Source organism: Pan troglodytes, chromosome 9 (assembly GCF_028858775.2).
Source record: "Pan troglodytes isolate AG18354 chromosome 9, NHGRI_mPanTro3-v2.0_pri, whole genome shotgun sequence".
Taxonomy (NCBI): Eukaryota; Metazoa; Chordata; class Mammalia; order Primates; family Hominidae; genus Pan; species Pan troglodytes.
Window position 1 is genome coordinate 92,004,279 of NC_072407.2, and position 72,089 is coordinate 92,076,367.

Sequence of the window (72,089 nt, forward strand, 5' to 3'; positions counted from 1 at the left end):
GAAACACATTGATAAAATTATATCATCTTTCCTTTACACAATAATAAATTAGAGTGTTAAAAATACCTCATTATCTTAAATCTACACAATGATACCATTTGTAACTCATGTTCTTACTATAGATTTTATGAATTATAAGGATACTAATTGTTGTTATTTTGTGCTTTCTATGATTGTTTAATATAGTTCTGAAAAACTTAAAATATCTAGTGTTTGCTGCAACAGATATGTATTCATAATGAATATATGGAGTTGATGCATATATGTACACATAGGTGTGTGTGTATATGTATGTAATGAGTGTATTAATATTGTCAAATTGAATTGAGAAGACATTAATGAATGATGAAGTTATTTGCTTTCATAACATTCAGGTTTTAGACATGACTTTAAATTAGTAAGGTAATGATGAGCGATACAAAATAGTGAAACTAAAACAATGAGAAAGCTCCCCAAAATATGCTACTTTAGAAATCAAAACACAATTTTTCGAACAAGTAAATTTATAAGACCTAATTTGGTATGTGATTGTGATTGTCATCTCACTTGAGTCTCAATCTTATTAAACTGTGAAAAATTTCTTAAAATGTCTTAGATGAGTTCTGGAAAATATTTGCAATTCTAAGATTTTTCACTGCTTTCACTTAAATTCAGAAGTGATATCAAACTAGCAGCTTTATGCTGCTTTATGCTAAAGGATTTAAAATTGCCAAAACAAAGATTATAGTTTTTATATTAGTCAGGGTTCTCCAGACAGAACCATAGGATGTATACGTATATGTGTGCAGATACATTCATGGGCCATTTGAGTCAGCCACAAACCACATATGGTGGTCCCATAAGATTATAATACCAATATGTTTACTGTACCTTTTCTGTATTCAATTATGTTTAGATACACAAATAGTTATCATTGTGTTACAGTTGCCTACAGTATGCAGTACAGAACATACTGTACAGGTTTGTAGCCTATTGTAGGAACAATAGGCTATAGTGTATACCATAGGTGTAGTAGGCTATACCATCTAGATTTGTGTGGTATATTCTATCATATTAAAACAATGAAACCGCCTGGCTGGGCGCTGTGGCGCGTGCCTATAATCCCAGCACTTTGGAAAGCCAAGGCAGGCAGATCACTTGAGGCCAGAAGTTCAAGTGCAGCCTGGCCAAGATGGCAAAACCCCATCTCTACTAAAAAAATACAAAAATTAGCCAGGCCTAGTGTCACGTTCCTGTAATCCCAGGTACTTGGGAACCTGATACAGGAGAATCGCTCTGAACCTGGAGGCGGAGGTTACAGTGAGCCGAGATCACGCCACTGCATTTCAGCCTGCGTGACAGAAGGATACTCTGTCTCAAAAAAAAAAAAAAAAAAAAAAAAAAAAAAAAAAAAAAAACTGAAAACACCTGACACATTTCTCAGAACATACATCTGTCCACAAGCTATACATGATTCTACTTGGGACAGAATTCATCAGGAAAATTAATTTGCTTGATTATGGAGTCTAGAGAGTTCCAATATAGGCTGTCTCTAAGCTGGTGTCCTGAGAATACCGGTATCCTGGCTAAGCTCAAGTCTGAAAGCTTCAGAACAAGTTTCAGGAGAGAGACGGAGGAAGTTGCCTTTTTTCTGCCTTTTTCTTTATATCTGAGGTGTCAGCTGATTGGATGGTGCCCACACACATTGAGAGATGAGGCTCCCACTCAGCTCACCAACTCACATGTCTCTCTCCTCTAGAAACACCTTCACAGACTCACCCACAAACAATGCTTCACTAGTTCCCTAGTTGGTGGTTAATCCAGCCAGACTGATACCTAAAATTCACCATCACACTATGGAAATATAATTACACCTCTCTGAGTTTAACAAAAACCTCCTATATGTTAGTTCAGAGCTTGCACAGCCCTAGGGGAAGTTAATTTAATCCGCAAGAAAATAAAAAGACCCAATATCTTTAATAATTTTTCTTTTCCCTACTAGTGAAACTTGATTGGTTTAATTGCAGTCTTTTTCTTGGTTTATTTGGTTGGTTGGCTTTTTTTAAATTTTGTTTTGATTTGGGTCTTTGTTTTTAATTTAATTTAATTTTAAGTCCTGGGATAACTGCAGGACTTGCAGGCTTGTTATGTAGGTAAACTTGTGCCATGGTGGTTTGCTGCCCGGCTTTTGTGACCCTCTATAAAAATATGTCATAGAACCATCTTCTCACATTTCTTTGGCCATCTTCTCATATTTCTTTGGCCCGGGTAGTTTTTCCCCTCCCACTCTTTCACAGTCATTCATCAGTTATTGAAAGAAGAATAGGGACAACTATGATTTATTCTGACCACTTAGAATCAAAACCCAATTTCCAGATCTATGTTCAGAAAATGGGTAGTTGAATAGGTTTGTATTACGCTACAGACAGGAACTAGGAGTAGAAGGGACTGTGAGTCCTCTAGTTAGTAATATCTGTTATAAAGCCAGGAGACTCCGTCTAAGTGTAAATTTTTAAGTTTGTAACAGAAGAAATAGTTTGTTGTACTTTAATGAACACTGTCAAGAGAAGAAAATATAACTATCACATATCTCCACATGTTTAGAAGCTTTTCATCAACCCAGGCCCCAAAATGACATGTTTCTCTTTGTTCCTCAGAAACATGAATTCTGGAATCTTACAGGTCTTTCAGAGGGAACTCATCTGCCCCATGTGCATGAACTACTTCATAGACCCAGTCACCATAGACTGTGGGCACAGCTTTTGCAGGCCTTGTTTCTACCTCAACTGGCAAGACATCCCATTTCTTGTCCATTGCTCTGAATGCACAAAGTCAGCAGAGCAGATAAACCTCAAAACCAACATTCATTTGAAGAAGATGGCTTCTCTTGCCAGAAAAGTCAGTCTCTGGCTATTCCTGAGCTCTGAGGAGCAAATGTGTGGCATTCACAGGGAGACAAAGAAGATATTCTGTGAAGTGGACAGGAGCCTGCTCTGTTTGCTGTGTTCCAGCTCTCAGGAGCACCGGTATCACAGACACCGTCCCATTGAGTGGGCTGCTGAGGAACACCGGGTAAGTGATGGCTCTGAAGATCGATTTCTGTAAAGGAAGCATAAAATTCCTGTGGGTCTATTTTCTTGGAGATTGGATAAAGCCAACTCTGAGTCCCTTTAAGCAGCTCTGTTTGGGCTTTCTTAGCTTCCAACCTCTGGGCTTTGACAAACATGAAGGGAAACAAAGGAAATGCCATTTACTAGGGGCTTATTTGTCTCTCATTCTGGGCCCCCTCCCTACGTCATGGTCTGCACTGGTGCTTCAATTTATGGCTCTTTTGCAGGAGAAGCTTTTACAGAAAATGCAGTCTTTGTGGGAAAAAGCTTGTGAAAATCACAGAAACCTGAATGTGGAAACCACCAGAACCAGATGCTGGAAGGTTAGTCCTGTACTACTCTACCTTCTCCAGGAACTTATGGTGGGCAAATGGGTGACTCTTAAAATAGGAACTTGATATCAAACTGTAATGTTTCTGGGATTCAGTAAAAAAAAAAAAAAAAAAAAAAGGCGAGAGAAAACATTGAGAAAAAGTGGCCTCATTTTTATATAGAATAGTATGCCTGTTAGGTAGGATTTCTAAGAAAACTACTGATGTCACCCAAAGCATGCTGGTTTGTTTCATACAAACCTATAGTTATACACAAACAGATCCAAGAAACTGGGCCATCTCAAAGCATTCTATATTTGCTGGTTGGATCAATGCTAGGCAAAAGGGTTATTTGGCAGTCATGGAATGCTCAACTGAAACTTCGGAGTGTCGGTCAGCATTAATCTGAATGCTAGTGTGCAAGTAGTATTTGGAATTGTATGGAAAATTTGAGGCAGAAAAAGCGACAGGGCAAATCTAGGGAAACCATGAAATTAAGAATCTCAACTAATTAATATTGAATAATACATAACATACGATGAGAAAAGCGGTGAGAAATACGGATTTGTGTCTTGAGGGAGACATGTAAACATGCCAGAAATATGGGAACTAGTATCTAAATATAAGGAGAACTCTGAGGACTTCAGAAAAACATTAAAATAATTTTCTCTTTGTGGATGTATATTTTGAGGGTATGATAGCTAAGATTAGTTTGTTGAAAAGTATTTCATGAGAACCTAGTCTATGTTGAATATTAAATTAGAAAATATACTAGTAAAGAAGAAAGGAAGCACCTTTGTCCTCACAAATCATACAATCCAAATAAGAGAGTCAAATGGTCAATACACAAATATATGCAATACATGATGTATTTGAGTGTGGTAGGTTTTTGTTGGAGAATAATCAAGCAGGGAAGTAGAAAAGGACAATAGAGGCCAGAAACTGGAGATTAGCGTTTGAGTTTTAAATAGGGTGGTCAGAAAAAAGACTCACTGAAAAATTCAAATTGAAACAAAGTTTTGAAGAGGAGGGGGAACACAAATGTGTGTGTGGATATATATGTGGACCATGAGTGTGTATATGTATGTATGTGTGTGTGGTTGTGTGTATATATGTATGTATGTATGTATGTGTGTGTGTTTGTATACATATATATGTAATTCTAGTTGGAGAGAATAGCATATGCAGTAATTTTGAGTTTGTGTATATTTGGAGGCCGGAGGAACCACAAAGAAGTCTATGTTTCAGATTGGGATGACTTAGAAAAAGAATAGAAGGAAATGATTTCAGGGAGACAAAGATGGCCAAATCATAAATGCAGCCTTATTAGGATAGGTTTTGCTGGGCGAAATGCACTTAGCTGGACATGCTAGTCTAAGGTCATTTTCATATAATGAGTTTAAGCAACTTGTTGCATATCTCAGAAATAGAAATAATTGTTTCCTTTCTAGTAACTATAGCCCTATACTCCAACTCTCAAGCATGAACTGTTCTTACTTTGCCATAAATATGGGTTGGAATAGAGAAATTCAAATTTTTTTTATTTTCAACTATCTTAGAAAACACATTATCTTGAATAAATTTAATGTAATTGGTCAGATACAGCTATGTTGATCTTTATGCAGAACAAAGGAAAGGAACAAAATTTGTAGATTCTAAGAACTGGCAAGACAGAGGTTTGAACTATTGGACGTTCGAGAGACAAAAGGAATCAGTGAGATTTAATAGGAGATGGATATATACATTTCTCTTTTGACTAACCCATTATCACTGCAGGATTATGTGAATTTAAGGCTAGAAGCAATTAGAGCTGAGTATCAGAAGATGCCTGCATTTCATCATGAAGAAGAAAAACAGAATTTGGAGATGCTGAAAAAGAAGGGGAAAGAAATTTTTCATCGACTTCATTTAAGTAAAGCCAAAATGGCTCATAGGATGGAGATTTTAAGAGGAATGTATGAGGAGCTGAACGAAATGTGCCATAAACCAGATGTGGAGCTACTTCAGGTAAAAACTCGCCATGTGGTTTCAGGTTTTTGAATATTCACATGTATAAGTATTTTCCTCATGGCTGAAATCCATCTCCCTACTTTTATTTCCATGATGTGTTTCCAAAAACACATTCACATAACTAATGCTACTTTGTTGGGAGAGTATAGCCCCACTAAGGAATTCTACCAGGCCAAAGATCCCTCCTACTTTAGCCACCAGCCACAAAACTTTGTGGAATGGTCAAGGTAACAGCCCCAAGAAATATTCCCCATCTAATTCAATAATATACTTTGGGTTATTAAACATGTATAGAATAGTGAGTGATTCATTTACATTTAGGTTAATTTGTAAACATGGCAAGATCAGAAGTTTTGGGAATCTAGGTTTGCATTAACATTATTTTGGGGTCCACTCATTTGGGTAACACGTTCAGTTAAAGATGACTGAGTAGGTTTTTCATGGTTACCACAGAGCATAGACCTTCTGGGCCTCTGCTCCCTTCACTTGTTTACAGAATGTCTTCAAGACTCAGACTTTCCCAGGACGTTAATTAATAACAATACAACTGACTGGGTTTTTCATTACAGAAGAAATAGAAAATACTTTCCAGAAGAGAAGATGGTAGGGGAATAATATCTTCAGAAACTGAGTACAAATCTCACACTGAACTTAGTGAAAGATGCATCCTGTGAAATGCACTAAATCTTTCTTCTTTTTTTTTTTTTCAGGCTTTTGGAGACATATTACACAGGTGAGTGTGTACCTAGATTTTAGCATATGTTCTTTAAGATTCCACGACTATCAAAGCAGGCTCTATTAAAGTCATGGCATAAATAATTAAGATATTGCTACCACTTTTTTTTGCATCTACTTTCGTTCTCACACCTTAAAAGACAAGACCACGAAGTAAATAAATGAATAAAAGAAGAGTGAACTAAAACAAACAATTTGATTCCTGATTTTTTTTTTTTTTTTTTTTTTGAGATGGTATCTGGCTCTGTCGCCCAGGCTAGAGTGCAATGGCGCGATCTCGGCTCACTGCAAGCTCCGCCTCCTGGGTTCACACCATTCCCCTGTCTCAGCCTCCTGAGTACCCGGGACTACAGGCGCCTGCCACCACACCCGGCTAATTTTTTGTATTTTTAGTAGAGACTGGGTTTCACCATGTTAGCCAGGATGGTCTCTATCTCCTGACCCCGTGATCCGCCCGCCTCGGCCTCCCAAAGTGCTGGGATTACAGGCGTGAACCACCGCGCCCGGCCCGATTTTGTTTTATTGCTTGAAAGCCTGCACAGGAGTAAGATAAGAGTTTTGTTTTGTGGATGGTGAGAAAGTCACCAGAGGAAGCAGGAGAGAAGAGGAGGAAGTATTTTAGCAGTGAAAAAGTGTTGATGTTTTGTTTTTTATACATATATACATATCAGTTAACAGTTCTGAAAAATAGATTGAAAAAAACTGTGGAGTGTTAGAACTGTCTAAGTCTCTAGGGAAGTTCTTTGCTAAAAGGGGAGAGAACAAGTTTCCATTCTTTATCTTGAGAAGGAAGCAGTGGATGCATCAGTCTCCCCAGAACCCCGCTATTTCAGACAAAGATGTCAGGGGAGTCTGCCAAGAAGTGGAACTCAGAATTTCGTTTCTAAATATTCTCAAGGCCATAAAGCTAAGGAACCTTACACATTTGGGGCAAAAAAAAAGAAGGATCAGATTGAATTCTGGCTTAGATTCTTCCATCATGCTTTAAAATTTAGAAACTGTAAAGAATTAATTTGAAAAGGAAGGAATAATTTTTGAATTATCAAATGTGTAGATTCAACGGATTCTCATGAAATGTCTTTTATATACAAATAGTGATTTTTATTTATTTTATGGCTGTAGATGTTGTAACTGCAGGTTTTTCCTTGCAGGAGTGAGTCCGTGCTGCTGCACATGCCCCAGCCTCTGAATCCAGAGCTCAGTGCAGGGCCCATCACTGGACTGAGGGACAGGCTCAACCAATTCCGAGGTAAGTCTCCACCCACAGGCAGCACTCCCACTATCTAAATATTATTATTGTTAGGATCACATAGGTAATATTTCATATTTTATCAAATATTTTACTTCTTTTAAGACATAAGTGAACAACATAACCATGCAACCCTTTGGTATCCGTGTCTGTATTTACAGTCAGATTTACAGCATTAAGTTTGAAAGATAGTGAAAAAGAAATACTTTCTGGCATAATATGTACTGAGTTATATAACGGGAAAAAGGAGTAGTGTAGAAAATTTAAAAAAGGAGCAAATGAAATAATGCTCAGAATGGTGAATTATTTAATGTTAAATACAAAATTGTACATTTCTTTAGTGTATTCATTTGAACTGCTAAGAACCGTTCTTTGGGGGAATATAGTTTTCTGGAGATTCTTGGGGGTTTTGTATTTTTTTAATGTGTATATATTATTCATATATTGCAAACATTTGAATTAATAGGTAAAGCTAAAAGGAAGAAATCATTTTGTGAATATAAGTAAAATTACAAATGAAAATAAGTTCAGTTTAATTGCAATATGAAGAGCTACATGTTAAGTCTAAAATCCAGCTTCAGCCCAGAGCTAGCATGGAGGACCGCAGAGAGACTGGTCAAAGATTTTGCAGAGATCTGCTTTAAATGATCACTTATAACATGTAAATATGGATTTTTATCCAGATATCTAGAGCAGTTCTTGAGTAAGTGAAAATCTTCACATTCACATTCTTTCCAAAATGATAGCACTAGTTTTTAAGAATAAGAAACATTTCTAAATAATGATCTTGATAACAGCATTGCATTTAGGGCATACAATGTGTAAATTTTACTTTGAAAATTGGATTGAAAGAAGTTGGTCTCACATTTGGCTCTCAATATGTAAGTTTTCAAAAAAAACATAATATCTGTGGTTAGGGTTTTGTTTGTCTTGTATATAATATTAACCATCTCTATACTTTACTAGATGTTACAAGCAAAACTTTTTATGACTTTACATTTGCTGGTAAAGTAACTTCTTGATAGAACAATTATTTTTTTCTTATTTACACGTCTATGCATGTTTTCTTTTTTTTTTTTTGCAGTGCATATTACTCTGCATCATGAAGAAGCCAACAGTGATACCTTTCTATATGAAATTTTGAGAAGCATGTGTATTGGATGTGACCATCAAGATGTACCCTATTTCACTGCAACACCTAGAAGTTTTCTTGCATGGGGTGCTCAGACTTTCACCTCGGGCAAATATTACTGGGAGGTCCATGTAGGGGACTCCTGGAATTGGGCTTTTGGTGTCTGTAATATGTATTGGAAAGAGAAGAATCAGAATGAGAAGATAGATGGAGAGAAGGGACTCTTTCTTCTTGGGTGTGTTAAGAATGACATTCAATGCAGTCTCTTTACCACCTCCCCACTTATGCTGCAATATATCCCAAAACCTACCAGCCGAGTAGGATTATTCCTGGATTGTGAGGCTAAGACTGTGAGCTTTGTTGATGTTAATCAAAGCTCCCTAATATACACCATCCCTAATTGCTCTTTCTCACCTCCTCTCAGGCCTATCTTTTGCTGTATTCACTTCTGACCAGAGACAAATCAGAAATGTGTTCACATGCTGTGGGAACCCCTTTATCCCAGGAAGTCCTCTTCCTTGTGCCTTAACATACAGGACAAATAGGCTCTATTTTATGTCTTGAATTGCCTTCTAATGTTATCAAAACTCATTTATTGTGTTACTATTAAATATGCTGAAAACGCTAAAAGTATACGTATTGGTTCTTTATTAAATAATTTTTGAAAAATCATTATTCATGATCATGGCATACAGTATATTCTCTTTTTTTTTCTTTATTTCTGACTGTCACTGAGTGAAATAATAGATGACAGACATGTCTGAATGAAGTAAAAATCAATGGAAGACAGTCGGGATCTTTTGCTTCATGCAAAAAACTTGGAGTGAAGTCTCAATGATAACTGGGAAATGTTTTTCTTCCTCTTTATCTAACTATATTACACTTATCCATCAGGTTTCATTGTATTAATCTATCCTTTGAGGTCATATTATTTGACCTTCTATGCTGGGCTTTATTTTGCAATTCTCACCACAGATATAAATAATCCTTCATTATTAGTGTGCTCACCTACATTGAAATACACAATTGATCAGACCAATGCTGGATTAATTGAATTTTTTTTAAAAAGTAACTAAATATTGACTCCTACCTCAAACCATACACAGTCATTTCCAGATAGATTGAAGTCCTGAAAGGAAGGGGAACCTGATACAATATTCTCATAAGGATTTCTTAACCAGGGCACAAATTAATAATTAAAACAATTAGTTCATTTATATTGATAATGATGACTTCTGTGTTTCAAAAAACATTATGCAAACTAGTAGTGGAGAAAGATATTCACCCCAACATACATAAAGTAAAATATAATGCATGTATATGACGAATACTTAAATTGTAATAAATAAAAGACAGTGAACTCAACAGAAGATTGGCTAAAATATCTGAACAGACACTTTACAGAATTGGATACATAAATAACTAGCCAAATATAAAAAAGTGCTCACTTTCATTAGTCTTACAAAAGTAAGAATTAATCCACCAGTTGTACCACAGGCCCTCATAAAAAAATACCAAAATTTAAAGACACACAATATTGTGTGTTGTCAAAGATACAGAATAAATGAAATTTATTCATGGCTGGAGAGATGTAAATGGAAATCCCTTTTGGGAAACTGACTATTAGCATTTCTTATGGGCTAGATATTCTAATTCTAAAATATAGTCAACTGATTGCCTACATATACTTCAACATACACAATATTGTTCACTGCATCAATTTTTATAGTAGCTCCAAATTAGACCCAAAATATTCTTCAACTGTAGAATAGCTAAATAAATTTGGTGTATTTATGCAAAATAATCCTATAAAACAATAAATACCTCACGGAATGCAACAAAGCTGATGAATCTCAGAAACAAGTTAATAAACATATGCCAATTTAAACGATAAAATTGAAGTTAAGAAAAGACTTTTCCATGTATATAATATATTGGTAATTGTAAGCTCTTTATGGGTTCCATAATTACATGAACGCTGTGGAATTATAACTTTTAAGACCCAAAATGTCAAATAATGCATAAGGTAGCAGAATAAAATAGGAGCCCAGGCATGGTGGCACACACCTCCAATCCCACCACTTGGGGAGACCAAGGTGTGAGAATGGCTTGTGGCCAGGAGTTCCAGACCAGTGGAGGCAACATAGTGAGACCTCATGTCTACTAAACATTCCTTTAGAAATCAGCCTGGCATGATGGCACATGCTAGAGTCCCAGCTACTCAGGGGGCTGATGCAGCAGGATGGCTCGTGCCCAGAAGGTCCAGGCTGCAGTGAGCCATGGTGGTGCCCTGCAGTCCAGCCTGTGACAGAATGACAGTCTGTCTCATAATAAAACAAACTATAATTACTTGATATAACACAAACCAATATATTATAAATGCGCTAATTATAGGTATTTTAAATATTGATTTATTTAAAATAACTGAGAAAGCTGGGATAGCTACATGTTTGCTTAGACCAGACAAAAGTGCCTTGGGAAGTAAGTTTAAAGTATTTTTATTAGAGTAAGTGAGGATGAAGTGCTTTATGACAAATGTGATACACACCAGAATCTGCTATGAATAGTCTCATGTCTAGAGGATTTGCGGATATCTAGGTAAGCAGTAATTATTGGGTGCCTGAAGCCTAGCAGATGCATATTCAGTGTGTCTTCTCTGGAGATGTCTTCTCTGGAAAGTTTGATTTTTTTTTTATTATACTTTAAGTTCTAGGGTACATGTGCACAACGTGCAGGTTAGTTACATATGTATACATGTGCCATGTTGGTGTGCTGCACCCATTAACTCCTCATTTACATTAGGTATATCTCCCAATGCTATCCCTCCCCCTCCTCCCACCCCATAACAGGCCCCTATGTGTGATGTTCCCCTTCCTGTGTCCAAGTGATCTCACTGTTCAATTCCCACCTATGAGTGAGAATATGCACTGTTCGTTTTATCGTCCTTGTGATAGTTTGCTGAGAATGATGGTTTCCAGCTTCATCCATGTCCCTACAAAGGACACGAGCTCATCCATTTTATAGCTGCATAGTATTCCATGTTGTATATGTGCCACATTTTCTTAATCCAGTCTCTTATTTTTGGACATGTCGGTTGGTTCCAAGTCTTTGCTATTGTGAATAGTGCCACAATAAACATACGTGTGCATGTGTTTTTATAGCAGCATGATTCATAATCCTTTGGGTATATACCCAGTAATGAGATGGCTGGATCAAATGGTATTTCTAGTTCTAGATCCCTGAGGAATCGCCACACTGTCTTCTACAATGGTTGAACTAGTTTACAGTCCCACCAACAGTGTAAAAGTGTTCCTACTTCTCCACATCCTCTCCAGCACCTGTTGTTTCCTGACTTTTTAATGATCGCCAATCTAACTGGTGTGAGATGGTATCTCATTGTGGTTTTGATTTGCTATGTGTGCTAGCCTGCACCCACTCAAGAGCAATCAAGGTGGAATGCGGACAAATTTGTAAGCACTCCCCAAGCTAACCACTGATTCATCAATAAAGAGCCTTTAGCCCTACTGGCTGAAGAGCTAAAGCACAAATTCTGAGTGAACACTGGGTGAACAATAAATTATTCTGTTCCAGGGAGTGGTTCCTAGAAGCTAGACTTAAAAATAAAATCACAATCATCTCCGGTAATCTGGAAGATTGACCATGCACTGTCATTGCAGTAACCAGAGAGAGGATCTCTGAGCTGTTAGTCCACTGAATGTGGGACATAATTGTCCACTTCCTGATCTGTGAAAACAGTCTCCACGCCACACACACATTGAATGGTAAAGGATAAAAATCTAACTAACTAGGAAGGCTTAGCCACAACTTTCGAAATACAGATTTAGGTAGAAATAGAGATAAATAGATACAAAGATTGCTGAGTTTCATGTTTAGCTGAATTCATAGTAAATATTTATCATCGTGAATAGGTTCATCTCAGAAGCCAAAAGCATAGCTACTCTCAGATGAAGGTTGCATATATATATACATATATATGTGTGTGCATATATATAATATACATATATATTTCAAAGCAGTCATTCATATGTATATTTTTCAATTAGTAAGCTAATTTTCCAAGCACTATTTTTCATATATATATATAGTCCCAGCACTTTTAGAGGCTGAGGTGGGACGATCACTTGAGCCAGGAGTTGGAGAGAAGCCTGGGCAATAGGGTGAGACCCTCTCTCTCCAACAACAGCAACAACAAAATTACTCAGGCATGACAGTTCAGCCTGTATCCAGCTATTTGGGAGGCTGAGGTTGGAGGACTGCTTGATCTGGGGAGGTCGACCCTGCAGTGAGGCGTGATCTTACCACTGTACTCCAACCTGGGCGACAGAGTGAGAGCCTGTCTCAAAAACAAAACTAAACAAAACAAAAACAAAAAGCTGACTGTATTTATCCATTCTTCCTTATTGCTCTAATAGCTGTATTCTAATATACAATGAGATTATATACAAGATGAGGATGGTTAAAACAGTATAATGCTATTAAAATATAAATGACTATAGAATTGTTATGTTTCCATTACCCTTGTCGTTGGAATATGGATCCTGTCACCTTAGTAGTCAGCATAGTACCCAATAGGTAGTTTTTAAAAAATATATCATAATCATTTATTAATGTGGAGAAGATCCTTCCAAAGACAACTCCAATGTCCTTGTCACACAGAGGCAGCAGTGGTCAGGAGCTCTGCTGACCAATGCTTTTGGTGCCTGTTTAAAAGGAAGATATTCTGGAAAAAAAAGTCAGGAAACTTCATAAAATAAACAACAAGAACAACAAACACCTTTTCTTCCAGAATAAGTATTTTCTGACACTCACACCTTCAGGCTGTTGCCCCTGTTGGAAGTGAGAGAATGACTAGTTTCTGGCAGTGTGACACCATAAGCATGCTCCTAGGCTAATGGAGCAGACAGAAGAGCTCCCTCCAAGAGAGGCTCCCTGCAGCCCTCCCCTTTTTTCTTCTGAAAATGTGTATCTTTCTTTTCAAGCCACGACTTAAAGTCTTATTTTGTTCCTACTCTTAGAAACAGTCAAAAAGAGCCCCATACCGTACCGGCCATTTTATGAATCAATGTAATTTTAACGCAGAGGGATAGTAAAGCATTATTTGTCTCTCTGGCCTTGGTTCCTTTTCCGCATACTGCAATCATTCAACTACATCTTACACTCTACCATGTCCACGTCACTGCTTATGACTAGAATAGAAGACTGAACATCACTTGTGCCCACGTGCAGATAGGGAGAATGTTGTCTGGTCACATTACCACTTTAGTGGAAGACATTCTTTTAAAATTCATCAGCCAGGTCTGCTATTATAAACACTGGGTCAAAACCGTGGTTGACTTCAAAGTGTTCTCAGAAAGTTTGATAATACACTATTAAAAGACAGTTTTCCATCTGAAAACCTGACTGGTGGCAACCTTCAATTGGCCCCTGCATTTCCTCTGAGCTGAAGCAGCCAAGGGATGGAATCGTTTGCATGAGGAGTTCTTACTGCCACTACAGTTGTTAGAAAATATGGAATGATCCCTCTGCCCTCCAGGTGATTGAAAGCTATGCAAAACAAGGTTGTTTCTTACTGAGCGCAAGGAAGCAATGGGTAAGAAAACTTTTAAGGCATAAATAATACAAAAGGGCACACATTTTTAGGACACATTCACATGACATTATACTGCAAAAAAAATAAAGAATGGTTTTCTCTGATTTGAATTAAGATCCTTCACACAGTTGACTCCCAGGCCTGTTTTGTGCAGTTGGTTACAGGCTTGAAGTCAGAAGATGACTGGTTGTTTGCACATCCTCCGGTTTCTTGGGGCTGCTGGAGGACCCCGGAGGGGCTGTCCAAAGGAACACCAGGCGGAGGCCATGTTGTCTTTTCAGCACCGTCCTCTCAGATAGGTGGCAAAATAAGAGGATTCCAACGTAAATTGTTGCTGTCTGTTTCTGAATAGACACAGCTGTCTCCTCTAGTGAACTCTTCTGGATTTTCTGTGCAATCACAGCTGACATCGTTTCTATTATCCTGACAGCACTTTTTTCCTCCTCTGTAATAACACACTTTGTGGATGAACCAAAATCACCAAAAACTGCCACGGATACTGTTACAGGGCCACTCAAAATAATACCAACGCTATTGTTGGCAAGGGATTGGTAGAAACCCAAAAGAGAGGAGTTAAGAGAAAGAATTGTCAAAGTCCCCTGATGAATCTGTATATGTTCCATGTTTCTATCCTACTTTTTCCATTATGCAACCATGAGCTATGAGTGGTCACAGGTTTGGCAGAACAATGTAGTTCTGCAGGTCCACCATGTTTCTGGACGGTAGAGAGTGGCTCAGAAGTAAAATAAGGCACCAAGTCTGAACTCATGGAAGAGCAGAGAATCATGACAGTAACATACAGCAGTGTCCATACGGGTCCAAGATTCACATGCAGTGTGCCAGATTACAGAAGCAGGCAAGGCAGGCTTCCAGAGCAAAACCCAGGCCGTGGTTCACTTTCCAAGGTACTGCAATTCAGGGTAATCAGACGCATTCCTTAACATTGACTCCTTCCTGCTTACTAAAGACTTTGATCAGTCTTCATGCTGTCCATAGGGAGTCTCCAAAACTCAGAGTAACAGTTGGCTTACATCTTCAGTGATTCAAGTCTGCAAAGTGTATATGATTGTGCTTCGGGGGGAAAGCAGAGAAGCCACTTTCTGTACTTACAACGGAGTTCACTTCAGTGCTATAAACATCACCGCAGCCCTGCTTGTAATAAAGTCCAGACTAGCAATCTGCCTTTAGGTTGAGCTGTTCTCCTACAAGATAAGCTGTTAAGTCATGCCTTGATTTTAGATCTCTCGGCCGAGCAGGCTAAGCATCCGGAGTTCCTGTGGGGCAGCCGGCTGGGAAAGCCACCCTCGGCTCCTTCCCTCCGACGCCAGGGCGGCTACTATGGAAGCGGCTATGGTGGCAGCGGCTGCGATCCGAAGGGGCCCCTCCATGCACCACGCAGGGCAGAGGAGGGCGCGGTGTCTTGCAGGCCAGGACGCAGGCGCTGGGTAGGTCAGGCGGGCGCTGGGTCCTGGTTCTTCTGGCACCTTGACTCTGGAGCCGGGCATCAGGGCTCTGGATACAGGACCTGGGGCGCGCCCCCGCGGCAGCTCTCCTCCAGGCGGAGGGGAGTGGACATGTAACCGGGCGGGTTCAGGGCTGCCCGGAGCATGCCAGGAGCAAGAGGAGGGATCCTGTGAGAGACAAGCGAGGCCAGCTGTAGAGGCTGCCTCTAATAAGTAGTTTTTTAAACCCATCCCTCTCCCTCCACTCACAAGTAGACCACAGAGTCTATTTTGCCCATACTGATATCTCTGTGTGTTCAATGCTTAGCTCCCAATTATAAGTGAGAACATAACAGCATTTAATTTTCTGATCCTGCATTAATTTGCTTAGGATTACAACCTCCAGCTCCATTCCCATTGCTGTAAGAGAGTTGGTGTGCCCAGAGTAAAGTCCTCCATTTAAGCTCCCATTCACAATTACGCTGACTCCATTGAGAACCTTATGGTGAAGGTGGGAACAGCCACTGCTGAGACCGACATGGCTCAGTAAACCTCCATGAACACTTCCATTTATCTCATTTGCTCCTGAGAGAGTGGTGTATTACATCATCTGCCCATTAATATCTGATCCTTGATAGAGGTATCCTGGAGGGTCATATTTCTGTATGATATTCTGCTGGCGATTCTTCCGCAGGCACATTTCAATGAAAACCATAAGAATGAGGCCCAAGACACCCAGCATACAGCCAAGGATCACATAGAACAGGTCACTGCTTCTGTCAGGGCTGGTTGCTGGCCTCACATTTCCTTCACTTCCTGAGGAATTCAGACGGGTACTCAAGTCTTTCGGATACTCAGAAGCTCCAGGAACGCATTTTACTTTAGTCTCGCAGATCATCATACTGCTAAACTCACTTTCTTCTCCTTCACTGAAGCACTGCATTTTAATGCCATAGGAAGTTTCTGACAGCAGATGGCCAATCATGTGCCACTCCTTTGAACCTTCTGTAACATCCCTCTTATAAACATTGTCATTTTCATTATCTGTGGGTCGGTAATAGATATAAAAGAATGGAAGCGTTATTGTTATTTCACGGAATGTATGTCCACTTTAGCAGAATCTGAGTAACGCTGACAGCCTCTGTGTATACAATGTGAGGTCCATTATTGGACAGTTGGAAAAAAGTTTGGGGAACCCAGTCACCTGATAAGGATGAGACGCTGAACTCTGAAAACTCTCTTCATAATGGTTGATAGCAACGACCCTAAATTTGTATGTTGAACCTGGTTCTATACTACAAACTTCCATAGAAATTTTGGAAGGAAGGATATCTTCAGCTGCCACCAGCCAGTCACTGGTCCTCATTCATTTATATTTGACCTTGAAGGCAGGGATTGAAGAATTCCCATCTGCCCAAGGAATTCAAGTGACATAGACCAACCTCCCTGACGCAGTGGAGATAATCAGGTGATCTGGAGCACCACTGTGCCTAGATGAATCTGTAAGCACCACTCCAAAATTGTTGTTTGAAGCTTCTGAAACAACAGGATACTCGGGGGTGCCTGTGGGTTGAGAGGATGCCTGGGTGTTTTTTGATGATGCTGTTTTTTCTTTGCTGGTTCAGAAGGTAAGCATGGCAGGTGGGTTTTCACCTGCAGCACTTCTTGCTACCATCAAGAGTTCATAAAGACTAGATGGCTCTATTTCAGCTAAATGAAGCTCACTTTCACCTCCTGGGATTCAAACCCTGTGCCAACTTCCCACCACACCAACTTCATACTCCAGATTTTGATACTTCACAAAATAGGCATTGATGGGCAGTCCACTTTCCTTGCCTGCCCTCCACACCAGGTTGTATGTATCTGCTATGGGGGTCTGTAGGGTTTCAATTTGATGGGGACCTCAGGAACAGAGATGCCACCAGCATTTTTCTCTGATGGTGATTCCACTGCACTGGGATGTACTTTCTCTGGAAATGAGCTGAATAATCCACTTTCTGAACCATCTCTTATTTTTTTCATTTTTCTGAGTAACATCAAAAAGTGCGACTGTTTCTGCTTTTGTTTGTTTCAAAAGGAACAACCATGAGAGGTGGTTCTGCCTGCATGGTACCATGTTCATTTGTAGCTTCGCAGATGTATTTCTCCACATGCTCCTGCATCACAGCCTGAGTATGGAGAGAGCTCAAGCCAGCTTGGGACATGATGAAATAGACAGGCTCTAGGTCCAAGATTCCAGGTCTTGATAAGTGTGACTTTTGGGATTTAGATCTAAGGACTTAAGACAGATGGCTGGTTATCAATCCGTGGATGTCATACCAACAAATGACCGGACCCAGCAGCCTGGTAGCATTGTAGGACAGAGTAAACAAAGTCTCCATCTACCACTTTTATGCTTGCTGGTGCCATAATTATAATTTGCTTGAATCCATTGCCTTTTTCTATTTCAAGTCTTCCAGTAGACTGCATAAATCCAGCCTCATTATCTGCTAAACACTGATGTAGCCTACTATCTTGCATAATAACCCCACTGAATTTCAGTCAATTTCCTGCAGGTCGATGTCTTGAGGAAGGATGATTAGGCTGTGAATTATGAAACCAGTTATGGTTGGCAGGTGGGTTCCTACAAACATCAGAGACAAAGTGTACTGTGGAAAATAGAGACACTATCTGATCCTGTAGTCCCTTAGAGTAGGAGCGTGTTCAAGTACATTAACCATGTATGCCACATATTTTACATCTCCAGAGTTGTTTCCCACCATGCAGGAATCGTTTCCAGAGTCCACTGGGTCAATGCTATCTATGGCAAGATGAGAACACAACCTTCTCCAGTTGCTTCCCGGGGCAACATCCTGCCTGTTCTTTAGCCAACACACTTGAGGAGCCAGGACCCCACTAAACACACACTCCAAAGTTACAGGGCTATGTGAATGAACAGCTAATACCTGTGAACGAGCAGGGGAAGAATGCCAAAATCATCTGAAGAAAGGTGACTCACAAGGAGCTTTTGGCCAATGGGTTCAACTCTTAATTCATGTGTGGCCGGATTATAAGCTGCACATTTGTGTGATCCCTTGTCCTCTGAGGATACATTCAAAATCTAAAGATGTTCTTGTGGAGGGATTAAGTAATTCTTTGTGGAATGCTTCAGCCACTTCCCCTGGATTTTAGCGCACATCTCAGCTTTGGGGTTACTCTCTGGTACCCTGCAGCCAATGAAACCAGCACCTTTATTATTTTGCTGTAATAAAATGCTTTGTGGGTGAATCAAAATCACCAAGAACTGCTGTGGATACTGTTACAGGGCCACTTACAACAACACTGACCTATTGTTGAGAATGCATTGGTAGTAACCCAAAAGGGAGGAGTTAAGAGAAAAAAATTGTCAAAGTCCCCTGATGAATCTTAATATATTCCATGTTTCTATTCTATTTTTTCCATTATGCGACCTTGAGATGTGAGTGGTCACAGGTTTAGCAGAACAATATAGTTCTACAGGTCCACTAAGTTTCTGGACGGCAGAGGGTAGCTCAAAAGTGAAATAAGGTGCCATGTCTGAACTCCCAAAAGAGCAGAGAATCGTAAGAGTAACAGACGGTGGTGTCCATAACGGGCCAAGATCTGGATGCGGAGCGCCAGATTACAGAAGCAGGCAGGACAGGCTTCCAGAGCAAAACCCAAGCCTTGGTTCGTTTTCCAAAATACTGTAGTCCAGGGTAAGCAAACACATTCTTTAACCTTGACTCCTTCCTGCTTACTAAAGACTTTGATCAGGGACAGTCTTCATGCTGTCCACAGGATGTCTCCCAAAATGAGAGTAACAGCTGACTTACATCTTCAGTGATTCAAGTCTGCAAGGTGAATACACTTGTGCTTGGGACGGAAAGCAGAGAAGCCACTTTCTGTTCTTAGGGTGGAACTCACTTCAGTGCTAAAAGCACATCATAGCAGTTCTGCTTGCAATAAAGTCCAAACTAACAATCTGCCTTTGGGTTGAGCTTTTCTCTTACAAAATAAGCTGTTAAGTCGTGCCTTAATTTTAGGTCTCTCCACGGTGCTGGCTAAGCATCTAGAGCTCCTGTGTGGCAGCCAGCTGGGAAAGCCACCCCTGTGTCATGCCCTCCGGCGTGAGGCAGCGGCTGTGGTGGCAGCTGTGATCTGAAGGGGCCCCTTCAGGCCCGGCACAGGACAGAGGAGGGTGTGGTGCCTCGCATGCCAGGGCAGAGGCTCTGGGTTGGGCGAGCGGGCCGCGAGGTCGCAGGTCTCCTTGCACTGTGTGACCTCAACTGGGAACTAGGGCTCAGGGGTGGGTAACTGGGTTGGGGGTGGGGTGCGGAGTGACAGGATCCATCCCTGTGGCAATGCTACTCTAAATGGAGGCCTACGTACAGGTAACCAGGTGGTCACAAGGCCCAACAGGAGCAGGAGAGGAGCAGGAGGAGGAGCGATCCCAGAGACAGACAGGCAAGGCAGGCTGTAGAGACCGCCCCCAGTCGGTATTTTTTCAAGCCATCCCTCTCCCGCCACCCTCAAGTAGTCCACAGAGTCTATTTTTCCCATATTGATGTCTACGTGTGTTCAATATTTAGCTCCCCATGTAAGTGAGAACATACAGCATTTGGCTTTCTATCCTGCATGAATTTGCTTAGGATTAAGGCCTCCAGCTCCACCCACATTGTTGTAAAGGACATGATTTCATTCTTTTTATGGCTGTATAGTATTCCATGGTGTATATGTACCATATTTTATTTATACAGTCTACCATTGATGGACTCCTGGGTTGATTATGTCTTTGCTATTTTGAATAGTGCAGCCATGAACATAGGAGAGTATGTGTCTTTTTGTTAGAACGATGTATTTTCTTTTGAGTATGTACTCAGTAATGAGATAATTGTATCAAAAGGTAGCTCCGCGTTAAGTTCTTTGAGAAATCTCCAGACTGTTTTCCATAGTGGGTGCACTAATTTACATTTCTTGCTCTATCTTTAGTTCACAAAATTTCTACTAGACTCAGCTCAGGGTTGCAGCCCTGACTGCAGCAGGTGCTAGGGCTTCCCTAAGTAGATACTGTGCACAGGTAAAGAGAGAGCTCAGATCCCGGGGTTGTGAGAAGAGAAGCAGAGGAAGGAGTTAAGGAGAGGGCCACATTTGGATGCCCTGAGGAGGGATGACAGGCAGATGTAAGGAAGGTGGTAATGTGCTAGTCACTGGTGACATCCTCCTAGTTCCAAAATCTCCTGGAAAGCAGGAAGCCTCACAATTCCCAAGCATGCTGCAGTTCTGGAGGGCACAGGGCTACGATTCTTCCCACCTTGACTCTCTTTTCTCCCAATAAACATGGGACTCTGAAGCCAGGAGTCAGAACGCATTATCTTCCACCCACACAATGTTTAAACCTTCGATTTATGATTGAATTACACACACACACACACACACACACACATGTGCAGGCACACACATGCATCTGTCTCTGTAATAAAACGTCCTTAGCTAATGCTAGACAGATCTGTGATCTGTAATTATCTCTACCCTTTTGGGCAACAAGAATAATGAATTGATTGACAAAATTGATTGACTCCTGGAAAGTAGTGTAAAAATCTAATATGTATGTAAGACACATGGTGTCTTCCCCCTGTGACATTAGCAGCAACATTCCCCTAGAATATTACAAATAATATCAGAGGGGGTGTACACACATAATGTACATACCTTGTAAAATTAGGAGTAGCATCTCCCTAAGATATTATTAATAGTATCACAGAATGTGTACACACATGGCTTATACCCCATATGATGTTAGGAGTTACATCCTTCTAGTATGTTAGGAATAATACCACAAAATTGTTCACACATGGATAACGGCATATGTAATATCAGGATTAACATGCCTCAAAAATATTACAAATAACATCACAGGGGGTGTGCACACATAACGTACATGCCCTGTGACATTAGGAGTACATTTCCCTGACACATTGCAAGTAATATCAGAGAGTGTACACCTTCTGTGACATTTCGAGTAATGTCCCCTGGATAGTACGAATAATATCATAGGGTGTACATCCCCTGTGACCTGAGGAGCAACATCTTTCTTGGATAATGCAAATAATATCACAAAATATACAGCCCCTGTGACATTAGGAGTAACATCCACCTAGGATATTATGAATAATATCACAGGAAGTATACTCCGTGTGACAGTAGGAGTAACCTCCCCCAAGGATATAACGAACAAATGCAGAGGATGTACATGTGTTGTGACATTAGCAGTAACATCCATTTAGGATATTATGAAAATTATCACACTGTGAACACCCCCTGTGACATTAGGAGTAACATCCCCCTACAATATTGGGAACAATATCACATGGTGTATATTCCCTGTGACATTCGAGGTAACATTTCTTTAGGATATTATGAATAATGTTACAAGATGTACAGCCCCTGTGATATTAGGAGTAACATTTCCATAAAATATCACGAATAATATCACTGCGTGTACACCACGGGTGACATTAGGAGTAACAGCCCCCAAAACTATTAGGAATAACTTCACAGGGTGTACACCGTCTGTGACATTAGGAGTAACATCTTTCTAAAATATTATGAATAATATCGCAAAAGATACACCCCATGTGACATTAGAAGTAACATCCACCTAGGATATTATGAATAATATCACAGGGAGTACACCCCCTGTGTCATAAGAAGTAACATCGCCCTAAGATATAAGAAATAACATCAGATTGTGTACACGCGTTGTGACATCAGTAGTAACATCCCTTTAGGATATTACTAATATTATCAGAGTGTGAACACCTTCTGTGACATTAGGAGTAACATCACCCTACAATATTGGGAATAATACCACACGGTATACACTGCCTGTGACATTAGTAGTGATATTTCTTTAGGATATTACGAATAATATGACAGGGTGTACGGCCCCTGTGATATTAGGAGTAACATATCCAAAAAACCTTACAAATAAAATCACTGTTTGTACACCACGTGTGACATTAGGAGTAACATCTTCCTTGGATATTACGAATGAGATCACACGGTTGACACCCTATGTGATTTTAAAATTAAAATCCCCCAGGAATATTACTAATAATAACACAGGGTGTACTCCCTTGTGACGTTAGGAGTAACATCCTCCCAGGATATTACGAATAATATCAGAAGGTGTACACACATTGTGACATTAGTAGTAATATCGCATGAGTAAAGTGTGAATAATATCACAGGGTATACACACCTGTGACATTAGGAGTAACATCCCCCTGGAATATTCTGAATAATATCACAGGGTTCACACCTCCTGTGACTTTAGGAGTATCATCTCGCTAAAATATTACGTGAATAATTGTAAACTTACGAGCATCTCACTAAGATATTATGAATAATATCACAGAATGTGTACACACATGGCGTATACCCCATGTGATGTTAGGAGTTACATCCTTCCAGTATGTTAGGAATAATACCACAAAGGTGTTCACACATAGTTAACAACATATGTAATATTAGGATTAACATCCCTGGAGAATATCACAAAGAACATCACAGGGGCTGTGCACACATGATGTACATGCCCTTTGACATTACAAGTACATTTCCCTGACACATTTCCAGTAATATCACAGCATTTACACCTTTTGTGACATTTGGAGTAACATCCCCTAGGATAGTATGAATAATATCACAGGGTGTACATCCCCTGTGACCTGAGGAGTAATATCTTTCTAGAATACTACAAATAGTATCACAATGTATACACCCCGTGTGTTATTAAAAGTAAAATTCCCCTAGGATATTATGAAAAATAACACAGGGAGTACACCCCGTGTGACATTAGAAGTAACATCCCCCGAGGATATAACGAATAATATCAGAGAATGTACATGCATTGGGACACCAGTAGTAATATCTCTTTCGGATAATACGAATAATATCAAAGGGTGTACATGCATTGTGAAATTAGTAGTGAACTCCCGCTAGGATATGACAAATTTTATGACAGGATGTATATGCCCTGTGACATTCAGAGTAATGTTTTCCTAGAATATTACAAAGAATATTAAAGGGTGTACAGGACCTGTGATTTACAAGTAACATTTCCATAGAATATTACACTGTGTGTACACCCCGTGTGACATTAGGAGTAACATCCCACAAAACTATAACGAATAATTTCACAAGGTGTACACCCTCTGCAACATTAAAAGTAACATTTCCCTAGAATATTACGATAATATCACAGAGTGTACACACCCTGTGATATAGGGAGTAACATCTTGTAAGGATTATACAAGTAATTTGATAAGGTGGACAAACCCTGTGACACAAGGAGAAACATCCCTCTAGGACATTACAAATAATATTAAAGGGAACACACCCCATGTGACAATAAAGGTAACCTCCCCTTAGGATATTACAAATAATACCACAAAGAGTACACACACTGTGACATTATTATTAATGTCCCACTAGGGTATTGTGAATAATATCACAGTGTGTACAGTCCTGTGACATCAGGATGAACATTCCCCTACAATATTACGAATAATATAGCAGGGTATACACCCCCTGTGATTTTGGTAGTGCCATCCTCCTAGAATATGGAAAATAATGTCCCAGGGTGTTAACGAAGAGGGGCAGTAGAGGTAAAATCCTAGTAGTGGAGTAATATTACCCCTCCTCTCCCCCCAGGATATTACAATCCACGGTGGACACACAGCGTGTTTACGTTATTGTGAGTAATATCTTCTCCGCCTCTGGAGATTACCAACTGTCATAGAAGGGCGTACATCCTCTGCACTATTTGCAGTAATGGCATCCTCTTGACCCTGGATATTAACAACAATATCAGGAGAGGATGATATTACTCCCAATATCACAGAGGGTGTACACCCCGCCTATCATATTATTCCTACTATCCAGAATAAGAGAGAATGATATTACTCGCAATAGTGCCGGGGTGTACACCCCCCTTGTGATATTGTTCCTAATATCCAGGGAGGGAGAGCATGATATTAATAACTCCCAATATCGCTATGGGTGTACACCCACCCTGTGATATTGCTCCTAATATCCAGGGGGTAGAGTATGACATTACTCCCAGAGTTTTTTTGGAGAGTGTTTCTACCCCCAGCGGCGTTGGGGGTAGTATCATCCTCTCCCACGTTGAAATTAGGAACAATATCACTGGGGGCGTGTACACACCCTGTGATATTGAAAGTAATATCAGCCTCTTTTCTCCTGGATCGTGGGACCAATATCAATGGGAAGCGTACGCTTTCTGCAATATTGGGAGTAATGTCATCCTCTCCGCCTTTGAATATTAAGGGCAATGTCACAGGGCGGGTGTACACTCTCTGCGATATTGGCAATGTTATCCTCTCCCCAAACTGCATATTAGGAAAAATAACACAGAGTGGGTGTACACCTTCTGCGATATGAGTAGTAATATCATCTTCTCCCCTTCTGGATATTAGGAACAATATCACTCGGGAGTGTACACTTTCTTCGAGATTGAGAGTAATATCATCCTCTCCGCCTTTGAATATTAAGAGAAATATCACAGGGGGGATGTACAGCCCCTGAGATTTTGGGAGTAATATCGGGCTCTTTCCCTCCATGGATATTAGGAACAATATCTCACGGTGGGTTTACACCTCCTGCTATATGGGGAGTCGTATCCTCTCTTTTCCTGGATATTAGGGACAATATCACAGGGTGGGTGTACACAGCCTGCGATATTGCTGTAATATCATCCTCTCGCCCTCCGGGTATTAGGAACAATATCACAGAAGGGGCGTACACTCCCTGTGATATTGGGAGTAATATCATTTTCTCCTTCCATGAATATTAGGAGCAATATCCCTGGGTGGATGTACACCCACTGTTACATTGGGAGTAATGTCATACTCTACCCCCTGGATATTAGAGGCAATATCACAGGGTCGGTGTACACCCATAGCGATATTGGGAGTTATTAATATCATGCTCTCCCTCCCTGGATATTAGGAACAATATCACAAGGGGGGTGTACACCCCGGCACTATTGCGAGTAATATCATTCTCTCTTATTCTGGATAGTAGGAATAATATGACAGGCGGGGTGTACACCCTCTGTGATATTGGGAGTAATATCATCCTCTCCCAACGTGGATATTAGGAACAATATCACAAGGGGGGCTGTACACGTCTTTGATATTGGTAGTAATATCATCCTCTCCCCCTTGCATATAAGAAACAGTGTGACAGGCGGGGTGGACACCCCCTGCGATATGGGGAGTAATATCACCCTCCTCTCCACACCTGGATATCATGACCCACGGTGGACACACAGCGTGTTTACGATATTGTGAGTAATATCATGCCCCCTCTAGAAATTATGAACAATATCACAGATTGGTGTACACCCTCTGAACTATAGGGAGTGATAACATCCTCTCCACCCCTGAATATTAGGAACAATATCAAAGAAGTGTTTATATCCCCTGTGATATTGGGAGTAATACCATCCTCTCCCACGTTGAAATTCAAAACAGTGTCACTGGGGGCGTGCCCACCCCATGTGATACTGAAAGGAATATCATCCTCTTCTCTCCTGGATCATGGGAACAATATCACTAGGGTGGTGTACACTTTCTGCAAAATTGGCAGTAATATCCTCTTCGCCTTGGAATGTTAAGGACAATATCACAGGGGGGCTATACACATCCTGCGCTATTAACAATAATATTATCCTCTCACGCCCTGCATATTAGGAAAAATATCACAGAGTGGGTGTACACCTCCTGCGATATGGGGAGTAATATCATCTTCTCTTCTTCTGGAAGTAGAAATAATATCACACGGGTTTGAGCACTTTCTGTGATATTGGGAGTAATATCAACTTCTCCGCCTTTGAATATAAAAAACAGTATCACAGAATGGATGTACACCCCCTGCGATATTGGGAGTAATATCAGCCTCTACCCTCCATGGATATTAGGAATAATATCCCAGAGTGGGTATTCAGCTGCTGCTGTATGGGGAATCATATCATCCTCTCCCTTCCTGGATATTATTAGCAACAATATCACAGGGTGGGTGTGCATAGCCTGCAACATTGGGAGTAATATCTCCCTCTCCCCCTCCGGATATTAGGAACAATATCACAGAACGGGTGTACACTCCCTGCGATACGGGGAGTAATATCATTCTCTTCTTCCGTGAATATTAGGAGCAATATCACTGGGTGGATGTACACCCACTGCTATATTGGGAGTAACGTCATACTCCACCCCCTGGATATTCGGATCAATATCACCGGGTGGGTGTACACCTACTGCAATATTGAAAGTAATACCACGCTCTCTCCCTCCCTGGACATTAGGAACAATATCATAGGTGGGTGTACACGCACTGCGGTATTAGGAGTAATATTATTATTAATTATTACTTATTTATTGTTAACATTAACATTAATTACCAGTATCAATATTGAGAAATAATTGCTAACAAAAAGTTTTCATATTATTAACATTAATATTAATTATTGGTACCTAATATTATTGTTTTCTAATTAATAAGATCAGTATCAATTGTTAATATCAGTCATTATTAATAATTAGTATTAATAATTTTATTGTTATCATTAATATAACTATTTAATAATAATTATCATTATTATCAGTATTGATTTTAAATCACTCATTTAACAAAAACTCAGGCTACGTACAACTACGCAAAGGGTCTAACATTGTAAGCGTTTAGGGACTGCTTCAATCATTCGCTGACACAATAACACTTTTCAGCAAAGAACCCCTATGGCCCTCAACATCTACTATTAACCTTTATATTATTGTTCCAACCCTGGCCCTTTCTTTCGCTCTTCTATTGTGAACCCCCATCCCTATACCAGATCCTCTAATTAATTTTCAAATAGGTCTCCTATTTTTACTAACCTTATCAAGCCTAGCCATCTACTCTATTCTATGATCAGGAAGAGCAATTAAATTCAAATTATGCACTAATTGGCACATTACAAACTGTAGCCCAAACAATTTCATATGAAGTAACCCTAGCCATTATCCTGCTATCAATTCTACAGATAAGTGGCTCGTTTAACTTATAGTCACTCATCACAATGCAAGAAATCCTCTGACTGCTCCTATCATCCTGGCCCCTAGACATGATATGACTTGTCTTCACACTAGCAGAAACTAATCGAGTCCCTATATTATATATATATAATTTTTTATATATATAATACATATTATATAAAATATAAATATATAAATATTTGTATATTATATATTTTATGTAAAATATAAATATACAAATATTTATATATTTATATTTTATATAAAATATATAATATACAAATATTTGTATATTATATATTTTATATAAAATATTAATATATAAATATTTGTATATTGTGTATTTTATATAAAATATAAACATAAATATTTGTATATTATGTATTTTATATATAATATAAAGATATAAATATTTGTATATTATGTATTTTATATATAATATAAATATATAAAGATTTGTATATAATATATTTTATATATAATATAAATATATAAATATTTACCTATAATACAAAATACATATAATATATATGATTATATATAATTTTTATACCCTCTGTAGAGGGAATTATTTTTGTTTCTATATCCATCCATAATAAAATACTGTGTCTGTCCATAATAAAAATACTAGTGGAAAAGTAGGAATTATAGTCACGTAAGAGATAAAAGAAAATCTGTTAGTATCAATATATTAACACATATAGGTGGTGTTGGTTCTTACAGGGTTTAGTAAAATGCATTCTAATTTTCTAAACAATTTCCACGTTACTGTATATTTATTTTTCTCTCTTTCATGATTGGAAAGAGTGCAACAATATACATCCCTATACAATCATCCTTGATTACATCTAAGGGAGCTTCGGCGGTAGTAAAATTACAGGGTTAATATATTCATATAGGTATTACAGGGTAACCAAACAAGATTCCAAATTCTTTCATCAGCAAAGCCCAGTGTAATCCTAAACCAGGTAGCCACTCTAATTAATGCAATTAACTCAGATACATAAATACATACATATATATGTATATGTCTGCATGTGTGGATGCACTTAAATGGTTGCAAATACCATCGACTTTTCCTCTCAAACAGTATTTTTGTTGAGAATGAGGTATATTCACTAGTTCATCAAAAATATTTTTTAAATTCTTAGATGATTACATTTGTTACAGTGACCAGCTGGATTAGAATTAGATTAGGTTTAAAATGATGAAAGAATCTGGGAGAGGGGGCAGAGTGTTGGTTGGTAATTAGCACATGGATCAAAGGAGAGCACTGAGGTGTTTAGAAGCCACAACATTGATAGGATAAAAGCCAGAACTAACAATCCAATAGTAAATCTCTTCACTGTGGTATTTTCTGCCACTTCTGCTCCATAAGACACAATTTAACCACTTTGTCGTGGTATCTGCAGTATTCTATTTTAGTCTACATAACATTTTCTCTCAAATGCATTCTGTTTCTCTCTCCTTCATCTTCCCTCCCTTCTTCCTTCCAGCTGTATTTTCTCACTAGAGAACACTAGTTGAATGTTCTCCCAAATTTCAGATTTCAGATACGCATCTGTAAAATAACGTTATGGAGACACATTTTAGTTGCTACTGAATACTTGGTTGTTTTCATAAGTTCACAGCATTACTACTGTCCTCCAAAAAACGGTTTCCCATTTCCACAGCTAATCTCATCATTGACTCTGCCATCCGAGTTTCTTCTAGGCCACTCTGGAAGAATCTGGAAAAATACTTAGAATACATTTTAAGTATTCATCATGCACATGTATTGCATTTTATTTTATATATGTTCGGGTGAATATCTTTCTCCACTAATTGTTTGCATTTCAATTCTTGTATCATGTTTTTTGAAACACAGAAGTCCTCATGAATATAAACCAACTAATTTTTTTTAATTGTTAATTTTTGTCCTGGTTAAGAAATCCTTATGAGAATATTGTATCAGGACTTGAATCTTCAGGACTTGAATCTATTTGGAATTGACTGTGTGTTTTGAGGTAGGAGTCAATATTTAGTTACTTTTTTTAAAAAAATTCAATTAATCCAGCATTGTTCTGATCACCTTGTGTATTTCAATGTAGAAGAGCACACTAATAATGCGGGATTATTTATATATGTGGTGAGAATTCCAAAATGAAGCCCAGCATGGAAGGTCAAATGATATTAACTCAAAGGATAGATTAGTACAATGAAACATGATGGATAAGTGCAATATAGTTAGATAAAGAGAAAGGAAAACAACATTTCCCATTTATCATTAACACTTCACTCCAAGTTTTTGCATGAAGCTAAAGATCCCGACTCTCTTCCACTGATTTTAACTCCATTCAGACATGTCTGTCAACTATTATTTCACTCAGTGGCAGTCAGAAATAAAGGAAAAAAAAACAGAGAATATATTCCATGCCATGATCATGAATAATGATTTTTCAAAAATTAATTAATAAAGAACCAATACATATACTTTCAGTGTTTTTACCACCTTTAATAGTAACACAATAAATGAGTTTTAATAACATTAGAATGCAATTCAAGACATAAAACAGAACCTATTTGTCCTGTTTGATAAGGCACAAGGAAGAGGGCTTTCTGGGATGAAGGGGTTCCCACAGCAGATGAACACATATCTGATCTATCTCTGGTCAGAGGTGAATACAGCAAAAGATAGGCCTGAGAGGAGGTGAGAAGGAGCAATTAGGGATGGTGTATATAGGGGAGCTTTGATTAACATCAACGAAGCTCACAGTTCTAGCTTCACAATCCAGGAATAGTCCTACATGGTTGGTAGGTCTTGGGACATACTGCAGTGTAAGTGGGGAGGTGGTAAAGAGGCTGCACTGAATGTCATTCTTAACACACCCAAGACTAAAGAGTCCCTCCTCTCCATGTATATTGCCATTCTGATTCATCCCTTTCCAATACTTATTACAGACACCAAAGGCCCAATTCCAAGAGTCCCCCACATGGACCTCCCAGTAATATTTGCCGGAGGTGAAAGTCTGAGCACCCCACGCAAGAAAACTTGTAGGTGTTGCAGTGATATGGGGCGCATTTTGACGGTCACATCCAATACAAATGCTTCTGAAATCTCCACGTCGGAAGATATGACTGTTGGCTTCATTATGAGGCAGAGTAATATCCACTGCAAAATAAATAAATAAATAAATAAATAAATAGAAAGAAAGAAAGAAAGAAAACATGCATAGGCATGTGTAGATAGGCAAAAATCGTTCTATCAAGCAGTTAATTTACCAGGAAACGTAAAGTCACAAGGACACTTTTGCTTGTAACTTCTAATAAAGTATAGAGATGATTAATATTATCTACAAGACAAACAAAACGCTAACCACAGATATTAAAGATGTTTTGAAAACTTACATACTGAGAGCCAAATGTAAGACCAACTTCTTTCAATCCAATTTTCAAAGCAAAATTTGCACATTATATGCCCTAAATGCTATGCTGTTATCAAGATCATTATTTAGAAATGTTTCTTATTCTTAAAAACTAGTGCTATCATTTTGGAAAGAATGTGAAGATTTTCAGTTACTCAAGAACTGCTCTAGATAACTGGATAAAAATCCATAAGTACATGTCGTAAGTGATCATTTAAAGCAGATTTCTGCAAAATCTTTTACCAGTCTCTCTGTGGCCCTCCATGCTAGCTTGGGGCTGAAGCTGGATTTTAGACTTAACATGTAGCTTTTCATATTGCAATTAAACTGAACTTCTTTTTGTTTGTAATTTTACTTGTATTCACAAAATGATTTCTTTTTATTTTTACCCATTAACTAATGTTCTTGGAAATACATAATATATATCCATTAAAAAAATTTAAAAACCCCAAGAATCTCCAGTGAACTATATTCCCCAAAAGAACAGTTCTTAGCTGTTCAAATGAATACACCAAAGAAATGTAAAATTTTGTATTTAACATTAAATAACTCACCTTCATTCTGAGCATTGTTCCATTTGCTCCTTTTTTAGATTTGCTACACTACTCCTTTTTCCCATTACATTACTCAGTACATATGAGGCCATAATGTATTTGTTTTTCACTATCTTTTAATCTTAATGCTATAAATCGGACTCTACAGACACAGATACAAAAGGGTTGCATGATTATATTGTTCACTTATGTCTATAAAGTAGTAAAATATTTGATAAAGGGTGAACTATTACCTATGTGATCCTAACAATAAGAAAATTTAGATAGTGGGAGTGCTGCCTGTGGGTGGAGACTTACCTCGGAATTGGTTGAGCCTGTCCCTCAGTCCAGTGATGGGCCCTGCCCTGAGCTCTAGATTCAGAGGCTGGGGCATGTGCAGCAGCACGGACTCACTCCTGCAAGGAAAAACCTGCAGTTACAACATCTACAGCCATAAAATAAATAAAAATCACTACTTGTGTTTAAAAGACATTTCATGAGAATCCTTTGAACCCACAAATTTGATAATTCAAAAATTATTCCTTCCTTTTTGAAATTAATTTCGATTTACAGTTTCAGAATTTTAAAGCACAGTGGGAGAGTCTGAGTCAGAATTCAGTCTGGTCTTTCCTATTTTTTGCCCCAAATGTTTAAGGTTCCTTAGCCTTATGGCCTTGAGAATATTTAGAAATGAAATTCTGAGTTCCACTTCTTGGCAGACTCCCCTGACACCTTTGTCTGAAATAGCGGGGTTCTGGGGAGACTGCTGCATCTGCTGCTTCCTTTTCAAGATAAAGAATGTGAAACTTGTTCTAGGCAGCTAGACCTGCCTTTTTGAAACAAGCTTCCCTAGAGACCTATACAGTTCTAACACTCCACAGTTTTTTCAATCTGTTTTTCAGAACTGTTAACTGATATGTGTATAGGTATGAACAACAAATCATCAACTTTTTCACTGCTAAAATACTTCTCCCAATTCTCTCCTGCTTCCTCTGGTGACTTTCTCACCATCCACAAAAAAAACTTCATCTTTCACCTATGCAGGCTTTTAAGCAATAAAACAAAGTCAGGAATAAACATGTTTTTTTTTAATTTTACTTCACTATTTATTTATTTATGTGTTTATTTACTTAGTGGTCTTGTCTTTTCTGGTGTGGGAACAAAAGTAGATGCAAAAAAGAAATAAAGTAGTATCAATATCTTAATCATTTATGCCATGACTTTGGTAGAGCCTGCTTTGATATTCGTGGAAAGTGAAAGAACCTATGCTAAAATCCAGGTACACTCTCACCTGTATAATATGTCTCCAAAAGCCTGTAAAAAAAAAAAAATAGAAAGATTTAGTGCAGTTCACAAGATGCATCTTTCATTAAGTTCAGTGTGACATTTGGAGTCAGTTCCTCAAGATATAATTTCCCTACCATCTTCTCTTCTGCAAAGCATTTTCTATTTCTTCTGTAACGAAAAACCCAGTCAGTCGTATTGTCACTAATTAATGTCCTGGGAAAGTCTGAGTCTTGAAGACATTCTCTAAAGAAGTGAAGGGAGAAGAGGCCCAGAGAGTCTATGCTCCATGGTAACCTCGAATAACCTACTCAGTCATCTTTCCCAGAACCTATTACCCAAATGAGTGGATCCCAAAATAATATTAATGTGAGCCTAGATTCCCAAAACTTCTGATCTTGCCATGTCCTCAAATTAACCTAAATGTAAATGAATCACTCACTATTTTATACATGTTTGACAACCCGAAATGTATTATTGACTTAGTTGGGGAATAGTTATTGGGGCTGTTACCTTGACCATTCCACAAAGTTTTGTGGCTGGTGGATAAAGTAGGAGGGATCTTTGGCCTGGTAGAATCCCTTGGCGGGGCTATACTCTCCCAATAAAGTAGCATTAGTTATGCGAATGTGTTTTTGGAAACACATCATGGAAATAAAGGTAGGGAGATGGATTTCAGCCATGAGGAAAATACTTAAACATGTGAATATTCAAAAACCTGAAACCACGTTGTGAGTTTGTACCTGAAGTAGCTCCACATCTGGTTTATGGCACATTTTCATCAGCTCCGCATACGTTCCTCTTAAAATCTCCCTCCTGTGAGCCATTTTGGTTTTACTTAAATGAAGTTGATGAAAAATATCTTTCCCCTTCTTCTTCAGCATCTCCAAATTATGTTTTTCTTCTTCATGATGAAATGCAGGCATCTTCTGATACTCAGCTCTAATAGCTTCTAGCCTTACATTCACATAATCCTGCAGTGATAATGGGTTAGTCAAAAGAGAAATGTATATATCCATCTCCTATTAAATCTCACTGATTCCTTTTGTCTCTCGAACATCCAGTAGTTTAAACCTCAGTCTTGCCAGTTCTTAGAATCCACAAATTTTTTTCCTTTCCTTTCTTTCTGCATAAAGATCAACATAGACGTATCTGACCAATTACATTAAATTTATTCAAGATAATGAGTGTTCTAAGATAGTTGGAAATAAAAAAAACCACAATTTGAATTTCTCTATTCCAACCCATATTTATGGAAAAGTAAGAACAGTTCATGCTTAAGAGTTGGAGTATAGAGCTATAGTTACTAGAAAGGAAATAATTATTTCTATTTCTGAGATACGTAACAAGTTGCTTAAACTCATTATATGTGAAATGACCTTAGACTAACATGTCCAGCTAAATGCATTTCGCCCAGCAAAACCTATCCTAATAAGGCTGCATTTATGATTTGGCCATCTTTGTCTGCCTGAATTCATTTCTTTCCATTCTTTTTCTAAGTCAACCCAATCTGAAACATAGACTTCTTTGTGGTTCCCCAGGCCTCCAAATATACACAAACTCAAAATTACTGCATATACTGTTCTCTCCAACTGGAATTTTACACACACACACACACACACAAACACACAAACACACATATACATATACATGTATACACACTCATGGTCCACACATATATCCATACACACTTTCGTGCTCCCCTTCCGCTTCGAGACTTTGTTCAATTTGAATTTTTCAGTGAGTCTTTTTTCTGACCACCCTATTTAAAAATCAGACACTAATCTCCAGTTTCTGGCCTCTATTGTCCTTTTCTACTTCCCTGCTTGATCATTCTCCAACAAAAAACCTACCACATTCGAACACATCATGTATTGCACATATTTGCACGTTGACCATTTTTGCCTCTCATTTGGATTATACGTTTTGTGAGGACAAAGATGCTTTCTTTCTTCTATACTGGCAAATTTTCTAATTTAATATTCAACATAGACTAGGTTCTTATGAAATACTTTTCAACACACTACTATTAGCTATCATACCCTCAGAGTATACATCCACAAAGAGAAAATCATTTTTAATATTTTTCTGAAGTCCTCAGAGTTCTCCTTATATTTAGATACTAGTTCCCATATTTCGGGCATGTTTGCATGTCTCCCTCAAGACACAAATCCATATTTCTCACCACTTTTCTCATCATATGTTATGTAGTATTCAATATTAATTAGTTGAGATTCTTAATTTCATGGTTGCCCTAGATTTCCCCTGTCACTCTTTCTGCCTCAAATTTTCCATGCAATTCCAAATACTACTTGTCCACCAGCATTCAGAGTAATGCTGACCCAGGCTCAGAAGGTTCACTTGAGCTTTCCATGACTGCCAAATAACTCTCATGCCCAGCATTTATCCAACCAGCACATATAGAATGCTGTGAGATGGCCCAGTATCTTGTATCTGTTGGTGTATAGCTACAGGTTTGTATGAAAACAAACCAGCATGCTTTGGGTAACATCAACGGTTTTGTTAGAAATCCCATCTAACAGTCACACTATTCTACATAAGAAATGAGGCCACTTTTTCTCAATGTTTTCTTTTCTTTCTTTTTTTTTTTTGACTCCCAGAAACACTACGGTTTGATATCAAGTTCCTATTCTAAGAGTCACCCATTTGCCCACCATAAGTTCCTGGAGAAGGTAGACTAGTACAGGACTAACCTTCCAGTGGCTGATTCTGGTGGTTTCCACGTTCAGGTTTCTCTGATTTTCACAAGCTTTTTCCCATAAAGACTGCATTTTCTTTAAAAGCTTCTCCTGCAAAAGAGCCATAAATTGAAGCACCAGTGAGGACAATAAAGTAACATGCAGACCGTTTCATAGGGAGGGGGCCCAGAATGAGAGACAAATAAGTCCCCAGTAAATGGCATTTCTTCTGTTTCCCTTCTGCTTCGTCAAAACTCAGAGGTTTGAAGCTAAGAAAGCCCAAAAGAGAGTTGCTTAAAGGGACTCAGAGTTGGCTTTACCCAATCTCCGAGAAAATAGGCCCACAGGAATTTCATGTGTCCTTTATAGAAATACATCTTCAGAGGCATCACTTACCCGGTGTTCCTCAGCAGCCCACTCAGCGGGACAGTGTCTGTGATACCGGTGCTCCTGAGAGCTGGAGCACAGCAAACAGAGCAGGCTCCTGTCCACTTCACAGAATATCTTCTTTGTCTCCCTGTGAGTGCCACACATTTGCTCCTCAGAGCTCAGGAATAGCCAGAGACTGGCTTTTCTGGCACGGGAAGCCATCTTCTTCAATCGAATGTTAGTTTTGAGGTTTCTCTGCTGTGTTGTCTTTAGGCATTCAAAGCACTGAGTAAGAATTGGGATGTCTTGCCAGTTGAGGTAGAAACAGGGCCTGCAAAAGCTGTGCCCACAGTCTATGGTGACTGGGTCTATGAAGTAGTTCAGGCAGATGGGGCAGGTGAGTTCCCTCTGGAAGACTTGCGAGATTCCAGAATTCATGTTTCTGAGGAAGAAAGAGCAACATGTCATTTTGGGGTCTGGGTTGATGAAAAGCTTCTGAACATGTGGAGATAAGTGATAGCTATAGTTTCTTCTCTTGACAGTGTTCATTAAAGCACAGCAAACTATTTCTTCTGTAACAAAAATAAAAATCTCACACAGAGAGTCTCCCGGCTTTATAGTAGATATTACTGACTAGATGACTCACAACCCCTTCTACTCCTAGTGCCTGTCTGGAACACAATACCAATCTATTCAATTTCCCATTTTTCTGAATGTGGATCTGGAAATTGGGTTTGATTGTAAGTGGCCTAGAATAAATTGTAGTTGTTCCTATTCTTCTTTCATATAACTGCCGAATGAGTATGAAAGAGTGGGAAAAACTGCCTTGGCCAAAGAAATACGAGAAGATGGCTAGAGGGTCCTAGGATATATTTTGAGAGAGAGACACAACAGTGGGGCAGCAAACCACCATGGCACATGTTTACCTGTGTAACAAGCCTGCACGTCCTGCACATTTATCTCAGGACTTAAAATAATATAAAATTAAAGTAAAATAAAAAACCAAAACCAAAACGAAATAGAAAAACCAATCAAACAACCAAATAAACAAATAAAAAACAGCAATTAAACCAATTTAGGTTGAATAGAAGAGAAAAAATCATTAAAGATATTGGGCCTCTTTATTTTCTCGTGGATTAAATTAACTTCTCCTAGGGATACCCAGGCTCTGAACTAACATATAGTAGGATTTTTGTTAAACTTAAAGAGGTGTAATTATATTTCTAGGGTGTGATGGTGAATTTTAGGTATCAGTCTGACTGGATTAACCAACACCTAGGGAACTGGTGCAGCATTGTTTCTGGGTGAGTCTGTGAAGGTGTTTCCAGAGGAGAGAGACATGTGAGTTGGTGAGCTGAGTGGGACCATCATCCCTCAATGTGAGTGGGCACCATTCAATCAGCTGGTAGCTCAGATAAAAGGAAAAGGCCAGAAGAAAGGCAATTTCCTCTTTCTTTCTCCTGAAGCTGGTTCTGAGGCTTTCAGCCTTGAGCTCAGTCAAGATACCGGTATCCTCAGGACATCAGCTTAAAGACAGCCTATATTAGAACTGCTCAGACTCCATAATCAAGCAAATGAATTTTCCTGATGAATTCCCTCTCGTGTAGAATCACGTGTAGCTTGAGGGCAGATATATGTTCTGAGAAATGTGTAAGGAGGTTTTATTTATTTACTTTTTGAGATGGAGACTCACTGTGTCACCCAGGCTGGAGTGCAGTGGTGCAATCTCGGCTCACTGCAACCTCCGCCTCCTGGGTCAAAGCGAGTCTCCTGCCTTAGCCTCCTGAGTACTTAGGATTATAGGAACATGCCACTACACCCGGCAAATTTTCTCATTTTTTTTTTTTTTTTCCAGTAGAGATGAGGTTTCGCCATGTTGGCCAGGCTGGACTTGAACTCCTGGCCTCAAGTGATCGGCCCGCCACGGCCTCCAAAAGTGCTGGGATTACAGGCATGAGCCACTGTGCCTAGCCGGGCGGTTGTATTGTTTTGACATGATAGAATATACTTATACAAACCTAGATGGTACAGCCTGCTACACACCTATGGTAAACAGTACAGCCTGTTGCTCCTAGACTACAAAACTGTACAGCATGTTCTGTACTGTATACTCTAGGCAATTGTAACAGTGGTAATTATTTAGTACGTAAACATATTTAAATACAGAAAAGGTACAATAAACACACTGGTATTATAATCTTATGTGACCACCGTGTGTGGTTTATGGTTGACTGAATTGGCTCATGAATGTATCTCTACATGTATACATATACATCCTATCATTCTGTCTGTCTGGAGAGCCCTGACTCATATATAAACTATGGTCTTTGGCAATTTTAAGTCCTTTTCTTTACTCTCCTTTATTTGATAACACTGCTGAATTTTAGTGAAAGAAATGAAAAATCTTAGAATTGTAAATATTCTCCAGAGGTCATCTGAGTCATTTTAAGGAATTTTTCATAGTTTAATAAGATTAAGACTCAAGTGAGATGGCAACCACCATCACGTATCAAATTATATCTTATGTATGTATTTGGTCAAAAAATTGTGTTTTGATTTCCAAACTAGTATGTTTTGGGGAGCTTTCTCATTTTTTTCAGTTTCACTATTTTGCATCTCTCATCATTACCTTACTAATTTAAAGCGATGTGTAAATGCCGAATGAATGGATTAACATTCATTAACGTCTTCTCAATTCAATTGTATAATATTAATACACTCATTACACATATATTTACACACACCTATGTGTACATACATGTATAAATATCAGCTCCATATATTCATTATGCATACATATCTGTTGCAGCAAACACTAGATATTTCCATTTTTTCAAAACTATATTGAAGAATGATAGAAAACGCAAAATAACAACAATTAGTATCCTCATAATTCATAAAATCTATAGTAAGAGTATGAATTACAAATGGTATCATTGTGTAGATTTAAGATAATGAGATATTTTTAACACTCTAATTTATTATTTTGTAAAGGAAAGAAGATATAATTTTATCAATATCAGTTTCACTCACCGCTGGGTTCTTTGAAGGGTTCCCACAATGATTCTTCGAGAAATAATTCTGTTAAGTACTCCTCAAGGTCAGGAGCTCATTCGCCGCAGTACTGAGTTTCAGAGGTCACCAAAACGCAGCTCCCTCTAAGTGCGCTCCTTCTCCTTTGGAGAAAACTGAGCTTGTCTCTTCTATGTCCTTTTATAAGAATCTGTGAAGGCCACACCCACCTCTTTAAGTGGGTGGAGTACTGAGAAAGGTTGAGAATAAGATGATTAGGTTTATGCAGTATTTAGATCACACCTTTGCACCGCTGATTAAATTATCATTACTATAGCTCTATACTCCAACTCTTAACCATGAACTGTTCTTACTTTTCCATAAATATGGGTTGGAATAGAGAAATTCAAATTGTGGTTTTTTTTTATTTCCAACTATCTTAGAACACTCATTATCTTGAATAAATTTAATGTAATTGGTCAGATACATCTATGTTGATCTTTATGCAGAAAGAAAGGAAAGGAAAAAAATTTGTGGATTCTAAGAACTGGCAAGACTGAGGTTTAAACTACTGGATGTTCGAGAGACAAAAGGAATCAGTGAGATTTAATAGGAGATGGATATATACATTTCTCTTTTGACTAACCCATTATCACTGCAGGATTATGTGAATGTAAGGCTAGAAGCTATTAGAGCTGAGTATCAGAAGATGCCTGCATTTCATCATGAAGAAGAAAAACATAATTTGGAGATGCTGAAGAAGAAGGGGAAAGATATTTTTCATCAACTTCATTTAAGTAAAACCAAAATGGCTCACAGGAGGGAGATTTTAAGAGGAACGTATGCGGAGCTGATGAAAATGTGCCATAAACCAGATGTGGAGCTACTTCAGGTACAAACTCACAACGTGGTTTCAGGTTTTTGAATATTCACATGTTTAAGTATTTTCCTCATGGCTGAAATCCATCTCCCTACCTTTATTTCCATGATGTGTTTCCAAAAACACATTCGCATAACTAATGCTACTTTATTGGGAGAGTATAGCCCCGCCAAGGGATTCTACCAGGCCAAAGATCCCTCCTACTTTATCCACCAGCCACAAAACTTTGTGGAATGGTCAAGGTAACAGCCCCAATAACTATTCCCCAACTAAGTCAATAATACATTTCGGGTTGTCAAACATGTATAAAATAGTGAGTGATTCATTTACATTTAGGTTAATTTGAGGACATGGCAAGATCAGAAGTTTTGGGAATCTAGGCTCACATTAATATTATTTTGGGATCCACTCATTTGGGTAATAGGTTCTGGGAAAGATGACTGAGTAGGTTATTCGAGGTTACCATGGAGCATAGACTCTCTGGGCCTCTTCTCCCTTCACTTCTTTAGAGAATGTCTTCAAGACTCAGACTTTCCCAGGACATTAATTAGTGACAATACGACTGACTGGGTTTTTCGTTACAGAAGAAATAGAAAATGCTTTGCAGAAGAGAAGATGGTAGGGAAATTATATCTTGAGGAACTGACTCCAAATGTCACACTGAACTTAATGAAAGATGCATCTTGTGAACTGCACTAAATCTTTCTATTTTTTTTTTTTTACAGGCTTTTGGAGACATATTATACAGGTGAGAGTGTACCTGGATTTTAGCATAGGTTCTTTCACTTTCCACGAATATCAAAGCAGGCTCTACCAAAGTCATGGCATAAATGATTAAGATATTGATACTACTTTATTTCTTTTTTGCATCTACTTTTGTTCCCACACCAGAAAAGACAAGACCACTAAGTAAATAAACACATAAATAAATAAATAGTGAAGTAAAATTAAAAAAAAACATGTTTATTCCTGACTTTGTTTTATTGCTTAAAAGCCTGCATAGGTGAAAGATGAAGTTTTTTTTGTGGATGGTGAGAAAGTCACCAGAGGAAGCAGGAGAGAATTGGGAGAAGTATTTTAGCAGTGAAAAAGTTGATGATTTGTTGTTCATACCTATACACATATCAGTTAACAGTTCTGAAAAACAGATTGAAAAAACTGTGGAGTGTTAGAACTGTATAGGTCTCTAGGGAAGCTTGTTTCAAAAAGGCAGGTCTAGCTGCCTAGAACAAGTTTCACATTCTTTATCTTGAAAAGGAAGCAGCAGATGCAGCAGTCTCCCCAGAACCCCGCTATTTCAGACAAAGGTGTCAGGGGAGTCTGCCAAGAAGTGGAACTCAGAATTTCATTTCTAAATATTCTCAAGGCCATAAGGCTAAGGAACCTTAAACATTTGGGGCAAAAAATAGGAAAGACCAGACTGAATTCTGACTCAGACTCTCCCACTGTGCTTTAAAATTCTGAAACTGTAAATCGAAATTAATTTCAAAAAGGAAGGAATAATTTTTGAATTATCAAATTTGTGGGTTCAAAGGATTCTCATGAAATGTCTTTTAAACACAAGTAGTGATTTTTATTTATTTTATGGCTGTAGATGTTGTAACTGCAGGTTTTTCCTTGCAGGAGTGAGTCCGTGCTGCTGCACATGCCCCAGCCTCTGAATCTAGAGCTCAGGGCAGGGCCCATCACTGGACTGAGGGACAGGCTCAACCAATTCCGAGGTAAGTCTCCACCCACAGGCAGCACTCCCACTATCTAAATTTTCTTATTGTTAGGATCACATAGGTAATAGTTCACCCTTTATCAAATATTTTACTACTTTATAGACATAAGTGAACAATATAATCATGCAACCCTTTTGTATCTGTGTCTGTAGAGTCCGATTTATAGCATTAAGATTAAAAGATAGTGAAAAACAAATACATTATGGCCTCATATGTACTGAGTAATGTAATGGGAAAAAGGAGTAGTGTAGCAAATCTAAAAAAGGAGCAAATGGAACAATGCTCAGAATGAAGGTGAGTTATTTAATGTTAAATACAAAATTTTACATTTCTTTGGTGTATTCATTTGAACAGCTAAGAACTGTTCTTTTGGGGAATATAGTTCACTGGAGATTCTTGGGGTTTTTAAATTTTTTTAATGGATATATATTATGTATTTCCAAGAACATTAGTTAATGGGTAAAAATAAAAAGAAATCATTTTGTGAATACAAGTAAAATTACAAACAAAAAGAAGTTCAGTTTAATTGCAATATGAAAAGCTACATGTTAAGTCTAAAATCCAGCTTCAGCCCCAAGCTAGCATGGAGGGCCACAGAGAGACTGGTAAAAGATTTTGCAGAAATCTGCTTTAAATGATCACTTACGACATGTACTTATGGATTTTTATCCAGTTATCTAGAGCAGTTCTTGAGTAACTGAAAATCTTCACATTCTTTCCAAAATGATAGCACTAGTTTTTAAGAATAAGAAACATTTCTAAATAATGATCTTGATAACAGCATAGCATTTAGGGCATATAATGTGCAAATTTTGCTTTGAAAATTGGATTGAAAGAAGTTGGTCTTACATTTGGCTCTCAGTATGTAAGTTTTCAAAACATCTTTAATATCTGTGGTTAGCGTTTTGTTTGTCTTGTAGATAATATTAATCATCTCTATACTTTATTAGAAGTTACAAGCAAAAGTGTCCTTGTGACTTTACGTTTCCTGGTAAATTAACTGCTTGATAGAACGATTTTTGCCTATCTACACATGCCTATGCATGTTTTCTTTCTTTCTTTCTTTCTATTTATTTATTTATTTATTTATTTATTTTGCAGTGGATATTACTCTGCCTCATAATGAAGCCAACAGTCATATCTTCCGACGTGGAGATTTCAGAAGCATTTGTATTGGATGTGACCGTCAAAATGCGCCCCATATCACTGCAACACCTACAAGTTTTCTTGCGTGGGGTGCTCAGACTTTCACCTCCGGCAAATATTACTGGGAGGTCCATGTGGGGGACTCTTGGAATTGGGCCTTTGGTGTCTGTAATAAGTATTGGAAAGGGATGAATCAGAATGGCAATATACATGGAGAGGAGGGACTCTTTAGTCTTGGGTGTGTTAAGAATGACATTCAGTGCAGCCTCTTTACCACCTCCCCACTTACACTGCAGTATGTCCCAAGACCTACCAACCATGTAGGACTATTCCTGGATTGTGAAGCTAGAACTGTGAGCTTCGTTGATGTTAATCAAAGCTCCCCTATATACACCATCCCTAATTGCTCCTTCTCACCTCCTCTCAGGCCTATCTTTTGCTGTATTCACCTCTGACCAGAGATAGATCAGATATGTGTTCATCTGCTGTGGGAACCCCTTCATCCCAGAAAGCCCTCTTCCTTGTGCCTTATCAAACAGGACAAATAGGTTCTGTTTTATGTCTTGAATTGCATTCTAATGTTATTAAAACTCATTTATTGTGTTACTATTAAAGGTGGTAAAAACACTGAAAGTATATGTATTGGTTCTTTATTAATTAATTTTTGAAAAATCATTATTCATGATCATGGCATGGAATATATTCTCTGTTTTTTTTTCCTTTATTTCTGACTGCCACTGAGTGAAATAATAGTTGACAGACATGTCTGAATGGAGTTAAAATCAGTGGAAGAGAGTCGGGATCTTTAGCTTCATGCAAAAACTTGGAGTGAAGTGTTAATGATAAATGGGAAATGTTGTTTTCCTTTCTCTTTATCTAACTATATTGCACTTATCCATCATGTTTCATTGTACTAATCTATCCTTTGAGTTAATATCATTTGACCTTCCATGCTGGGCTTCATTTTGGAATTCTCACCACATATATAAATAATCCCGCATTATTAGTGTGCTCTTCTACATTGAAATACACAAGGTGATCAGAACAATGCTGGATTAATTGAATTTTTTTAAAAAAAGTAACTAAATATTGACTCCTACCTCAAAACACACAGTCAATTCCAAATAGATTCAAGTCCTGAAGATTCAAGTCCTGATACAATATTCTCATAAGGATTTCTTAACCAGGACAAAAATTAACAATTAAAAAAAATTAGTTGGTTTATATTCATGAGGACTTCTGTGTTTCAAAAAACATGATACAAGAATTGAAATGCAAACAATTAGTGGAGAAAGATATTCACCCGAACATATATAAAATAAAATGCAATACATGTGCATGATGAATACTTAAAATGTATTCTAAGTATTTTTCCAGATTCTTCCAGAGTGGCCTAGAAGAAACTCGGATGGCAGAGTCAATGATGAGATTAGCTGTGGAAATGGGAAACCGTTTTTTGGAGGACAGTAGTAATGCTGTGAACTTATGAAAACAACCAAGTATTCAGTAGCAACTAAAATGTGTCTCCATAACGTTATTTTACAGATGCGTATCTGAAATCTGAAATTTGGGAGAACATTCAACTAGTGTTCTCTAGTGAGAAAATACAGCTGGAAGGAAGAAGGGAGGGAAGATGAAGGAGAGAGAAACAGAATGCATTTGAGAGAAAATGTTATGTAGACTAAAATAGAATACTGCAGATACCACGACAAAGTGGTTAAATTGTGTCTTATGGAGCAGAAGTGGCAGAAAATACCACAGTGAAGAGATTTACTATTGGATTGTTAGTTCTGGCTTTTATCCTATCAATGTTGTGGCTTCTAAACACCTCAGTGCTCTCCTTTGATCCATGTGCTAATTACCAACCAACACTCTGCCCCCTCTCCCAGATTCTTTCATCATTTTAAACCTAATCTAATTCTAATCCAGCTGGTCACTGTAACAAATGTAATCATCTAAGAATTTAAAAAATATTTTTGATGAACTAGTGAATATACCTCATTCTCAACAAAAATACTGTTTGAGAGGAAAAGTCGATGGTATTTGCAACCATTTAAGTGCATCCACACATGCAGACATATACATATATATGTATGTATTTATGTATCTGAGTTAATTGCATTAATTAGAGTGGCTACCTGGTTTAGGATTACACTGGGCTTTGCTGATGAAAGAATTTGGAATCTTGTTTGGTTACCCTGTAATACCTATATGAATATATTAACCCTGTAATTTTACTACCGCCGAAGCTCCCTTAGATGTAATCAAGGATGATTGTATAGGGATGTATATTGTTGCACTCTTTCCAATCATGAAAGAGAGAAAAATAAATATACAGTAACGTGGAAATTGTTTAGAAAATTAGAATGCATTTTACTAAACCCTGTAAGAACCAACACCACCTATATGTGTTAATATATTGATACTAACAGATTTTCTTTTATCTCTTACGTGACTATAATTCCTACTTTTCCACTAGTATTTTTATTATGGACAGACACAGTATTTTATTATGGATGGATATAGAAACAAAAATAATTCCCTCTACAGAGGGTATAAAAATTATATATAATCATATATATTATATGTATTTTGTATTATAGGTAAATATTTATATATTTATATTATATATAAAATATATTATATACAAATCTTTATATATTTATATTATATATAAAATACATAATATACAAATATTTATATCTTTATATTATATATAAAATACATAATATACAAATATTTATGTTTATATTTTATATAAAATACACAATATACAAATATTTATATATTAATATTTTATATAAAATATATAATATACAAATATTTGTATATTATATATTTTATATAAAATATAAATATATAAATATTTGTATATTTATATTTTACATAAAATATATAATATACAAATATTTATATATTTATATTTTATATAATATGTATTATATATATAAAAAATTATATATATATAATATAGGGACTCGATTAGTTTCTGCTAGTGTGAAGACAAGTCATATCATGTCTAGGGGCCAGGATGATAGGAGCAGTCAGAGGATTTCTTGCATTGTGATGAGTGACTATAAGTTAAACGAGCCACTTATCTGTAGAATTGATAGCAGGATAATGGCTAGGGTTACTTCATATGAAATTGTTTGGGCTACAGTTTGTAATGTGCCAATTAGTGCATAATTTGAATTTAATTGCTCTTCCTGATCATAGAATAGAGTAGATGGCTAGGCTTGATAAGGTTAGTAAAAATAGGAGGCCTATTTGAAAATTAATTAGAGGATCTGGTATAGGGATGGGGGTTCACAATAGAAGAGCGAAAGAAAGGGCCAGGGTTGGAACAATAATATAAAGGTTAATAGTAGATGTTGAGGGCCATAGGGGTTCTTTGCTGAAAAGTGTTATTGTGTCAGCGAATGATTGAAGCAGTCCCTAAACGCTTACAATGTTAGACCCTTTGCGTAGTTGTACGTAGCCTGAGTTTTTGTTAAATGAGTGATTTAAAATCAATACTGATAATAATGATAATTATTATTAAATAGTTATATTAATGATAACAATAAAATTATTAATACTAATTATTAATAATGACTGATATTAACAATTGATACTGATCTTATTAATTAGAAAACAATAATATTAGGTACCAATAATTAATATTAATGTTAATAATATGAAAACTTTTTGTTAGCAATTATTTCTCAATATTGATACTGGTAATTAATGTTAATGTTAACAATAAATAAGTAATAATTAATAATAATATTACTCCTAATACCGCAGTGCGTGTACACCCACCTATGATATTGTTCCTAATGTCCAGGGAGGGAGAGAGCGTGGTATTACTTTCAATATTGCAGTAGGTGTACACCCACCCGGTGATATTGATCCGAATATCCAGGGGGTGGAGTATGACGTTACTCCCAATATAGCAGTGGGTGTACATCCACCCAGTGATATTGCTCCTAATATTCACGGAAGAAGAGAATGATATTACTCCCCGTATCGCAGGGAGTGTACACCCGTTCTGTGATATTGTTCCTAATATCCGGAGGGGGAGAGGGAGATATTACTCCCAATGTTGCAGGCTATGCACACCCACCCTGTGATATTGTTGCTAATAATATCCAGGAAGGGAGAGGATGATATGATTCCCCATACAGCAGCAGCTGAATACCCACTCTGGGATATTATTCCTAATATCCATGGAGGGTAGAGGCTGATATTACTCCCAATATCGCAGGGGGTGTACATCCATTCTGTGATACTGTTTTTTATATTCAAAGGCGGAGAAGTTGATATTACTCCCAATATCACAGAAAGTGCTCAAACCCGTGTGATATTATTTCTACTTCCAGAAGAAGAGAAGATGATATTACTCCCCATATCGCAGGAGGTGTACACCCACTCTGTGATATTTTTCCTAATATGCAGGGCGTGAGAGGATAATATTATTGTTAATAGCGCAGGATGTGTATAGCCCCCCTGTGATATTGTCCTTAACATTCCAAGGCGAAGAGGATATTACTGCCAATTTTGCAGAAAGTGTACACCACCCTAGTGATATTGTTCCCATGATCCAGGAGAGAAGAGGATGATATTCCTTTCAGTATCACATGGGGTGGGCACGCCCCCAGTGACACTGTTTTGAATTTCAACGTGGGAGAGGATGGTATTACTCCCAATATCACAGGGGATATAAACACTTCTTTGATATTGTTCCTAATATTCAGGGGTGGAGAGGATGTTATCACTCCCTATAGTTCAGAGGGTGTACACCAATCTGTGATATTGTTCATAATTTCTAGAGGGGGCATGATATTACTCACAATATCGTAAACACGCTGTGTGTCCACCGTGGGTCATGATATCCAGGTGTGGAGAGGAGGGTGATATTACTCCCCATATCGCAGGGGGTGTCCACCCCGCCTGTCACACTGTTTCTTATATGCAAGGGGGAGAGGATGATATTACTACCAATATCAAAGACGTGTACAGCCCCCCTTGTGATATTGTTCCTAATATCCACGTTGGGAGAGGATGATATTACTCCCAATATCACAGAGGGTGTACACCCCGCCTGTCATATTATTCCTACTATCCAGAATAAGAGAGAATGATATTACTCGCAATAGTGCCGGGGTGTACACCCCCCTTGTGATATTGTTCCTAATATCCAGGGAGGGAGAGCATGATATTAATAACTCCCAATATCGCTATGGGTGTACACCGACCCTGTGATATTGCCTCTAATATCCAGGGGGTAGAGTATGACATTACTCCCAATGTAACAGTGGGTGTACATCCACCCAGGGATATTGCTCCTAATATTCATGGAAGGAGAAAATGATATTACTCCCAATATCACAGGGAGTGTACGCCCCTTCTGTGATATTGTTCCTAATACCCGGAGGGCGAGAGGATGATATTACAGCAATATCGCAGGCTGTGTACACCCACCCTGTGATATTGTCCCTAATATCCAGGAAAAGAGAGGATACGACTCCCCATATAGCAGGAGGTGTAAACCCACCGTGAGATATTGTTCCTAATATCCATGGAGGGAAAGAGCCCGATATTACTCCCAAAATCTCAGGGGCTGTACATCCCCCCTGTGATATTTCTCTTAATATTCAAAGGCGGAGAGGATGATATTACTCTCAATCTCGAAGAAAGTGTACACTCCCGAGTGATATTGTTCCTAATATCCAGAAGGGGAGAAGATGATATTACTACTCATATCGCAGAAGGTGTACACCCACTCTGTGTTATTTTTCCTAATATGCAGTTTGGGGAGAGGATAACATTGCCAATATCGCAGAGAGTGTACACCCGCCCTGTGACATTGCCCTTAATATTCAAAGGCGGAGAGGATGACATTACTCCCAATATTGCAGAAAGCGTACGCTTCCCATTGATATTGGTCCCACGATCCAGGAGAAAAGAGGCTGATATTACTTTCAATATCACAGGGTGTGTACACGCCCCCAGTGATATTGTTCCTAATTTCAACGTGGGAGAGGATGATACTACCCCCAACGCCGCTGGGGGTAGAAACACTCTCCAAAAAAACTCTGGGAGTAATGTCATACTCTACCCCCTGGATATTAGGAGCAATATCACAGGGTGGGTGTACACCCATAGCGATATTGGGAGTTATTAATATCATGCTCTCCCTCCCTGGATATTAGGAACAATATCACAAGGGGGGTGTACACCCCGGCACTATTGCGAGTAATATCATTCTCTCTTATTCTGGATAGTAGGAATAATATGATAGGCGGGGTGTACACCCTCTGTGATATTGGGAGTAATATCATCCTCTCCTGATATTGTTGTTAATATCCAGGGTCAAGAGGATGCCATTACTGCAAATAGTGCAGAGGATGTACGCCCTTCTATGACAGTTGGTAATCTCCAGAGGCGGAGAAGATATTACTCACAATAACGTAAACACGCTGTGTGTCCACCGTGGATTGTAATATCCTGGGGGGAGAGGAGGGGTAATATTACTCCACTACTAGGATTTTACCTCTACTGCCCCTCTTCGTTAACACCCTGGGACATTATTTTCCATATTCTAGGAGGATGGCACTACCAAAATCACAGGGGGTGTATACCCTGCTATATTATTCGTAATATTGTAGGGGAATGTTCATCCTGATGTCACAGGACTGTACACACTGTGATATTATTCACAATACCCTAGTGGGACATTAATAATAATGTCACAGTGTGTGTACTCTTTGTGGTATTATTTGTAATATCCTAAGGGGAGGTTACCTTTATTGTCACATGGGGTGTGTTCCCTTTAATATTATTTGTAATGTCCTAGAGGGATGTTTCTCCTTGTGTCACAGGGTTTGTCCACCTTATCAAATTACTTGTATAATCCTTACAAGATGTTACTCCCTATATCACAGGGTGTGTACACTCTGTGATATTATCGTAATATTCTAGGGAAATGTTACTTTTAATGTTGCAGAGGGTGTACACCTTGTGAAATTATTCGTTATAGTTTTGTGGGATGTTACTCCTAATGTCACACGGGGTGTACACACAGTGTAATATTCTATGGAAATGTTACTTGTAAATCACAGGTCCTGTACACCCTTTAATATTCTTTGTAATATTCTAGGAAAACATTACTCTGAATGTCACAGGGCATATACATCCTGTCATAAAATTTGTCATATCCTAGCGGGAGTTCACTACTAATTTCACAATGCATGTACACCCTTTGATATTATTCGTATTATCCGAAAGAGATATTACTACTGGTGTCCCAATGCATGTACATTCTCTGATATTATTCGTTATATCCTCGGGGGATGTTACTTCTAATGTCACACGGGGTGTACTCCCTGTGTTATTTTTCATAATATCCTAGGGGAATTTTACTTTTAATAACACACGGGGTGTATACATTGTGATACTATTTGTAGTATTCTAGAAAGATATTACTCCTCAGGTCACAGGGGATGTACACCCTGTGATATTATTCATACTATCCTAGGGGATGTTACTCCAAATGTCACAAAAGGTGTAAATGCTGTGATATTACTGGAAATGTGTCAGGGAAATGTACTTGTAATGTCAAAGGGCATGTACATCATGTGTGCACAGCCCCTGTGATGTTCTTTGTGATATTCTCCAGGGATGTTAATCCTAATATTACATATGTTGTTAACTATGTGTGAACACCTTTGTGGTATTATTCCTAACATACTGGAAGGATGTAACTCCTAACATCACATGGGGTATACGCCATGTGTGTACACATTCTGTGATATTATTCATAATATCTTAGTGAGATGCTCGTAAGTTTACAATTATTCACGTAATATTTTAGCGAGATGATACTCCTAAAGTCACAGGAGGTGTGAACCCTGTGATATTATTCAGAATATTCCAGGGGGATGTTACTCCTAATGTCACAGGTGTGTATACCCTGTGATATTATTCACACTTTACTCATGCGATATTACTACTAATGTCACAATGTGTGTACACCTTCTGATATTATTCGTAATATCCTGGGAGGATGTTACTCCTAACGTCACAAGGGAGTACACCCTGTGTTATTATTAGTAATATTCCTGGGGGATTTTAATTTTAAAATCACATAGGGTGTCAACCGTGTGATCTCATTCGTAATATCCAAGGAAGATGTTACTCCTAATGTCACACGTGGTGTACAAACAGTGATTTTATTTGTAAGGTTTTTTGGATATGTTACTCCTAATATCACAGGGGCCGTACACCCTGTCATATTATTCGTAATATCCTAAAGAAATATCACTACTAATGTCACAGGCAGTGTATACCGTGTGGTATTATTCCCAATATTGTAGGGTGATGTTACTCCTAATGTCACAGAAGGTGTTCACACTCTGATAATATTAGTAATATCCTAAAGGGATGTTACTACTGATGTCACAACGCGTGTACACAATCTGATGTTATTTCTTATATCTTAGGGCGATGTTACTTCTTATGACACAGGGGGTGTACTCCCTGTGATATTATTCATAATATCCTAGGTGGATGTTACTTCTAATGTCACATGGGGTGTATCTTTTGCGATATTATTCATAATATTTTAGAAAGATGTTACTCCTAATGTCACAGACGGTGTACACCCTGTGAAGTTATTCCTAATAGTTTTGGGGGCTGTTACTCCTAATGTCACCCGTGGTGTACACGCAGTGATATTATTCGTGATATTTTATGGAAATGTTACTCCTAATATCACAGGGGCTGTACATCTTGTAACATTATTCATAATATCCTAAAGAAATGTTACCTCGAATGTCACAGGGAATATACACCATGTGATATTGTTCCCAATATTGTAGGGGGATGTTACTCCTAATGTCACAGGGGGTGTTCACAGTGTGATAATTTTCATAATATCCTAAATGGATGTTACTGCTAATGTCACAACACATGTACATCCTCTGCATTTGTTCGTTATATCCTTGGGGGAGGTTACTCCTACTGTCACACGGAGTATACTTCCTGTGATATTATTCATAATATCCTAGGTGGATGTTACTCCTAATGTCACAGGGGCTGTATATTTTGTGATATTATTTGCATTATCCAAGAAAGATGTTGCTCCTCAGGTCACAGGGGATGTACACCCTATGATATTATTCGTACTATCCAGGGGACATTACTCGAAATGTCACAGAAGGTGTACACTCTCTGATATTACTTGCAATGTGTCAGGGAAATGTACTCCTAATGTCACAGGGCATGTACGTTATGTGTGCACACCCCCTGTGATGTTATTTGTAATATTTTTGAGGCATGTTAATCCTGATATTACATATGCCGTTATCCATGTGTGAACAATTTTGTGGTATTATTCCTAACATACTAGAAGGATGTAACTCCTAACATCATATGGGGTATAAGCCATGTGTGTACACATTCTGTGATACTATTAATAATATCTTAGGGAGATGCTACTCCTAATTTTACAAGGTATGTACATTATGTGTGTACACCCCCTCTGATATTATTTGTAATATTCTAGGGGAATGTTGCTGCTAATGTCACAGGGGGAAGACACCATGTGTCTTACATACATATTAGATTTTTACACTACTTTCCAGGAGTCAATCAATTTTGTCAATCAATTCATTATTCTTGTTGCCCAAAAGGGTAGAGATAATTACAGATCACAGATCTGTCTAGCATTAGCTAAGGACGTTTTATTACAGAGACAGATGCATGTGTGTGCCTGCACATGTGTGTGTGTGTGTGTGTGTGTGTGTAATTCAATCATAAATCGAAGGTTTAAACATTGTGTGGGTGGAAGATAATGCGTTCTGACTCCTGGCTTCAGAGTCCCATGTTTATTGGGAGAAAAGAGAGTCAAGGTGGGAAGAATCGTAGCCCTGTGCCCTCCAGAACTGCAGCATGCTTGGGAATTGTGAGGCTTCCTGCTTTCCAGGAGATTTTGGAACTAGGAGGATGTCACCAGTGACTAGCACATTACCACCTTCCTTACATCTGCCTGTCATCCCTCCTCAGGGCATCCAAATGTGGCCCTCTCCTTAACTCCTTCCTCTGCTTCTCTTCTCACAACCCCGGGATCTGAGCTCTCTCTTTACCTGTGCACAGTATCTACTTAGGGAAGCCCTAGCACCTGCTGCAGTCAGGGCTGCAACCCTGAGCTGAGTCTAGTAGAAATTTTGTGAACTAAAGATAGAGCAAGAAATGTAAATTAGTGCACCCACTATGGAAAACAGTCTGGAGATTTCTCAAAGAACTTAACGCGGAGCTACCTTTTGATACAATTATCTCATTACTGAGTACATACTCAAAAGAAAATACATCGTTCTAACAAAAAGACACATACTCTCCTATGTTCATGGCTGCACTATTCAAAATAGCAAAGACATAATCAACCCAGGAGTCCATCAATGGTAGACTGTATAAATAAAATATGGTACATATACACCATGGAATACTATACAGCCATAAAAAGAATGAAATCATGTCCTTTACAACAATGTGGGTGGAGCTGGAGGCCTTAATCCTAAGCAAATTCATGCAGGATAGAAAGCCAAATGCTGTATGTTCTCACTTACATGGGGAGCTAAATATTGAACACACGTAGACATCAATATGGGAAAAATAGACTCTGTGGACTACTTGAGGGTGGCGGGAGAGGGATGGCTTGAAAAAATACCGACTGGGGGCGGTCTCTACAGCCTGCCTTGCCTGTCTGTCTCTGGGATCGCTCCTCCTCCTGCTCCTCTCCTGCTCCTGTTGGGCCTTGTGACCACCTGGTTACCTGTACGTAGGCCTCCATTTAGAGTAGCATTGCCACAGGGATGGATCCTGTCACTCCGCACCCCACCCCCAACCCAGTTACCCACCCCTGAGCCCTAGTTCCCAGTTGAGGTCACACAGTGCAAGGAGACCTGCGACCTCGCGGCCCGCTCGCCCAACCCAGAGCCTCTGCCCTGGCATGCGAGGCACCACACCCTCCTCTGTCCTGTGCCGGGCCTGAAGGGGCCCCTTCAGATCACAGCTGCCACCACAGCCGCTGCCTCACGCCGGAGGGCATGACACAGGGGTGGCTTTCCCAGCTGGCTGCCACACAGGAGCTCTAGATGCTTAGCCAGCACCGTGGAGAGACCTAAAATTAAGGCACGACTTAACAGCTTATTTTGTAAGAGAAAAGCTCAACCCAAAGGCAGATTGTTAGTTTGGACTTTATTGCAAGCAGAACTGCTATGATGTGCTTTTAGCACTGAAGTGAGTTCCACCCTAAGAACAGAAAGTGGCTTCTCTGCTTTCCGTCCCAAGCACAAGTGTATTCACCTTGCAGACTTGAATCACTGAAGATGTAAGTCAGCTGTTACTCTCATTTTGGGAGACATCCTGTGGACAGCATGAAGACTGTCCCTGATCAAAGTCTTTAGTAAGCAGGAAGGAGTCAAGGTTAAAGAATGTGTTTGCTTACCCTGGACTACAGTATTTTGGAAAACGAACCAAGGCTTGGGTTTTGCTCTGGAAGCCTGTCCTGCCTGCTTCTGTAATCTGGCGCTCCGCATCCAGATCTTGGCCCGTTATGGACACCACCGTCTGTTACTCTTACGATTCTCTGCTCTTTTGGGAGTTCAGACATGGCACCTTATTTCACTTTTGAGCTACCCTCTGCCGTCCAGAAACTTAGTGGACCTGTAGAACTATATTGTTCTGCTAAACCTGTGACCACTCACATCTCAAGGTCGCATAATGGAAAAAATAGAATAGAAACATGGAATATATTAAGATTCATCAGGGGACTTTGACAATTTTTTTCTCTTAACTCCTCCCTTTTGGGTTACTACCAATGCATTCTCAACAATAGGTCAGTGTTGTTGTAAGTGGCCCTGTAACAGTATCCACAGCAGTTCTTGGTGATTTTGATTCACCCACAAAGCATTTTATTACAGCAAAATAATAAAGGTGCTGGTTTCATTGGCTGCAGGGTACCAGAGAGTAACCCCAAAGCTGAGATGTGCGCTAAAATCCAGGGGAAGTGGCTGAAGCATTCCACAAAGAATTACTTAATCCCTCCACAAGAACATCTTTAGATTTTGAATGTATCCTCAGAGGACAAGGGATCACACAAATGTGCAGCTTATAATCCGGCCACACATGAATTAAGAGTTGAACCCATTGGCCAAAAGCTCCTTGTGAGTCACCTTTCTTCAGATGATTTTGGCATTCTTCCCCTGCTCGTTCACAGGTATTAGCTGTTCATTCACATAGCCCTGTAACTTTGGAGTGTGTGTTTAGTGGGGTCCTGGCTCCTCAAGTGTGTTGGCTAAAGAACAGGCAGGATGTTGCCCCGGGAAGCAACTGGAGAAGGTTGTGTTCTCATCTTGCCATAGATAGCATTGACCCAGTGGACTCTGGAAACGATTCCTGCATGGTGGGAAACAACTCTGGAGATGTAAAATATGTGGCATACATGGTTAATGTACTTGAACACGCTCCTACTCTAAGGGACTACAGGATCAGATAGTGTCTCTATTTTCCACAGTACACTTTGTCTCTGATGTTTGTAGGAACCCACCTGCCAACCATAACTGGTTTCATAATTCACAGCCTAATCATCCTTCCTCAAGACATCGACCTGCAGGAAATTGACTGAAATTCAGTGGGGTTATTATGCAAGATAGTAGGCTACATCAGTGTTTAGCAGATAATGAGGCTGGATTTATGCAGTCTACTGGAAGACTTGAAATAGAAAAAGGCAATGGATTCAAGCAAATTATAATTATGGCACCAGCAAGCATAAAAGTGGTAGATGGAGACTTTGTTTACTCTGTCCTACAATGCTACCAGGCTGCTGGGTCCGGTCATTTGTTGGTATGACATCCACGGATTGATAACCAGCCATCTGTCTTAAGTCCTTAGATCTAAATCCCAAAAGTCACACTTATCAAGACCTGGAATCTTGGACCTAGAGCCTGTCTATTTCATCATGTCCCAAGCTGGCTTGAGCTCTCTCCATACTCAGGCTGTGATGCAGGAGCATGTGGAGAAATACATCTGCGAAGCTACAAATGAACATGGTACCATGCAGGCAGAACCACCTCTCATGGTTGTTCCTTTTGAAACAAACAAAAGCAGAAACAGTCGCACTTTTTGATGTTACTCAGAAAAATGAAAAAAATAAGAGATGGTTCAGAAAGTGGATTATTCAGCTCATTTCCAGAGAAAGTACATCCCAGTGCAGTGGAATCACCATCAGAGAAAAATGCTGGTGGCATCTCTGTTCCTGAGGTCCCCATCAAATTGAAACCCTACAGACCCCCATAGCAGATACATACAACCTGGTGTGGAGGGCAGGCAAGGAAAGTGGACTGCCCATCAATGCCTATTTTGTGAAGTATCAAAATCTGGAGTATGAAGTTGGTGTGGTGGGAAGTTGGCACAGGGTTTGAATCCCAGGAGGTGAAAGTGAGCTTCATTTAGCTGAAATAGAGCCATCTAGTCTTTATGAACTCTTGATGGTAGCAAGAAGTGCTGCAGGTGAAAACCCACCTGCCATGCTTACCTTCTGAACCAGCAAAGAAAAAACAGCATCATCAAAAAACACCCAGGCATCCTCTCAACCCACAGGCACCCCCGAGTATCCTGTTGTTTCAGAAGCTTCAAACAACAATTTTGGAGTGGTGCTTACAGATTCATCTAGGCACAGTGGTGCTCCAGATCACCTGATTATCTCCACTGCGTCAGGGAGGTTGGTCTATGTCACTTGAATTCCTTGGGCAGATGGGAATTCTTCAATCCCTGCCTTCAAGGTCAAATATAAATGAATGAGGACCAGTGACTGGCTGGTGGCAGCTGAAGATATCCTTCCTTCCAAAATTTCTATGGAAGTTTGTAGTATAGAACCAGGTTCAACATACAAATTTAGGGTCGTTGCTATCAACCATTATGAAGAGAGTTTTCAGAGTTCAGCGTCTCATCCTTATCAGGTGACTGGGTTCCCCAAACTTTTTTCCAACTGTCCAATAATGGACCTCACATTGTATACACAGAGGCTGTCAGCGTTACTCAGATTCTGCTAAAGTGGACATACATTCCGTGAAATAACAATAACGCTTCCATTCTTTTATATCTATTACCGACCCACAGATAATGAAAATGACAATGTTTATAAGAGGGATGTTACAGAAGGTTCAAAGGAGTGGCACATGATTGGCCATCTGCTGTCAGAAACTTCCTATGGCATTAAAATGCAGTGCTTCAGTGAAGGAGAAGAAAGTGAGTTTAGCAGTATGATGATCTGCGAGACTAAAGTAAAATGCGTTCCTGGAGCTTCTGAGTATCCGAAAGACTTGAGTACCCGTCTGAATTCCTCAGGAAGTGAAGGAAATGTGAGGCCAGCAACCAGCCCTGACAGAAGCAGTGACCTGTTCTATGTGATCCTTGGCTGTATGCTGGGTGTCTTGGGCCTCATTCTTATGGTTTTCATTGAAATGTGCCTGCGGAAGAATCGCCAGCAGAATATCATACAGAAATATGACCCTCCAGGATACCTCTATCAAGGATCAGATATTAATGGGCAGATGATGTAATACACCACTCTCTCAGGAGCAAATGAGATAAATGGAAGTGTTCATGGAGGTTTACTGAGCCATGTCGGTCTCAGCAGTGGCTGTTCCCACCTTCACCATAAGGTTCTCAATGGAGTCAGCGTAATTGTGAATGGGAGCTTAAATGGAGGACTTTACTCTGGGCACACCAACTCTCTTACAGCAATGGGAATGGAGCTGGAGGTTGTAATCCTAAGCAAATTAATGCAGGATCAGAAAATTAAATGCTGTTATGTTCTCACTTATAATTGGGAGCTAAGCATTGAACACACAGAGATATCAGTATGGGCAAAATAGACTCTGTGGTCTACTTGTGAGTGGAGGGAGAGGGATGGGTTTAAAAAACTACTTATTAGAGGCAGCCTCTACAGCTGGCCTCGCTTGTCTCTCACAGGATCCCTCCTCTTGCTCCTGGCATGCTCCGGGCAGCCCTGAACCCGCCCGGTTACATGTCCACTCCCCTCCGCCTGGAGGAGAGCTGCCGCGGGGGCGCGCCCCAGGTCCTGTATCCAGAGCCCTGATGCCCGGCTCCAGAGTCAAGGTGCCAGAAGAACCAGGACCCAGCGCCCGCCTGACCTACCCAGCGCCTGCGTCCTGGCCTGCAAGACACCGCGCCCTCCTCTGCCCTGCGTGGTGCATGGAGGGGCCCCTTCGGATCGCAGCCGCTGCCACCATAGCCGCTTCCATAGTAGCCGCCCTGGCGTCGGAGGGAAGGAGCCGAGGGTGGCTTTCCCAGCCGGCTGCCCCACAGGAACTCCGGATGCTTAGCCTGCTCGGCCGAGAGATCTAAAATCAAGGCATGACTTAACAGCTTATCTTGTAGGAGAACAGCTCAACCTAAAGGCAGATTGCTAGTCTGGACTTTATTACAAGCAGGGCTGCGGTGATGTTTATAGCACTGAAGTGAACTCCGTTGTAAGTACAGAAAGTGGCTTCTCTGCTTTCCCCCCGAAGCACAATCATATACACTTTGCAGACTTGAATCACTGAAGATGTAAGCCAACTGTTACTCTGAGTTTTGGAGACTCCCTATGGACAGCATGAAGACTGATCAAAGTCTTTAGTAAGCAGGAAGGAGTCAATGTTAAGGAATGCGTCTGATTACCCTGAATTGCAGTACCTTGGAAAGTGAACCACGGCCTGGGTTTTGCTCTGGAAGCCTGCCTTGCCTGCTTCTGTAATCTGGCACACTGCATGTGAATCTTGGACCCGTATGGACACTGCTGTATGTTACTGTCATGATTCTCTGCTCTTCCATGAGTTCAGACTTGGTGCCTTATTTTACTTCTGAGCCACTCTCTACCGTCCAGAAACATGGTGGACCTGCAGAACTACATTGTTCTGCCAAACCTGTGACCACTCATAGCTCATGGTTGCATAATGGAAAAAGTAGGATAGAAACATGGAACATATACAGATTCATCAGGGGACTTTGACAATTCTTTCTCTTAACTCCTCTCTTTTGGGTTTCTACCAATCCCTTGCCAACAATAGCGTTGGTATTATTTTGAGTGGCCCTGTAACAGTATCCGTGGCAGTTTTTGGTGATTTTGGTTCATCCACAAAGTGTGTTATTACAGAGGAGGAAAAAAGTGCTGTCAGGATAATAGAAACGATGTCAGCTGTGATTGCACAGAAAATCCAGAAGAGTTCACTAGAGGAGACAGCTGTGTCTATTCAGAAACAGACAGCAACAATTTACGTTGGAATCCTCTTATTTTGCCACCTATCTGAGAGGACGGTGCTGAAAAGACAACATGGCCTCCGCCTGGTGTTCCTTTGGACAGCCCCTCCGGGGTCCTCCAGCAGCCCCAAGAAACCGGAGGATGTGCAAACAACCAGTCATCTTCTGACTTCAAGCCTGTAACCAACTGCACAAAACAGGCCTGGGAGTCAACTGTGTGAAGGATCTTAATTCAAATCAGAGAAAACCATTCTTTATTTTTTTTGCAGTATAATGTCATGTGAATGTGTCCTAAAAATGTGTGCCCTTTTGTATTATTTATGCCTTAAAAGTTTTCTTACCCATTGCTTCCTTGCGCTCAGTAAGAAACAACCTTGTTTTGCATAGCTTTCAATCACCTGGAGGGCAGAGGGATCATTCCATATTTTCTAACAACTGTAGTGGCAGTAAGAACTCCTCATGCAAACGATTCCATCCCTTGGCTGCTTCAGCTCAGAGGAAATGCAGGGGCCAATTGAAGGTTGCCACCAGTCAGGTTTTCAGATGGAAAACTGTCTTTTAATAGTGTATTATCAAACTTTCTGAGAACACTTTGAAGTCAACCACGGTTTTGACCCAGTGTTTATAATAGCAGACCTGGCTGATGAATTTTAAAAGAATGTCTTCCACTAAAGTGGTAATGTGACCAGACAACATTCTCCCTATCTGCACGTGGGCACAAGTGATGTTCAGTCTTCTATTCTAGTCATAAGCAGTGACGTGGACATGGTAGAGTGTAAGATGTAGTTGAATGATTGCAGTATGCGGAAAAGGAACCAAGGCCAGAGAGACAAATAATGCTTTACTATCCCTCTGCGTTAAAATTACATTGATTCATAAAATGGCCGGTACGGTATGGGGCTCTTTTTGACTGTTTCTAAGAGTAGGAACAAAATAAGACTTTAAGTCGTGGCTTGAAAAGAAAGATACACATTTTCAGAAGAAAAAAGGGGAGGGCTGCAGGGAGCCTCTCTCGGAGGGAGCTCTTCTGTCTGCTCCATTAGCCTAGGAGCATGCTTATGGTGTCACACTGCCAGAAACTAGTCATTCTCTCACTTCCAACAGGGGCAACAGCCTGAAGGTGTGAGTGTCAGAAAATATTTATTCTGGAAGAAAAGGTGTTTGTTGTTCTTGTTGTTTATTTTATGAAGTTTCCTGACTTTTTTTTCCAGAATATCTTCCTTTTAAACAGGCACCAAAAGCATTGGTCAGCAGAGCTCCTGACCACTGCTGCCTCTGTGTGACAAGGACATTGGAGTTGTCTTTGGAAGGATCTTCTCCACATTAATAAATGATTATGATATATTTTTTAAAAACTACCTATTGGGTACTATGCTGACTACTAAGGTGACAGGATCCATATTCCAACGACAAGGGTAATGGAAACATAACAATTCTATAGTCATTTATATTTTAATAGCATTATACTGTTTTAACCATCCTCATCTTGTATATAATCTCATTGTATATTAGAATACAGCTATTAGAGCAATAAGGAAGAATGGATAAATACAGTCAGCTTTTTGTTTTTGTTTTGTTTAGTTTTGTTTTTGAGACAGGCTCTCACTCTGTCGCCCAGGTTGGAGTACAGTGGTAAGATCACGCCTCACTGCAGGGTCGACCTCCCCAGATCAAGCAGTCCTCCAACCTCAGCCTCCCAAATAGCTGGATACAGGCTGAACTGTCATGCCTGAGTAATTTTGTTGTTGCTGTTGTTGGAGAGAGAGGGTCTCACCCTATTGCCCAGGCTTCTCTCCAACTCCTGGCTCAAGTGATCGTCCCACCTCAGCCTCTAAAAGTGCTGGGACTATATATATATATGAAAAATAGTGCTTGGAAAATTAGCTTACTAATTGAAAAATATACATATGAATGACTGCTTTGAAATATATATGTATATTATATATATGCACACACATATATATGTATATATATATGCAACCTTCATCTGAGAGTAGCTATGCTTTTGGCTTCTGAGATGAACCTATTCACGATGATAAATATTTACTATGAATTCAGCTAAACATGAAACTCAGCAATCTTTGTATCTATTTATCTCTATTTCTACCTAAATCTGTATTTCGAAAGTTGTGGCTAAGCCTTCCTAGTTAGTTAGATTTTTATCCTTTACCATTCAATGTGTGTGTGGCGTGGAGACTGTTTTCACAGATCAGGAAGTGGACAATTATGTCCCACATTCAGTGGACTAACAGCTCAGAGATCCTCTCTCTGGTTACTGCAATGACAGTGCATGGTCAATCTTCCAGATTACCGGAGATGATTGTGATTTTATTTTTAAGTCTAGCTTCTAGGAACCACTCCCTGGAACAGAATAATTTATTGTTCACCCAGTGTTCACTCAGAATTTGTGCTTTAGCTCTTCAGCCAGTAGGGCTAAAGGCTCTTTATTGATGAATCAGTGGTTAGCTTGGGGAGTGCTTACAAATTTGTCCGCATTCCACCTTGATTGCTCTTGAGTGGGTGCAGGCTAGCACACATAGCAAATCAAAACCACAATGAGATACCATCTCACACCAGTTAGATTGGTGATCATTAAAAAGTCAGGAAACAACAGGTGCTGGAGAGGATGTGGAGAAGTAGGAACACTTTTACACTGTTGGTGGGACTGTAAACTAGTTCAACCATTGTAGAAGACAGTGTGGCGATTCCTCAGGGATCTAGAACTAGAAATACCATTTGATCCAGCCATCTCATTACTGGGTATATACCCAAAGGATTATGAATCATGCTGCTATAAAAACACATGCACACGTATGTTTATTGTGGCACTATTCACAATAGCAAAGACTTGGAACCAACCGACATGTCCAAAAATAAGAGACTGGATTAAGAAAATGTGGCACATATACAACATGGAATACTATGCAGCTATAAAATGGATGAGCTCGTGTCCTTTGTAGGGACATGGATGAAGCTGGAAACCATCATTCTCAGCAAACTATCACAAGGACGATAAAACGAACAGTGCATATTCTCACTCATAGGTGGGAATTGAACAGTGAGATCACTTGGACACAGGAAGGGGAACATCACACATAGGGGCCTGTTATGGGGTGGGAGGAGGGGGAGGGATAGCATTGGGAGATATACCTAATGTAAATGAGGAGTTAATGGGTGCAGCACACCAACATGGCACATGTATACATATGTAACTAACCTGCACGTTGTGCACATGTACCCTAGAACTTAAAGTATAATAAAAAAAAAATCAAACTTTCCAGAGAAGACATCTCCAGAGAAGACACACTGAATATGCATCTGCTAGGCTTCAGGCACCCAATAATTACTGCTTACCTAGATATCCGCAAATCCTCTAGACATGAGACTATTCATAGCAGATTCTGGTGTGTATCACATTTGTCATAAAGCACTTCATCCTCACTTACTCTAATAAAAATACTTTAAACTTACTTCCCAAGGCACTTTTGTCTGGTCTAAGCAAACATGTAGCTATCCCAGCTTTCTCAGTTATTTTAAATAAATCAATATTTAAAATACCTATAATTAGCGCATTTATAATATATTGGTTTGTGTTATATCAAGTAATTATAGTTTGTTTTATTATGAGACAGACTGTCATTCTGTCACAGGCTGGACTGCAGGGCACCACCATGGCTCACTGCAGCCTGGACCTTCTGGGCACGAGCCATCCTGCTGCATCAGCCCCCTGAGTAGCTGGGACTATAGCATGTGCCATCATGCCAGGCTGATTTCTAAAGGAATGTTTAGTAGACATGAGGTCTCACTATGTTGCCTCCACTGGTCTGGAACTCCTGGCCACAAGCCATTCTCACACCTTGGTCTCCCCAAGTGGTGGGATTGGAGGTGTGTGCCACCATGCCTGGGCTCCTATTTTATTCTGCTACCTTATGCATTATTTGACATTTTGGGTCTTAAAAGTTATAATTCCACAGCGTTCATGTAATTATGGAACCCATAAAGAGCTTACAATTACCAATATATTATATACATGGAAAAGTCTTTTCTTAACTTCAATTTTATCGTTTAAATTGGCATATGTTTATTAACTTGTTTCTGAGATTCATCAGCTTTGTTGCATTCCGTGAGGTATTTATTGTTTTATAGGATTATTTTGCATAAATACACCAAATTTATTTAGCTATTCTACAGTTGAAGAATATTTTGGGTCTAATTTGGAGCTACTATAAAAATTGATGCAGTGAACAATATTGTGTATGTTGAAGTATATGTAGGCAATCAGTTGACTATATTTTAGAATTAGAATATCTAGCCCATAAGAAATGCTAATAGTCAGTTTCCCAAAAGGGATTTCCATTTACATCTCTCCAGCCATGAATAAATTTCATTTATTCTGTATCTTTGACAACACACAATATTGTGTGTCTTTAAATTTTGGTATTTTTTATGAGGGCCTGTGGTACAACTGGTGGATTAATTCTTACTTTTGTAAGACTAATGAAAGTGAGCACTTTTTTATATTTGGCTAGTTATTTATGTATCCAATTCTGTAAAGTGTCTGTTCAGATATTTTAGCCAATCTTCTGTTGAGTTCACTGTCTTTTATTTATTACAATTTAAGTATTCGTCATATACATGCATTATATTTTACTTTATGTATGTTGGGGTGAATATCTTTCTCCACTACTAGTTTGCATAATGTTTTTTGAAACACAGAAGTCATCATTATCAATATAAATGAACTAATTGTTTTAATTATTAATTTGTGCCCTGGTTAAGAAATCCTTATGAGAATATTGTATCAGGTTCCCCTTCCTTTCAGGACTTCAATCTATCTGGAAATGACTGTGTATGGTTTGAGGTAGGAGTCAATATTTAGTTACTTTTTAAAAAAAATTCAATTAATCCAGCATTGGTCTGATCAATTGTGTATTTCAATGTAGATGAGCACACTAATAATGAAGGATTATTTATATCTGTGGTGAGAATTGCAAAATAAAGCCCAGCATAGAAGGTCAAATAATATGACCTCAAAGGATAGATTAATACAATGAAACCTGATGGATAAGTGTAATATAGTTAGATAAAGAGGAAGAAAAACATTTCCCAGTTATCATTGAGACTTCACTCCAAGTTTTTTGCATGAAGCAAAAGATCCCGACTGTCTTCCATTGATTTTTACTTCATTCAGACATGTCTGTCATCTATTATTTCACTCAGTGACAGTCAGAAATAAAGAAAAAAAAAGAGAATATACTGTATGCCATGATCATGAATAATGATTTTTCAAAAATTATTTAATAAAGAACCAATACGTATACTTTTAGCGTTTTCAGCATATTTAATAGTAACACAATAAATGAGTTTTGATAACATTAGAAGGCAATTCAAGACATAAAATAGAGCCTATTTGTCCTGTATGTTAAGGCACAAGGAAGAGGACTTCCTGGGATAAAGGGGTTCCCACAGCATGTGAACACATTTCTGATTTGTCTCTGGTCAGAAGTGAATACAGCAAAAGATAGGCCTGAGAGGAGGTGAGAAAGAGCAATTAGGGATGGTGTATATTAGGGAGCTTTGATTAACATCAACAAAGCTCACAGTCTTAGCCTCACAATCCAGGAATAATCCTACTCGGCTGGTAGGTTTTGGGATATATTGCAGCATAAGTGGGGAGGTGGTAAAGAGACTGCATTGAATGTCATTCTTAACACACCCAAGAAGAAAGAGTCCCTCCTCTCCATCTATCTTCTCATTCTGATTCTTCTCTTTCCAATACATATTACAGACACCAAAAGCCCAATTCCAGGAGTCCCCTACATGGACCTCCCAGTAATATTTGCCCGAGGTGAAAGTCTGAGCACCCCATGCAAGAAAACTTCTAGGTGTTGCAGTGAAATAGGGTACATCTTGATGGTCACATCCAATACACATGCTTCTCAAAATTTCATATAGAAAGGTATCACTGTTGGCTTCTTCATGATGCAGAGTAATATGCACTGCAAAAAAAAAAAAAAAGAAAACATGCATAGACGTGTAAATAAGAAAAAAATAATTGTTCTATCAAGAAGTTACTTTACCAGCAAATGTAAAGTCATAAAAAGTTTTGCTTGTAACTTCTAGTAAAGTATAGAGATGGTTAATATTATATACAAGACAAACAAAACCCTAACCACAGATATTATGTTTTTTTTGAAAACTTACATATTGAGAGCCAAATGTGAGACCAACTTCTTTCAATCCAATTTTCAAAGTAAAATTTACACATTGTATGCCCTAAATGCAATGCTGTTATCAAGATCATTATTTAGAAATGTTTCTTATTCTTAAAAACTAGTGCTATCATTTTGGAAAGAATGTGAATGTGAAGATTTTCACTTACTCAAGAACTGCTCTAGATATCTGGATAAAAATCCATATTTACATGTTATAAGTGATCATTTAAAGCAGATCTCTGCAAAATCTTTGACCAGTCTCTCTGCGGTCCTCCATGCTAGCTCTGGGCTGAAGCTGGATTTTAGACTTAACATGTAGCTCTTCATATTGCAATTAAACTGAACTTATTTTCATTTGTAATTTTACTTATATTCACAAAATGATTTCTTCCTTTTAGCTTTACCTATTAATTCAAATGTTTGCAATATATGAATAATATATACACATTAAAAAAATACAAAACCCCCAAGAATCTCCAGAAAACTATATTCCCCCAAAGAACGGTTCTTAGCAGTTCAAATGAATACACTAAAGAAATGTACAATTTTGTATTTAACATTAAATAATTCACCATTCTGAGCATTATTTCATTTGCTCCTTTTTTAAATTTTCTACACTACTCCTTTTTCCCGTTATATAACTCAGTACATATTATGCCAGAAAGTATTTCTTTTTCACTATCTTTCAAACTTAATGCTGTAAATCTGACTGTAAATACAGACACGGATACCAAAGGGTTGCATGGTTATGTTGTTCACTTATGTCTTAAAAGAAGTAAAATATTTGATAAAATATGAAATATTACCTATGTGATCCTAACAATAATAATATTTAGATAGTGGGAGTGCTGCCTGTGGGTGGAGACTTACCTCGGAATTGGTTGAGCCTGTCCCTCAGTCCAGTGATGGGCCCTGCACTGAGCTCTGGATTCAGAGGCTGGGGCATGTGCAGCAGCACGGACTCACTCCTGCAAGGAAAAACCTGCAGTTACAACATCTACAGCCATAAAATAAATAAAAATCACTATTTGTATATAAAAGACATTTCATGAGAATCCGTTGAATCTACACATTTGATAATTCAAAAATTATTCCTTCCTTTTCAAATTAATTCTTTACAGTTTCTAAATTTTAAAGCATGATGGAAGAATCTAAGCCAGAATTCAATCTGATCCTTCTTTTTTTTTGCCCCAAATGTGTAAGGTTCCTTAGCTTTATGGCCTTGAGAATATTTAGAAACGAAATTCTGAGTTCCACTTCTTGGCAGACTCCCCTGACATCTTTGTCTGAAATAGCGGGGTTCTGGGGAGACTGATGCATCCACTGCTTCCTTCTCAAGATAAAGAATGGAAACTTGTTCTCTCCCCTTTTAGCAAAGAACTTCCCTAGAGACTTAGACAGTTCTAACACTCCACAGTTTTTTTCAATCTATTTTTCAGAACTGTTAACTGATATGTATATATGTATAAAAAACAAAACATCAACACTTTTTCACTGCTAAAATACTTCCTCCTCTTCTCTCCTGCTTCCTCTGGTGACTTTCTCACCATCCACAAAACAAAACTCTTATCTTACTCCTGTGCAGGCTTTCAAGCAATAAAACAAAATCGGGCCGGGCGCGGTGGTTCACGCCTGTAATCCCAGCACTTTGGGAGGCCGAGGCGGGCGGATCACGGGGTCAGGAGATAGAGACCATCCTGGCTAACATGGTGAAACCCAGTCTCTACTAAAAATACAAAAAATTAGCCGGGTGTGGTGGCAGGCGCCTGTAGTCCCGGGTACTCAGGAGGCTGAGACAGGGGAATGGTGTGAACCCAGGAGGCGGAGCTTGCAGTGAGCCGAGATCGCGCCATTGCACTCTAGCCTGGGCGACAGAGCCAGATACCATCTCAAAAAAAAAAAAAAAAAAAAAATCAGGAATCAAATTGTTTGTTTTAGTTCACTCTTCTTTTATTCATTTATTTACTTCGTGGTCTTGTCTTTTAAGGTGTGAGAACGAAAGTAGATGCAAAAAAAAGTGGTAGCAATATCTTAATTATTTATGCCATGACTTTAATAGAGCCTGCTTTGATAGTCGTGGAATCTTAAAGAACATATGCTAAAATCTAGGTACACACTCACCTGTGTAATATGTCTCCAAAAGCCTGAAAAAAAAAAAAAGAAGAAAGATTTAGTGCATTTCACAGGATGCATCTTTCACTAAGTTCAGTGTGAGATTTGTACTCAGTTTCTGAAGATATTATTCCCCTACCATCTTCTCTTCTGGAAAGTATTTTCTATTTCTTCTGTAATGAAAAACCCAGTCAGTTGTATTGTTATTAATTAACGTCCTGGGAAAGTCTGAGTCTTGAAGACATTCTGTAAACAAGTGAAGGGAGCAGAGGCCCAGAAGGTCTATGCTCTGTGGTAACCATGAAAAACCTACTCAGTCATCTTTAACTGAACGTGTTACCCAAATGAGTGGACCCCAAAATAATGTTAATGCAAACCTAGATTCCCAAAACTTCTGATCTTGCCATGTTTACAAATTAACCTAAATGTAAATGAATCACTCACTATTCTATACATGTTTAATAACCCAAAGTATATTATTGAATTAGATGGGGAATATTTCTTGGGGCTGTTACCTTGACCATTCCACAAAGTTTTGTGGCTGGTGGCTAAAGTAGGAGGGATCTTTGGCCTGGTAGAATTCCTTAGTGGGGCTATACTCTCCCAACAAAGTAGCATTAGTTATGTGAATGTGTTTTTGGAAACACATCATGGAAATAAAAGTAGGGAGATGGATTTCAGCCATGAGGAAAATACTTATACATGTGAATATTCAAAAACCTGAAACCACATGGCGAGTTTTTACCTGAAGTAGCTCCACATCTGGTTTATGGCACATTTCGTTCAGCTCCTCATACATTCCTCTTAAAATCTCCATCCTATGAGCCATTTTGGCTTTACTTAAATGAAGTCGATGAAAAATTTCTTTCCCCTTCTTTTTCAGCATCTCCAAATTCTGTTTTTCTTCTTCATGATGAAATGCAGGCATCTTCTGATACTCAGCTCTAATTGCTTCTAGCCTTAAATTCACATAATCCTGCAGTGATAATGGGTTAGTCAAAAGAGAAATGTATATATCCATCTCCTATTAAATCTCACTGATTCCTTTTGTCTCTCGAACGTCCAATAGTTCAAACCTCTGTCTTGCCAGTTCTTAGAATCTACAAATTTTGTTCCTTTCCTTTGTTCTGCATAAAGATCAACATAGCTGTATCTGACCAATTACATTAAATTTATTCAAGATAATGTGTTTTCTAAGATAGTTGAAAATAAAAAAAATTTGAATTTCTCTATTCCAACCCATATTTATGGCAAAGTAAGAACAGTTCATGCTTGAGAGTTGGAGTATAGGGCTATAGTTACTAGAAAGGAAACAATTATTTCTATTTCTGAGATATGCAACAAGTTGCTTAAACTCATTATATGAAAATGACCTTAGACTAGCATGTCCAGCTAAGTGCATTTCGCCCAGCAAAACCTATCCTAATAAGGCTGCATTTATGATTTGGCCATCTTTGTCTCCCTGAAATCATTTCCTTCTATTCTTTTTCTAAGTCATCCCAATCTGAAACATAGACTTCTTTGTGGTTCCTCCGGCCTCCAAATATACACAAACTCAAAATTACTGCATATGCTATTCTCTCCAACTAGAATTACATATATATGTATACAAACACACACACATACATACATACATACATATATACACACAACCACACACACATACATACATATACACACTCATGGTCCACATATATATCCACACACACATTTGTGTTCCCCCTCCTCTTCAAAACTTTGTTTCAATTTGAATTTTTCAGTGAGTCTTTTTTCTGACCACCCTATTTAAAACTCAAACACTAATCTCCAGTTTCTGGCCTCTATTGTCCTTTTCTACTTCCCTGCTTGATTATTCTCCAACAAAAACCTACCACACTCAAATACATCATGTATTGCATATATTTGTGTATTGACCATTTGACTCTCTTATTTGGATTGTATGATTTGTGAGGACAAAGGTGCTTCCTTTCTTCTTTACTAGTATATTTTCTAATTTAATATTCAACATAGACTAGGTTCTCATGAAATACTTTTCAACAAACTAATCTTAGCTATCATACCCTCAAAATATACATCCACAAAGAGAAAATTATTTTAATGTTTTTCTGAAGTCCTCAGAGTTCTCCTTATATTTAGATACTAGTTCCCATATTTCTGGCATGTTTACATGTCTCCCTCAAGACACAAATCCGTATTTCTCACCGCTTTTCTCATCGTATGTTATGTATTATTCAATATTAATTAGTTGAGATTCTTAATTTCATGGTTTCCCTAGATTTGCCCTGTCGCTTTTTCTGCCTCAAATTTTCCATACAATTCCAAATACTACTTGCACACTAGCATTCAGATTAATGCTGACCGACACTCCGAAGTTTCAGTTGAGCATTCCATGACTGCCAAATAACCCTTTTGCCTAGCATTGATCCAACCAGCAAATATAGAATGCTTTGAGATGGCCCAGTTTCTTGGATCTGTTTGTGTATAACTATAGGTTTGTATGAAACAAACCAGCATGCTTTGGGTGACATCAGTAGTTTTCTTAGAAATCCTACCTAACAGGCATACTATTCTGTACAAAAATGAGGCCACTTTTTCTCAATGTTTTCTCTCGCCTTTTTTTTTTTTTTTCTACTGAATCCCAGAAACATTACAGTTTGATATCAAGTTCCTATTTTAAGAGTCACCCATTTGCCCACCATAAGTTCCTGGAGAAGGTAGAGTAGTACAGGACTAACCTTCCAGCATCTGGTTCTGGTGGTTTCCACATTCAGGTTTCTGTGATTTTCACAAGCTTTTTCCCACAAAGACTGCATTTTCTGTAAAAGCTTCTCCTGCAAAAGAGCCATAAATTGAAGCACCAGTGCAGACCATGACGTAGGGAGGGGGCCCAGAATGAGAGACAAATAAGCCCCTAGTAAATGGCATTTCCTTTGTTTCCCTTCATGTTTGTCAAAGCCCAGAGGTTGGAAGCTAAGAAAGCCCAAACAGAGCTGCTTAAAGGGACTCAGAGTTGGCTTTATCCAATCTCCAAGAAAATAGACCCACAGGAATTTTATGCTTCCTTTACAGAAATCGATCTTCAGAGCCATCACTTACCCGGTGTTCCTCAGCAGCCCACTCAATGGGACGGTGTCTGTGATACCGGTGCTCCTGAGAGCTGGAGCACAGCAAACAGAGCAGGCTCCTGTCCACTTCACAGAATATCTTCTTTGTCTCCCTGTGAATGCCACACATTTGCTCCTCAGAGCTCAGGAATAGCCAGAGACTGACTTTTCTGGCAAGAGAAGCCATCTTCTTCAAATGAATGTTGGTTTTGAGGTTTATCTGCTCTGCTGACTTTGTGCATTCAGAGCAATGGACAAGAAATGGGATGTCTTGCCAGTTGAGGTAGAAACAAGGCCTGCAAAAGCTGTGCCCACAGTCTATGGTGACCGGGTCTATGAAGTAGTTCATGCACATGGGGCAGATGAGTTCCCTCTGAAAGACCTGTAAGATTCCAGAATTCATGTTTCTGAGGAACAAAGAGAAACATGTCATTTTGGGGCCTGGGTTGATGAAAAGCTTCTAAACATGTGGAGATATGTGATAGTTATATTTTCTTCTCTTGACAGTGTTCATTAAAGTACAACAAACTATTTCTTCTGTTACAAACTTAAAAATTTACACTTAGAGGGAGTCTCCTGGCTTTATAACAGATATTACTAACTAGAGGACTCACAGTCCCTTCTACTCCTAGTTCCTGTCTGTAGCGTAATACAAACCTATTCAACTACCCATTTTCTGAACATAGATCTGGAAATTGGGTTTTGATTCTAAGTGGTCAGAATAAATCATAGTTGTCCCTATTCTTCTTTCAATAACTGATGAATGACTGTGAAAGAGTGGGAGGGAAAAAACTACCCGGGCCAAAGAAATATGAGAAGATGGCCAAAGAAATATGACAAGATGGTTCTATGACATATTTTTATAGAGGGTCACAAAAGCCGGGCAGCAAACCACCATGGCACAAGTTTACCTACATAACAAGCCTGCAAGTCCTGCAGTTATCCCAGGACTTAAAATTAAATTAAATTAAAAACAAAGACCCAAATCAAAACAAAATTTTAAAAAAGCCAACCAACCAAATAAACCAAGAAAAAGACTGCAATTAAACCAATCAAGTTTCACTAGTAGGGAAAAGAAAAATTATTAAAGATATTGGGTCTTTTTATTTTCTTGCGGATTAAATTAACTTCCCCTAGGGCTGTGCAAGCTCTGAACTAACATATAGGAGGTTTTTGTTAAACTCAGAGAGGTGTAATTATATTTCCATAGTGTGATGGTGAATTTTAGGTATCAGTCTGGCTGGATTAACCAACACCTAGGGAACTAGTGAAGCATTGTTTGTGGGTGAGTCTGTGAAGGTGTTTCTAGAGGAGAGAGACATGTGAGTTGGTGAGCTGAGTGGGAGCCTCATCTCTCAATGTGTGTGGGCACCATCCAATCAGCTGACACCTCAGATATAAAGAAAAAGGCAGAAAAAAGGCAACTTCCTCCGTCTCTCTCCTGAAACTTGTTCTGAAGCTTTCAGACTTGAGCTTAGCCAGGATACCGGTATTCTCAGGACACCAGCTTAGAGACAGCCTATATTGGAACTCTCTAGACTCCATAATCAAGCAAATTAATTTTCCTGATGAATTCTGTCCCAAGTAGAATCATGTATAGCTTGTGGACAGATGTATGTTCTGAG

General features: G+C 38.9%; 4 protein-coding genes and 2 pseudogenes across 5 annotated transcripts in view; 3 read left to right on the forward strand and 3 right to left on the reverse strand.

The window, feature by feature from the left end:
- Positions 1-2,636: 2,636 nt before the first annotated feature.
- Positions 2,637-9,089, forward strand: LOC129136347 (tripartite motif-containing protein 49C-like). The gene is made up of 5 exons (XM_063783573.1): positions 2,637-3,051; positions 3,317-3,412; positions 6,121-6,143; positions 7,297-7,394; positions 8,479-9,089. The coding sequence occupies exons 1-5, from the start codon at positions 2,641-2,643 to the stop codon at positions 8,976-8,978; spliced, it is 1,128 nt and encodes a 375-aa protein (XP_063639643.1). The 5' UTR covers positions 2,637-2,640; the 3' UTR covers positions 8,979-9,089.
- Positions 9,090-14,257: 5,168 nt separating this feature from the next.
- LOC129136369 (cell adhesion molecule-related/down-regulated by oncogenes-like) lies at positions 14,258-25,562 on the reverse strand (annotated as a pseudogene).
- Positions 25,563-30,150: 4,588 nt separating this feature from the next.
- Positions 30,151-39,202, reverse strand: LOC451184 (tripartite motif-containing protein 49D). 2 transcript variants are annotated; one of them, XM_063783574.1, is made up of 7 exons: positions 39,000-39,202; positions 35,994-36,408; positions 35,613-35,708; positions 33,642-33,872; positions 32,906-32,928; positions 31,933-32,030; positions 30,151-30,828 (listed from the first exon to the last, which is right to left on the reverse strand). In XM_063783574.1, exons 2-7 carry the CDS (start codon positions 36,402-36,404, stop codon positions 30,329-30,331), a joined length of 1,359 nt encoding a protein of 452 aa, XP_063639644.1. In that variant the 5' UTR covers positions 36,405-36,408; positions 39,000-39,202; the 3' UTR covers positions 30,151-30,328. The 2 variants fall into 2 exon arrangements, with proteins under 2 accessions (XP_063639644.1, XP_024203149.3); XM_024347381.3 differs by lacking the exon at positions 39,000-39,202 and having other exon boundaries at positions 30,164-30,828; positions 35,994-36,571.
- Positions 39,203-39,594: 392 nt separating this feature from the next.
- Positions 39,595-43,315, forward strand: LOC748919 (tripartite motif-containing protein 49D-like). The gene is made up of 4 exons (XM_054661759.2): positions 39,595-39,870; positions 40,584-40,606; positions 41,482-41,579; positions 42,684-43,315. The coding sequence occupies exons 1-4, from the start codon at positions 39,595-39,597 to the stop codon at positions 43,181-43,183; spliced, it is 897 nt and encodes a 298-aa protein (XP_054517734.2). The 3' UTR covers positions 43,184-43,315.
- Positions 43,316-47,949: 4,634 nt separating this feature from the next.
- On the forward strand, positions 47,950-59,254 carry LOC129136370 (cell adhesion molecule-related/down-regulated by oncogenes-like; annotated as a pseudogene).
- Positions 59,255-64,056: 4,802 nt separating this feature from the next.
- LOC129136348 (tripartite motif-containing protein 49C-like) overlaps positions 64,057-72,089 on the reverse strand; it is a 10,924-nt gene continuing 2,891 nt past the window's right edge. The window contains exons 3-8 of the mRNA XM_063783575.1: positions 70,457-70,871; positions 70,096-70,191; positions 68,106-68,336; positions 67,370-67,392; positions 66,119-66,216; positions 64,057-65,032 (exon numbers count right to left, since the gene is read on the reverse strand). Coding sequence (XP_063639645.1) covers positions 64,533-65,032; positions 66,119-66,216; positions 67,370-67,392; positions 68,106-68,336; positions 70,096-70,191; positions 70,457-70,867 — 1,359 coding nt within the window. The 5' untranslated portion in view covers positions 70,868-70,871 and the 3' untranslated portion in view covers positions 64,057-64,532. The remainder of the gene's footprint in view (positions 65,033-66,118; positions 66,217-67,369; positions 67,393-68,105; positions 68,337-70,095; positions 70,192-70,456; positions 70,872-72,089) is intronic.

Excerpts from the sequence above, each read along its gene's own strand:
- LOC129136347 (XM_063783573.1), top strand. The coding sequence starts at position 2,641 with ATGAATTCTGGAATCTTACAGGTCTTTCAGAGGGAACTCATCTGCCCC. Across the intron at positions 3,413-6,120 it reads CCAGAACCAGATGCTGGAAG|GCTTTTGGAGACATATTACA; the intron begins GTTAGTCCTGTA and ends TTTTTTTTTCAG. Across the intron at positions 7,395-8,478 it reads CAGGCTCAACCAATTCCGAG|TGCATATTACTCTGCATCAT; the intron begins GTAAGTCTCCAC and ends TTTTTTTTGCAG.
- LOC451184 (XM_024347381.3), bottom strand. The coding sequence starts at position 36,515 with ATGAACACTGTCAAGAGAAGAAACTATAGCTATCACTTATCTCCACAT. Across the intron at positions 35,709-35,993 it reads GGGCTGCTGAGGAACACCGG|GAGAAGCTTTTAAAGAAAAT; the intron begins GTAAGTGATGCC and ends GCTCTTTTGCAG. Across the intron at positions 33,873-35,612 it reads CCAGAATCAGCCACTGGAAG|GATTATGTGAATGTAAGGCT; the intron begins GTTAGTCCTGTA and ends TTATCACTGCAG.
- LOC748919 (XM_054661759.2), top strand. The coding sequence starts at position 39,595 with ATGGATATATACATTTCTCTTTTGACTAACCCATTATCACTGCAGGAT. Across the intron at positions 39,871-40,583 it reads CAGATGTGGAGCTACTTCAG|GCTTTTGGAGACATATTATA; the intron begins GTACAAACTCAC and ends TTTTTTTTACAG. Across the intron at positions 41,580-42,683 it reads CAGGCTCAACCAATTCCGAG|TGGATATTACTCTGCCTCAT; the intron begins GTAAGTCTCCAC and ends TTTATTTTGCAG.